At 39.3% G+C, this 70,269-nt stretch overlaps 7 protein-coding genes, 4 long non-coding RNA genes and 2 pseudogenes across 11 annotated transcripts; 5 read left to right on the forward strand and 8 right to left on the reverse strand.

Annotated features, from left to right (window-relative positions):
* Positions 1-2,705: 2,705 nt before the first annotated feature.
* On the forward strand, positions 2,706-6,440 carry LOC103406734 (uncharacterized). The gene is made up of 7 exons (XM_070805613.1): positions 2,706-3,330; positions 3,727-3,862; positions 4,382-4,463; positions 4,983-5,158; positions 5,303-5,440; positions 5,519-5,658; positions 5,942-6,440. Exons 1-7 carry the CDS (start codon positions 3,210-3,212, stop codon positions 6,205-6,207), a joined length of 1,059 nt encoding a protein of 352 aa, XP_070661714.1. The 5' UTR covers positions 2,706-3,209; the 3' UTR covers positions 6,208-6,440.
* Positions 6,441-7,118: 678 nt separating this feature from the next.
* On the forward strand, positions 7,119-9,543 carry LOC103448453 (probable histone H2A variant 3). The gene is made up of 2 exons (XM_008387718.4): positions 7,119-7,443; positions 8,985-9,543. The coding sequence occupies exons 1-2, from the start codon at positions 7,330-7,332 to the stop codon at positions 9,279-9,281; spliced, it is 411 nt and encodes a 136-aa protein (XP_008385940.1). The 5' UTR covers positions 7,119-7,329; the 3' UTR covers positions 9,282-9,543.
* A 328-nt stretch (positions 9,544-9,871) lies between these two features.
* LOC103448443 (3-ketoacyl-CoA synthase 11) lies at positions 9,872-13,897 on the reverse strand. The gene is made up of 2 exons (XM_008387710.4): positions 12,394-13,897; positions 9,872-11,755 (listed from the first exon to the last, which is right to left on the reverse strand). The coding sequence occupies exon 2, from the start codon at positions 11,747-11,749 to the stop codon at positions 10,199-10,201; it is 1,551 nt and encodes a 516-aa protein (XP_008385932.2). The 5' UTR covers positions 11,750-11,755; positions 12,394-13,897; the 3' UTR covers positions 9,872-10,198.
* A 274-nt stretch (positions 13,898-14,171) lies between these two features.
* Positions 14,172-15,097, reverse strand: LOC103448426 (uncharacterized). Its single transcript, XR_003771167.2, has 2 exons — positions 14,743-15,097; positions 14,172-14,551 (listed from the first exon to the last, which is right to left on the reverse strand). It is a non-coding gene; the product is annotated as an uncharacterized lncRNA (long non-coding RNA).
* Positions 15,098-15,365: 268 nt separating this feature from the next.
* Positions 15,366-16,395, reverse strand: LOC139188341 (uncharacterized). The gene is made up of 2 exons (XR_011571714.1): positions 15,944-16,395; positions 15,366-15,630 (listed from the first exon to the last, which is right to left on the reverse strand). It is a non-coding gene; the product is annotated as an uncharacterized lncRNA (long non-coding RNA).
* A 3,363-nt stretch (positions 16,396-19,758) lies between these two features.
* On the forward strand, positions 19,759-28,096 carry LOC103426617 (disease resistance protein RPV1-like; annotated as a pseudogene).
* Positions 28,097-30,517: 2,421 nt separating this feature from the next.
* Positions 30,518-35,185, forward strand: LOC139189738 (disease resistance protein RUN1-like; annotated as a pseudogene).
* A 10,669-nt stretch (positions 35,186-45,854) lies between these two features.
* LOC108173238 (uncharacterized) lies at positions 45,855-46,968 on the reverse strand. Its single transcript, XM_029098268.2, has 3 exons — positions 46,817-46,968; positions 46,255-46,730; positions 45,855-46,174 (listed from the first exon to the last, which is right to left on the reverse strand). Coding segments are annotated over exons 1-3 (687 nt in total). The 5' UTR covers positions 46,818-46,968; the 3' UTR covers positions 45,855-45,964.
* Positions 46,969-48,566: 1,598 nt separating this feature from the next.
* LOC139188367 (uncharacterized) lies at positions 48,567-49,550 on the reverse strand. Its single transcript, XR_011571764.1, has 3 exons — positions 49,329-49,550; positions 49,147-49,244; positions 48,567-48,971 (listed from the first exon to the last, which is right to left on the reverse strand). It is a non-coding gene; the product is annotated as an uncharacterized lncRNA (long non-coding RNA).
* A 5,486-nt stretch (positions 49,551-55,036) lies between these two features.
* On the reverse strand, positions 55,037-55,869 carry LOC108170055 (uncharacterized). Its single transcript, XM_017324573.2, has 3 exons — positions 55,786-55,869; positions 55,289-55,576; positions 55,037-55,195 (listed from the first exon to the last, which is right to left on the reverse strand). Exons 1-3 carry the CDS (start codon positions 55,867-55,869, stop codon positions 55,037-55,039), a joined length of 531 nt encoding a protein of 176 aa, XP_017180062.2.
* A 1,747-nt stretch (positions 55,870-57,616) lies between these two features.
* Positions 57,617-65,986, forward strand: LOC103448487 (disease resistance protein RUN1-like). Its single transcript, XM_070805635.1, has 6 exons — positions 57,617-57,715; positions 57,903-58,530; positions 62,496-63,588; positions 63,791-64,096; positions 64,217-65,062; positions 65,146-65,986. The coding sequence occupies exons 2-6, from the start codon at positions 58,001-58,003 to the stop codon at positions 65,686-65,688; spliced, it is 3,318 nt and encodes a 1,105-aa protein (XP_070661736.1). The 5' UTR covers positions 57,617-57,715; positions 57,903-58,000; the 3' UTR covers positions 65,689-65,986.
* On the reverse strand, positions 65,937-68,450 carry LOC114823003 (uncharacterized). Its single transcript, XR_003771162.2, has 5 exons — positions 67,904-68,450; positions 67,271-67,515; positions 66,971-67,154; positions 66,391-66,551; positions 65,937-66,108 (listed from the first exon to the last, which is right to left on the reverse strand). It is a non-coding gene; the product is annotated as an uncharacterized lncRNA (long non-coding RNA).
* A 739-nt stretch (positions 68,451-69,189) lies between these two features.
* Positions 69,190-69,765, reverse strand: LOC103452364 (3-ketoacyl-CoA synthase 11-like). The gene has a single exon (XM_008391861.1). The coding sequence runs from the start codon at positions 69,763-69,765 to the stop codon at positions 69,190-69,192; it is 576 nt and encodes a 191-aa protein (XP_008390083.1).
* Between the last annotated feature and the right edge of the window lie 504 nt (positions 69,766-70,269).

A 70,269-nucleotide genomic window follows, 5' to 3' on the forward strand; every position in this document is an offset into this window, starting at 1 on the left:
TCACATACACTCCTTGTGATAAATTATAGGATGACTTTCTTAAACGGTGTTTGTCATCGGTGAATGAATCAAGTATGTAAATGACATTGTGGAAGTAACAGAGTAAAGAGATCACAAACGGTTATTCATACGGAGAATTCTCGAACACCAAAAACTTGAGAAAATTTCTCCATTTTTTATTTTATTTTTCGGACAAAAGGGACTTCATTAATGAAAGGGAGAATTACAAATTGTGATAGATGGACTTAAGTCCAAACCAAACACAAACCCAACATAAACAAAGCAAAACAGAAGAAAGTAGACAAACACAAGTAAATTGAGAGCAACATCCCAAGTCAACACAAGGCTGGAGGCCCATGTAAACTTAGGCTCGTAGGCAATAGTAAACAACAAGCGAAAAGGAGCCCTAAAGCAAAAGTAGCAAATGCATGCCTCCACAACCGCCACAACGTCCTCCGTGAAGGAAAACAAACCCCCAAACGGTAAAGAGCACCTGAAGAAAAAACTAGCTCTGAGAGTATTAAGCTGAATCAATCCACCAAGAAACACGACATCCACAGCCACACATGCAAGGAAAGTCACAAAACGCAACAGCAGGAGGGGGGGAGGGCAAAGGGGGTGTGCAAGACACCACTGTTCCATTTGAATCATTCCATACTTTGCCCAATTTTTTCGGCAAGCCGGATCGTCAGTGGGCTAAGAATGAAGGGTATTGAGACAAGATGGAGTCAACATTCTGAGACCTAATTCCTGATTATGTTGGAAAAGATGGGGAGGAAACGAGAGGAAGGACAAAAGGGTGCGGTGGGGAGGGGAAAAGGGGCAGGCGGTTAGAGGGAAGAAAACTAAGCCAAAAGCTCAGAGATCTGAGACATAGCTCAGAAGGAAGCATAGAAAATGAATAGGGAAGAAGAGAAGTAAAAAAAACAGAGAAAAAAAGGGGCTACCACCGACTCCAAAGCCTAAGCTATGGGAGGTTTTGGTTTTTGGGGTTTTTGGCTTTTTTTATTCTCGATTTTTTATTGAATAAGTGAAGAAAATAAACTTACTTAGGAAACATGTGATATTGAAAAAGGCCAGAATAAACTCTTGCACAACCTTTTGTCTTATTAAATGTACATGCTATTGCAGACACAATGTAGGGTTGGGATGATTTTAGTCATCAAATAAAGGTCTGGTGGTCAAAGACGCCGGTTGCCGGAGAAACTAAGGTCTCTGATTGCGTAACTGCATCATGCGCCAAATGCACGTAGGCGAATATGCTTTGTGAACATGCTCCAAACATGCAACGGATAACTTTTTGTGAGCATGCTCCAAACAACCGTGCATACCTCCTCCTCTGAGTCTTATGTTACGTAGGTGCTTCCATTTATGGCACACACATCAAAACTAGACCTTCCTCCGAGGCAGATATGATCTGTACAGGTGCTGATATTGGCACAATCGCTTCAGGAATGTGTACGAGTTTAGTCCAAGATTCCTTGAATCCGTATTCCCTCATCACGCAAATTGTCACTGCAAAATCCCCATCCTTAATTGTTGCTGTTGCTGTTGCTGCAGAAGGATAGAGAGAGACGGTTTGCAAGTGTCCCGATATAGGCCAATGCTCCTTTTTGGCTCGCCATGCAATCGGGCAGTTGAAGCCTATTGTCCTCATCAATTTTCTCATTGGCTAAATTTAAGAATCTTGTTCTTGAAGGAACTAGCCAATGCAAAGCTCTGTTGAAGAAGCACCTGTGCACCCGTAGGTACGTGTCAGACCGATTAAGATTATTGAATTCACGAGTGCTCCATGAACCGGTAATCTTCAGATATAGTCTTCGGATATAAAATCATAACTGAATCCAGAAAAAATGCTGTCGCTAAACCAATCAATTTCCGGTAAGACGTTGGTAACTCCAGTAAAAGGGTTCCATAACGTGTCCGTTACGGTTGGCATCGGTATCATACAGACATATTAAGCCATTGCAAGAACCCACAATGTGCCATTCTGGGCACCACTCAATTGGTAACTCATGATTGCAATGCCTGAATCCCTCTCCCTCTCTTCTTGCATTCAGTAACGCTTCGCAGTCTATGGATGGGAGAGGACTCTTTGAAAACAGGAGTCTCTTCTTATTGTTGCTGGCTGCGTTCCGGAGACCGTCCGCCATGTTAGTTTTCTTTGATGAAAGCGTTTGGTGCGAATTTCAATTTCGAGAGGCAGAGATAACACTTCCTAGAGATGAATTGATGAAGATTGGACCTTTTTTCTTTACAAACGATAGCGTTAGTAGGTTAAATTGTTAGTTGTTAAGAGAGTATTTCGAAGCTCCATCTCTATCGATCATACTCCTTTGTTAAATTAATAAAAGAAACGTCATTTTAGTATCTCGCATGCTTGAAATTTAAGTTTTTCACAATAATAATGTCACGATCAATCGATTACACGCGATAAATCATAATCTAATCTTTAATGCATTGTCACTCTAAAATTCATGTGCGTATATTTATATTTACAAGCCGGGTTGCCCAGATCCGAAAGCCCAATATAGAAATGGGTAATGTTAAAGAGACTAAATTTGTAGATAACGTTTTGGAAACTAAAGGACATAAAAGTTTGGTTGGTTTATTACTTAAACGTTGATGAACATGCTTATTTCTATTGGTGACACATAATTTCATTTGTAAATTTAGTCTCCAAATTTAATCTCACTAACATTACCCATACAGAAACACACCGCCAAGATCCAAAGCCCAGAAACGGACCCAAAACATGCCCAAAAAGCTCAACCTATAAAATCCAGACCCAATGGCCAAACTTACTCTTGCGCCTAGCCCTTCTAACATTTCCAGTTTTCTTTTTAGATTAAATTATTATTATTTTCTTCAAAATTTAGGTCTTCTTCTTCCTGTAATTTCCCCCAAATTTTAGATTTTGATTCAGTCAGAGCCATTGTTGTTTCGAGGGTTAGGAGGTGTGGATTCTTCCTTTCAATTTCCCACCTGTTTCAAAATACCGCCAATTTCTCGCTCCATCATCCTGTACAATTTTCCCAAGTTAACATCTTTTTTATTCCGGTTTCAATCTGTATACAGAAATTGAATACTTTTTGGGTTAGGGTTCTTTTGGATTTTGAAGTTTGGGATACGGATCAAGAAAAATTAAAAAATATTTACTTCTGGGATATTTTTTTTGTTTATTTTTATTTAAATTTAGCTTGTGAGTGATGGATAATAAGAAGAAGGTGGCGGTTCCGTTGGTCTGCCACGGCCATTCGCGTCCGGTGGTGGATCTGTTTTACAGTCCGGTTACTCCTGATGGGTTCTTTCTCATCAGTGCCAGTAAGGGTATGTATCGATAACGATTGATTTTTGATATGGGGTTTGAATGATTGCTTCATCACTGTGATTTGCTGTATATCTATCTGTTTGAATGTGCAAGTTAATTGCTTTATATATGATTTGTTGAACCAGCATTGGGTTCTTATTTTCGGTGTTACTGTTTAGCTGCAAATTACATTAATTTCTGTGTTTTTGTTGAACCTCGATACTTTATATGGTTAATTGTCATTGCTGTGAAATCTGGTGAGTCGTGTTATTAGGATATATGGCACAGCTGAAACAAATATTTCCTGCTTTAGAATGTGACATGTTAACGTTCACGAGTGCTCTTAGATACTGTGGTATTCTTTTGAAGTTGATTTGATGGGAAATTATGTCTGAGGTTTTACTTGTGTTGATTAGATTCGAGTCCTATGCTGAGAAATGGAGAGACTGGAGATTGGGTTGGAACATTTGAAGGGCATAAAGGCGCAGTGTGGAGTTGCTGCTTGGATACTAACGCCCTACGTGCTGCAACTGCTTCCGCAGATTTCTCTGCGTATGTCTTCAATCCTTATGGTTCTGTACTTTTCCATTCCTAGATGGACAATCAGTCGCTTTTCTTGTTTCTTGTAATGAGTTTAATGTACTGTTTTGATTAAAGTTTCGCTTGGAAATTTTTATGCTTTTACTTTAAAATTTTGAATATACTTTATTATATAATCAAGTGTCAAGGATTTCTGTAGTGTCTGCTCACTTTCTTTTAGTTCTTCTTTATATTTCTTTCATTCTTCACTCATGTATTCTTCTCATCGTTGCTTATGTGAAGTCTGTTTTCCAAGTTTTAAGTGGCTTTTGCGCTTGCTACATTCCTTACCTTATCATCGTACATTCCTTACCTTGTTTTCATAAATAATAATTGGCAGTGACACCTTCCACAATTAAGTAGGTTAATAATGTCTCTTTATTGTGTTTCTCTCCAGAGCAGTCATTCTCCTGTCATTGCTTGTTTAGTCAATTAAGTTGTAGTTAATTTGATCAAAAGCTGATTTATTTTGTGCATCAAATTTATATGCAGGAAAGTTTGGGATGCATTAACAGGACATGTTCTACACTCATTTGAACACAAGCACATTGTTCGAGCCTGTGCTTTCGCAGAGGTATTTCTTTTGTCATCACCATATGAAAAGTTTGAAATTCTGTGTCTAGAAGCTTATCTGCTGTCGAAGTTTCATGCTGAAAGGTAAATGTGATATATGAAATGTAATGGATATATTTCAATATCCAATGATACTTGCAATTGATAATATACATATTGTCTTCACTCGAAGTAGCTATCTGCTTGACTCTTAGTGTTTTCTCAGTTGGAGTTAGTGTTATCCTGGGGTAAGAGGGGATTTTAAAATAATGCTAGACTTTTTTATGTTTCACCTACCAAGCGTGGTTGTAACTTGTAAGGTATCACAATCTTAGTTTTTATTATTGTATTTGGCCTCGAAAATAGTTAGTATTGGTTCAGATTCAATAAATTCTGAGATTTCATGCCCGAAAGGAAACTGGTTTAATGGGTGCTGTAACATTAAATATGTGAACCCCTTACCATTTATGTGCTTTTTTAATCTCATTTAGTTCTTATTAATATGAGTATCAATTGACCAAAGATATTAATATGGTATCAGGATACACACCTTTTGCTTACTGGAGGAGTAGAGAAAGTTATTCGTATATATGATTTGAATCGTCCAGATGCCCCTCCAAGAGAAGTGGATAAATCCCCTGGTTCAGTCAGAACTGCTGCATGGCTCCACAGTGACCAGACCATACTAAGTTCTTGTACTGATATGGGTGGTGTCAGGTATGCATGCCTGTTAAACCATCTTATGTTAAAGTTACATTTGATATAGTTTGTAGTCTCTTACACTGCAAACATACATTTCTTTAGAAGAATAAGGTTTACTTTATTCTTTACTAAACTTGGTAGTGACTGGTGAATTTACAGATTATGGGATGTAAGAACCGGTAAAATCGTCCAAACTCTTGAGACCAAATCATCTGTGACCAGTTCTGAAGTGAGTCAAGATGGTCGTTATATCACTACTGCTGATGGGTCTACTGTGAAGTTTTGGGATGCAAATTAGTAAGTTACAGTTTTATTTTTCTGTATTTTGGCAGAGTTTCTACTTGGATGACTTACGATAATCTACTTGTTTTCCAGCTTTGGGTTGGTGAAGAGCTACAACATGCCGTGTACAGTAGAATCTGCTTCGCTGGAACCAAAGTTTGGGAACAAGTTCATTGCCGGGGGAGAAGACATGTGGGTTCATGTATTTGATTTCCATACCGGTGAAGAGATCGGTATGTGTTCCAAAACAAAAAATCCGTTTTAGTGAATTTGCAGTTCCTTTGTACAGCCGACTCCAAGGGTTAACTAGCAATATGATGGATTCAATTCCATGCCTTCAATATACGTCCAATAGACTAATAGTTAACGGTATCTGACTCCTAGTCCTTGTCCTATTCTGAAACCTCAGTCGTGTGTTGTTGTAATCATTCTGTCGTGTGTTGTTGTAATCATTCGGCTATTGCATTGTTTTTCTTATTCTGAAACCTCAGTTAACCCGTTCGTATCTGGATGCAGCATGCAACAAGGGTCACCACGGTCCAGTTCACTGTTTGCGCTTCTCACCCGGAGGGGAATCATACGCCTCAGGATCAGAAGATGGCACCATCAGAATATGGCAGACCGGCCCCTTGACTCCAGATGAAGCTGAGGCGCTGGCAGCTAATGGGTCAGTTGGAAAGGTGAAGGTACCCGCAGAAGAGGTTTCTCACAAGATCGAGGGGTTCCACATCACAGAAGAGGGAAAAGCGAAGGAGAAGGAAGAGGCGGCTGTGAACGAGTGAAGTGGTCCAAGAGTATATGTAGCCAATGCCTTTCATATTTGAGATCTATCCATCCTAGTTTGATTACTTCATTACATAGACAGACTAAAACAAGAATTTTTTGTACAACTTTTAGCTCACTGTTTTTCGTTACCGAAACATCGACCGGACAAACGAATCGTTACTGCATACGATGATCGGATCGCTTCCGAAACTGATGAACCTAAGAAACCTGGAATTTTGTTCATTTTCAAGATCTTGCCAAGTTGCCAAGGGAAATTTAAAGGTTACTATTGCTGTGTCCCTAGAAGGTTATAACTCAATTTAATGCCTGAAACTTCAATTTCGCCACTAAATTACCTGGATTTTGTCTTTTCAGTGACCGGAGGTAAAATCCACCGGCCTGAAAAAAATTTAAGACATAAATAAAAGGTTTTTTATTTAAAATAGTTCTTGAGTTTGACATGGTCTTTACGTTGGTTCCTGACAATGAAAATGAATTGAAATGGTTTCTGGGTTTGTCAATTGTGAATTATTTTGATCATTTAATGAAAAATTTATTAATATCCTTATTAAATTATCATGTGAACGACTAGTGACGATCCTTTTAAGGGTGTTTTTGTCAAACCAATCTTTTCACTTAACAAGAATATTGACAGATTTTTCATAGAACAACCGAAATGATTTGCAGTGGGCAAATTCAAGGATCACTTCTATAGATTTTCGTTGTCTTTTATTTTTAATTTTTAAGTCAATTATCATTGATAGAGATCAAAATATGGAATTATTCGGAATTATTTTCACTAAAAAGCTTAAATAAAATTATCCCAAAGATAAATAATTAAAAAAAATGTAAAGAAAAAGAAAAAAGTACAGGTCGTAAATAGAGAAAAGTACGAGGGTTAATTTGGTCAAAGAGGGATTGAATAAGTAGGCTGGTTCCAATTCCAAAGGATTGGCCGACCATTTGCGAATCGCGATTACGTTTGCGTGTTGGTATCGGGAGAGACCAGAAACGAGAGAGAGAGAGAGAGATTTTTTATTTATTTTCAATCAAATCATTGAATAAAATTCGATTTAAAATCTCCCCCATAAATAAAACCTCGGCGAAAATCCGTTATCCGTTACTTTTCGCGGGAAAAGATGTCGGGGAAGGGCGCGAAGGGGCTGATTATGGGCAAGACCGCCACCAACAGCGGCGGCAAAGATAAGGACAAGAAGAAACCCATCTCTCGTTCATCCCGCGCCGGCCTTCAGGTTGTTATTTTACTTCTTGACCCCTTTTCGATTTCTGATTTTGGTGTTCGGGGTTTTGAGATTATCTGGATTTTTGCCTGTTGAGAGAGGAGTTTTGAGTAAATTTGTGAAATGAAGAGGGGAAAAGGATGGAAATTTGACTTGGGTTTTGCTTGTTTTGGCGGTAAATGTTATCACTTTAACTGTTGGGGTTTCATGTTTTGGGAAGCAGAATCATGTAGTGGAAGACTTGATGGTTAAGGGCTCAGCGCTTTTAAATAAAATGTTTTTGTATTCCAAGCACTTTAAGTGCTTTCTCCAAGAAGCACTTCTTCTTTCAAGAAACATTTAAGTGCTTTTCAAATAAGGATTGCTTTCAAAAATATTTTCACCAAAAACGCTTTCAGTCATTTTAAAAACACATTTAAACGAGCTCTAAGTTGTTTGAGCAACCATTAGAGGTGTAGATTTTATTTTTGTGGCAAAAACAGTGTGTTCTTGGTTTCCATTTAGTTTTGTTTAGTCGGGTTCCTTTAGGATGTGGATGGAATGAGTTATAAATCGGATTTGGTTCTTTACAATAAGCCCGGGTTAGTTGAAAGAACCGTAAAAATGCTAGGTGTAACATAGAGAATGTAAGATTTTGAATTTGAAATGGCTTTTGGAAGGAATTGGAAATCTCACAGGAAGGTATTGGAATCGAGCTTTGAAACATGGTATTAGTGAGGGCATCGATATATCGCTAGTTTAACTTTGGAAGATAGTTTTTTGGGGGATGATATGTTTCGGAAAGGTGGTGTGTCGGAATTTAGAATAAACAGCTTTCTCTTTAGGATTTCTTGCTATCTGGTTGGATTAGAGAGTGTCCGAAATAAAAAATTTCTTCTTGAATGCCTCCTCACTCGGAACATCACTTACAACTCGCCTAACTTAATCGCTGTGTTAGTTTGTATTATTATTCAATTTCATAGACGTATTTGCTCTCTTGGATTAAGTTATAGAATATATTAGAACATAAATACGGTAGTTCACTCGCATTCCCATGTCTTAAGCTGCAGGAATAGTCGTAAAATCCAACAAAACTTATCATGGCATTAGAGCGGGGGAGATCCTGAGTTTATATACCTGCAACTGCGACCTGTAACTTTTTGTTGAATTCCGTCTGTTGGTCTCTCTCGTACTAAAGTAATTTCCATTACATGAGGAGAGTATTGAAAAACTTTGTCCCACACCTATGGTTTTGTAGTTTCTTTCACAGTGCTTTGGACTTTGCGTTTCTCTTTCTCTTGCAATTGTCCATTGATCTGTATCCTAGGGTTCTTTGATACTGTTAGTCGGCCTTCATGGTTCATATTTCTGTTATATTGGTTTGCTTTTTGGTGGTTCGCGGGGACATGACGGCATTCTCAAGTGAATAATTTGTCTGGACTGTAACCCTGTTCCGTATTCATTCATTCTTTCGTATTTTTGTTTTATCCCTTCATTTGTTGGATTTTTACAACCAGAGGCTGGAAAGTTTGTTTGTTGATACTGCCATTTACTAGTATGTTGTATATGTGTAGTTCCCTGTGGGTCGAATCCACCGGCTTCTGAAGTTAAGGACCACAGCTAATGGGAGAGTGGGAGCAACGGCCGCAGTTTATTCTGCAGCGATCTTGGAGTATCTCACTGCTGAGGTGTTAGAGTTGGCAGGCAATGCGAGCAAGGATCTCAAGGTGAAACGTATCACTCCGAGGCATTTGCAGCTTGCTATTCGTGGTGACGAGGAACTCGACACCCTCATCAAAGGAACCATTGCTGGTGGAGGTGTGATCCCTCACATCCACAAGTCACTTATCAACAAGTCGACCAAGGAGTAGCTAACAAAAACGGACTACAGCTGCGGAAGAGTGCCAAGTTTCTGCAAGGAACAGAGTCTCTTAGCAACTTTAATGACACGGTTAATTTGTTGTTTCGGCTTCTTAATCTTCTAGATTCTGTATGTCATTGTCCAACAATTAGGCGTGCTTTTAGAAATCGGGTTAACGTGCGACATTGTCATGATTTTATCAGAGACATGTTCGGACTACCTGTTGTTATTTTTCCTTTATAAAGAGATGTACCAATCTGTGATTTGCATGAGTTTGGTTCCTGATAGCTGTTCGTTTGCCCATTAGAACTTCGAGTTGCACTTTTCATATGCCATGAGGTGAAAAATGAAACTTTTTTAAGTGCCCATTACGGACTTTTAGTCGAGTGCTTGTCCTCGCAAGCGTTTTTAGTAGAAGTGATTTTCTTTATATAAAATTGTAGAAACTTTTTCTAAAATCCAAGTGCTGCTTGGAAAAGCATTTGGAAATGAATTCGCAAGTGCTTCTGCAGAAAACACTTCGACTGTTCTATGCCAGAACAATTAAAAACAAGCAAACCTCACACCAAAGACAACAAAAACAAGCAAAACAAAGAGGGCTAAATTGAATTAGTTCAAACTTTCAATTCCATCCAAATTATGATTTACAACATGTTAACCATTCCACAACCCCGATTCCTAATTCGAAATGCTCGAATTTAATGACCTAAATCCACCAATACTCGGACAATCCCCTTGTAAGTGAAATTTGGCTGCCATCTTTCCACCCTAAGCCACCAAACATCTGCCCTAAAAGAAACAATCAACTTCCTAGAACCTCCAGAAATGGCAAAGCAAAGAAAACCAATTCTAGGACCTCCAAACAGAAAGAAAGCTATCAAAAGCCACCTAAATCCGGTGGCATAAGAAAGGGAAATATTACTTCAATTAGAAGGTTGACACCCTTGGAACATCGACTGGGAACCGATCAATTTCATCCATCCACGGGTTCTTTTCCTTTGCTGGGTTTATGCTCCTAAGAGCCTTCCACACAGCGCTGTTGCACTTGAATCCCGATCCGAAAGCTATCTGCCATGTTCTATCTCCTTTCTTAATCCTTCCCTTGGCTTCTGTGTAAGCTAATTCATACCAAAGAGAGCTACTTGAGGTGTTTCCAAATCGGTGGAGTGTCATCCTCGATGGCTCCATATGCCAATCCGATAGATGCAGGTTCTTCTCCAACTCATCCAAGACCGCTCTCCCTCCAGCATGAATACAGAAATGCTCAAAAGCTAGCCTGAAATCCGGGATGTATGGTTTGATCTTCATCTTGAAAAGTTTCCTCCCAATCAATGTCGCAAAGAAAAGCAGCTGTTCGGACATTGGCAAAACAAGAGGCCCCAATGTGGTGATGTTGGTCTTTAGAGCATCACCTGCTACTGCCATCAGATCCTTTGATAAAGTAACACCAATCTTCCCGTTATCGTCTTCTTCTTGGGTAACACAGCTAAAGCATTTATCATCAGCACCCTTGTGAGTGCGAACAGTATGAACCAATCGGTATTTGGACCTTCTTTTGTCTGAGCTTTTGTTGGAAAGCAATATAGCAGCCCCTCCCATCCGGAATAAGCAATTTGAGACAAGCTTTGAGCGGTCGTTTCCAAAGTACCAGTTCAAGGTGATGTTCTCCATGCTGATAACCAGTGCATAGGAGTTGGGATGCACCTGAAGAAGATTTTTAGCAAGATCGATCGAGATCAGACCTGCGCTGCATCCCATCCCACCAAGATTATAGCTGACTATGTTCCCTCGAAGCTGGTAATGATTGATAACCATGGCAGAAAGAGACGGGGTTGGATTGAACAAGCTGCAGTTCACAATCAAGATTCCAATGTCCTTAGGTTTAACAGCTGTCTTAGCGAAAAGCTCATCAATGGCACCAAACATCACAGCCTCAGCTTCTTTTCTAGCTTCTTTCATTGACGGATTTGGAGGAATGTTGAGAACTGCCTCGGGAAGGTAAGTCGAGTCACCAAGGCCAGATCTCTCAAGGATCCTACGCTGGAACTGAAGATTGTCATCTGTAAAAGTACCAGTCATCTGAGACTGTTCCATGAAAATCTTTTTCGTGCATTTTCGAGATTCTTCTGGCTTGTAGCACGAAAAGTTAACAAGGTACACCGGGCGAGGGCGGGTGACAAAGTACACGGTGGATAGGAAAACAAGGAGAGTCGAGCAGATAATCACTGAAATCAGGTTATACTGGAGATGCTCCCAAAGATCATAAAGATCCTTGAGAGAAAATGTTGAAATCTGGGCAGCGATAACGACAACAAGAGGGGAAAGAAAGAGGTACATGCCATGGGTGATGAGAATATGGTACCCAAGCTTCACATATTTCAGTTTAACTGAATTTTTGAAGTCGGGGAGGTTTCTTGACGACGATGGTGATGACGACGATGGTGGGATCAAGGGTGTGTCGGGTTTCGGGTCTGCCATTTTTCCCTGATAGATAATATACAACAAAATGGATCAGATCAAATGACCTCAAGATCATAATACCAGTCAATTCTAAAAGCACAAGAACAAAGGTATCACAATATACTTTAACACGCCTCAATTCCAAAAAAATTTCAATAGAAAATGGGCCAGAAATCCTTAAAAATACACCATTTCTCTAACGTTTATAAGCCACTACAAAGAAACGTTTGATTTACACCTATAAATCACCTTGTCTCCTAAAAAAAAAAGTGAAAGCAAAAACTTAAGGCTCCTACATCCAAGGTCTAAAATAAAAGCTTCAGACTTTGATTCGGGAAAGTTCCAAACCTTTTGTTTTTCTTATCGTTTGCAGTTTAAATTTACCGCCAACAAAGTAATCCCAAATCAGAATTTACTACAGAATTTTTTTTTTTTTTCCGAAAAAAAATTACTAGAACTAATCGAAGATTAACGACAATCACACAAACCCCATATGCAGATTTACATCAAGCATTGAACTTTTTCAAAGATTAACGATAACCACACAAAACCCAGATGCAGATTTACATCAAGCATTAAGCTTTTCAAGGATTCGAATCAAATTGCACAGCAAAAAGCAAAAACCATTCACAGTGAGGCAAAACCCAGATGAAAAAACTCACCTCTGATCGTCGGATCCCACCACCAGATCTCAGAATGCCACCACAGAAGCCAAACAGAAATGGAGAGAGAGAGAGAGAGAAATTTGACAGAGTCAGAGAGAGAGGAGAACGTGCGAGGTCCAAACGGTAAGAAACAAGAAACTAATTTGAAAAATGTTAAATGGGGATTAGACTATAATTAGGGAGTGGGAGTGGAGAGACAGGTGAGGTGAGTTGTGTATTACTAACTAATTTAAGGTTTAAATAAAGAGGTGGTGCGGAGGAGGAGAAGCCATGAAGGCGGCAACTTTCAACATCATCAGCTTCTTATCAAGTTTTTCTTTTTAATTTCTCTCCGTTGGATTGGTTTGGATTTTTTTGATTGATTTTCTCAACCCAAAGAAATTTCCGTAATTTGTCGTGTTGTGTGTTGGAAGAGTCCTTCTTGGATTTTGATTTCTAATTTTTCTAATTTGTGTTTTGTTTGCTTTGAATTACTAATGTAAAATGTAACCGAATGTATTCTTATCATTTGAAGTGTTATATGATGTTACTGTTTACTTATATTATAATTCGTGTGTTTATAAATTATGTGTAACGGTATAATAATCACTTTGAAATCAGAATTGTTATGAACAATTTAGTAGTAAAAAGATGTAAGCATGCATAAACACTTGAAACTCATGAACCATGTTTCACATTTTGTGAATAGGTTTATTCCTACCTAAATGACAGATAAAAAAGATGAAACCAAAAAGGATACAGAGCTAGGTCATATAATAAGTCAAACATAATATTATATATCGTCGTCATCTATGTAAGTTAAATTTAAAATTTTTTACTTACAAGTGAAAAAAGAAATTATTGAATCGTAGTATTAGTTGGTATCATAACTGTATGTTTTTTGGGAAATCACATTGCACCGGCAGTTGTGAGGCGTCTAATACAAAGCGCTTTGCAGGATATTTAATTTCAGTCGACTATGTCAAGTTGTTTACTTCGCTTTGTTCATTCTTTTCATCTTAATTAGTATAAAGGCGATGAGTCGGTCACATGGATAAACCTCCCTGTCTCCTGTCTTTGTCTCTCTGTCTCCCTCTCCATCTGTCTCATGCCGCATGGCATTACTGGAAGATTAAGTTGTCATGGGACTCACTCACGTGCGAAGTTGTTCTTTTATTTTCATTCGTGGACAATAATGTATATGGCACGAGTATACTTTCATAATTTCATAAATGCTTTGTGCTAAATGATTGCTGGCACTTATCAAGTAAGTTGTTTTCCCATCCATGAGCTACCTAGGAGGGCATTGATGATTTATAGTGTAAGTGTAAATGCAATCAGAAAGTTCTAAATTTGTTGGTTCATAAATGCTTTTGAAACTACTTTGATTTTATGATTATAACAGATGAAGCATCCTTTGTCAGCAGTTGAAATGGAAATGTGACCGACTTAGCTTGGGTTGGCATTTTAGAAACTTGCAGTTGCACATGGCCTTAGGCATTAAGCACAGGTATGTCTGCTTGTGCCTTTTCCAATTGTCAAAAGTCCAAAGGTCACATATTTGCCTCATAGGGCTCATTGTTCGAGACTAACATTATTGTGGCAGTATCTTAAACCAATCACGCATTGTTATGTATTTTAACTTTTTCATGTGACAATGTATGATTGACTTGATAATATGACATCTTTGTTGCGTGAAAGTCCTTTTCTTATGATTCGGGCACCACAAATCATTTTGAGATTTGCCAGAAGATTTGAAAGTTGAAGCTGTAAATTGTAAACATAATAATTCATAATTCAAAGGAAAAGTTAGGACTATGTGAATATATTCATTCAATAGAAGCCATCAATGGGAAGATGTTACAGAATGAGAATCCGCTAAGAATTCTATGCTTAGGATATGATTACTTGTATTCTTATAAATCAAGTAACTTGCTTGTATCTCAAGTCACTGACTTGTGTAAATATGTACATTAAGATATAAATATAATCTCATAATTCTACACGGTATCAGATCATAGTTCTATAAATCAAACTCTTTTAGTACCTTGTTAGCCGAAAATAAACTATTACTGTGCGTGTAGGGAAAAATGATCGACAGGGAGAGTTGTCGAAGAACGCGTTCAATGTGCTAGTCCAATGTGAACTCTTCCAGCCCTATAAGCACTTCATTCCTCTTCGATGCAGATCAACCCCATTACAATTTCAAAGGTCGAAAGTCAATTCAAAATGCAAAATAGAAGCATAAGAACAATCAAGTTTCAAAAGTATAAGAACAGCCTTAATTTATAACCAAATGGAGCAAAGAGGAAGAAGATAACTAGTGATTTGTAAAAACTATTGAGCTTTGAGGTTACTACAACATACCAATATAAAGCTCCAAGTCCGGCCTGGATCGTTGTAACGAGCAAGCGAACAACCCTCCTTTGGTTTGAGACCATCTCTGATCAGACTAATTTGATGGATGCTTTGGAAAGTTCGGCATCAGATGCCTCAGTGAAGACTGGAGTAGTCATCGGTATCTTCTCCATTTTCGAGTTCTTTCCAAAGATTGCCTAAACAGATTCCATCATCCAAATCATCCTAAGTGAAGAAGCACAAGAAAAGAAAAACATGATTAGCCAGGGATAACGCCTCGCCCAGTAACATCACCGAAATCAGCTGACCCGGGCAGCTTGTCTACTGATCCCTCTACCACTACTTAAGGTGCATACTTTCTTACCTGTGGAATCAAGACATTCATGGTAATTCAGTTTTAGGCACCAATCGTGGCTTTAAGTTTTTACAAATACAACATGACTCGTTCGATAAAAAGCAAACACACCTCATAGTTTGCAGTTCTTTTTAGAATATCATATTTGGGTGTTTCCAAGTCTGGAGTTTTGTAAATCCTCAGCTGCAGAGGTTTTACATACAAAAAGGGTAAGAATCTGTACGAATGTTCAAGGGTTAAGGTTTTGGCAAGTGAATACTGAGACTGCACATCAAAGGATGGTGAATTACTAAAGTTGTTATAGATAGTACCAATTCGTCTCTGGACAAGACTTTTGTTCTTTATTGCATTATCGACATTACCAAATCAATACAAATAATGACATTAGACAGGGGAGTTCCTACGACATGGCTGCAGAACTTCCCGGTCTCGGGGTTGATGCCCATGACAGAGGTTCCTGTAAAGATCAGTTCTGGTTTCCAGGGTAGAGGGATGAACTTCATAACCATGGTCCACCATGTAGTGAATTCATATGGTCCTGTCTATAGCAACTTTGTCAGTAAAACCAGGCACAGTCCACATAAAATTGTGGCATTATTCAAGTGTGATTAACACGAATGCTTAATTGCAAAATTCAACTGTACCAATTCAATGAGGTATTGTTTCTCTAATTCAAATAGTTATTTGGCCTGCCCCAACAAAGCCAACAAAAAAAAAATGCTAGTTACACCATTTCATTAGTTTTTTGATAAAGCGATATTCTAATATACACTAATTACATGGAAGAGAATTCGAACTTAGGTATAAACAAGCAAATATATTGTTGTGACCAACTAAGCATTCAAAAACAGTTACCTGTTTGGCCCAGTACAACTGAACTTAGGCATGAAGACAATCTTCAAGAAGGCTATGTTCAACAAGTACCCAGTTATAGTGTCATGCTTGGTGATTGGGTCCCTGAACTTCACACCCTCATCATACGCCGTCCGATCAATTCCCTGATCATCAAAAAGATGAACCAGATCCTCGTACAAAAACCCTACTAACCGTTCCACGTCAAACGTCAATTTTGGCGGGCTTTGGTCCACTAAGCTGCCTAATAGCCCATTTGGAGTTTTGGGCTAAGTGTTTGAGTTTCAAAGATTTAGGGCGTGGGCAGGGCAGTAGTTTGGACTTAGTGGTTATCAGCCGCCGGAAATTGACACACGCGGCGGGGATTAATGGCCGGAAGATTTGGTCTGAAAGTTGTGTGCTGATCATTTTGTGGCTGAGCTGCTAAGGTTCTGGTGGTTGTGTTAGTTCTGGTCGAATGCAGGACTTTGGTTTTGGCATTTGAAATCTTAGCCAAAAATTGATTGGTTGGTATTGAGTTTTGAAACGTGTCATCCACCTTACCATTCAGAATCCCGGATGGATGTGTTGGCCGTCAGATCTTTAGTTATAGGACCCATCTAAAATGAATGGCCTCCAATGGCTTTATGTGGCAACATATGGACAGTAGAATTCCTTAGGGGGCGTTTGTTTGCCCTCATTAAGTGGGACTGGACTGGACTGGACTAGCTGTTAGTCCAATACTGTGTTTGTTCCATGCTGAGACTAACATTAATGAGACTAAAAGGGACTAGCATGAACAAAACCCTTCACTAAGAGGTCTTAGCGAGACCCCCCAATAACCATGGGACTAGCTAAGACTATCCTCTCTCGTCCTCATCATGCTCAACAACCACTCCCGATAGACTCCTCGTCATCTCCGGTCACCGAGATCATAATAAAATATTAATAATTTATATATTAAATAATATAATATTAGAATTTGTTATTATCCAGCTTCTTAGTCCAACACTGCACCAAACGCTTCACTAAGTTAGTCCAGCTTAGTCTAGTCTAAGCCAGTCCAGCTTAATCCTTGAAGCTAGTCCAGTTCGAGATAGTCCGGCGCAACAAACGCCCCCTTAGTGTATAAACTATGTTAATGGGGTTTCCTTATTTGGAGATGACGTTGTATGGTAGTAATATACTAAGTTAATCATGCACTGTTATGTCAAAAATTAATACCAACGTAGATAAGTTGTATGTCGGGGTGGCCACAAGGGTACAAGGTTTTGTTCATAATCTATGGTTATACTCCATATATTCTAAGGCATTTGAGCAAAAGAGGGAGGGTCAAGGCTGTTGAGAAGAATCTCATATTAATGGGAGTAGAGAGCTTGCATGAACTTATAAGTAAATTGAGATACTTCTTATATTACCAATTTTTACGGTAGAAACCTCAATTTTCGTCATTGTATTAGTGCTAGGTTGTCACAACTTTGAAGCCTAATGCCCGCATGGGCTCCACGTCACCCCGTTTGTGTTGTTCACATGTTAGGCTTAAAAATTCCTCATACGTGAGAGGGCGTGTTGAGAGTAAATTCCACATTGATGAGAAGATGGACCTTGTATGAACTTATAAGTAAATTGCGCTACTCCCCATATTGTCAATTGATTTTATAGTCGAACCTCAACTTTTTTCAAAAACATCATTTGATCTATGACCAGCTACATCACTAAATGTTAAAATACATAACAGTGCATGTATGATTTGAAATACAGTTACAGTGTTATTCTAGATGCTGCATATGTGGTATAAGTGCATGCATACGAAAATGTTCCTAGATTAAGCTGGACCACGTTAATGGTATATATAGTGGGGCATATTTCACATGCATGCAGTGGAAGAAAAACACACTTTGAAGCACAACTCCACACTCTCACCACGCGACGAATTGTGGAGAAACAAGCCCAGCAAACTTCTTCACTCTATATATATGGCAACATACAAAGCTCACTTATTCATATCGAATCCAAACTTCAAAAACCAAACTCAAAATTTGCTCTTGTTCTTTCTTTGATTTCAAATACAGTCCAAACTAGAGCAAAAAAAGATATGTTTTCCCTTTCAAAATTGATGATAAGTGCCTCGTGGTGCAAGAAGCATGGAAATGACGACAACGATGGTGACGACGGATACGATTATGCCCTGGCAACATGCATGGAAGGTGTCGGCAATGACGATGAATTGGATTATGGCTATGCTACAGCAGTATGCATGGAAGGTGACGACGACGACGACGATGATGGTGGCTATGATTATGCACCTGCTGCATAAGAAATAACTAGTACTAGTCTTCTTTTTCATGTTTTAATGCAGGTTAATTAGCTTTGATGAATTGATGAATTATAATGTGCTAGTAGGATTGCTTGATCCCTTCGAAATTTTTTGTTAAGGGTCGAACTATTTACGATGTACGTTCAATTTAAGCCAATCAGTTGTTGTCTCTGATGACATTAATATATGGTTAAATGGTGCAATATTGTATATGGTTAGCTTGTTATTATTAGGATATACAGTACCACAATATATATGGAGAGGAAGATAATGGAATTCTTAGATACTAATTAGTGGTCATGGGAGTGCAAAGATTTGTCAGTTTGTCAAAAATACGGTTTGGTACATAAAATTTTACAATGCAATTGGTTTGAAATTTGGAAAAAAAAAAAATCAACCAATTGTATTATAACACTTGGTGTATCAAACTGTGTTTTTGACACACTAAAAAATTTCACATAAAAATGGGCACATTAAGAGTTTTATAAGCACGTTGTACTAATTAATAAGTTCTTCTGGAAGGATTAAACCCCTTTAAAAAGAAAAATTATGAAGAAGAAATAAAGTAGCCACTTACTAGCAAAAGGCAAGGAGAAAGCAAAAGGTGGAATATTGGATTGGGACGTGAGTGGAGTATATGATGACCAGAGAAATAATTTAACCATTAATTAAAGTTGACAAAGTTTTAGTGTTTATTGAATAAAATGGTTTGTTTATTACTACACGGTTTAAGATTTGGTTGACTTTTAATATACTTTATGTTTAAAGAGTGACCTTAAAAATAAAAAAAGTTTAATTAAATCATGTTAATTTACAACATTGTGGAATGAGAAACAAAATAAAAAAATAGAGGAAATTTAAATGCGAAAGTTGCTAGCATGCGTTCGTAAGATCATCTTTAATTTTGAGTTAAAACCTCAAACTTTTAGCTAATAAAATTTAGGTTTTAACTCAGAAATAACTTTTCTACTCAACCCGTCATCATGGTTAAATTTTCACCATCAGATGATTAAAAAATGAATTTAGGCTATTTTTTTTAAAATAACTTTTTGAAAAAAAATTACGTGAATTATCATAAATTAATTTTATGAATATTTTAACTTAAAAATATTTAAATCCTGATAAACATTGAAAAAACACTAAACTGACATATGAAACATTATGGAAGAATATGAAACACATGATAGAGATGTATAAAAACAAAACACATGGTTTTGGAAGATAGTAGAAAGAAAAATCGAAAGAATCGTAGGTGAAAAGTAAATTTTGTGAGGATATTTGAACAAATACATAAGTATTTATCGAGTTTTTTGGTAAATTTTGAATTAAATAATATTTTTAAATTATTTTAACCGTTGGATTTAAATTTTATCTATTATATCTTTCTTTTCATTGTTAGATTTAATCATATTCGATCATAACAGCTAAATTCACAATATTTACAAATATAAATTAAAAACATTACTTAAATTAAATGCGAATTGTTGAATAACCAACCACCCATTTGAATTCCCTCCATTGATAAACCAAAAGAGCCATTTGGCTCACTTTCCCATTGCCGACATGTTCTAGACACACCCACGTAGATGGGGCTGCACTTTGCAGCAATCCTAAATGTTGCAGCGCGTTAATGTTGAGCGCGAGTGATTTTGGGCAATTGTCGCCCACCTCCCTGTCCTCCACTCGCACAAGTGGGCTCTCGCATATATGAATCTTTTGCGAAACTTCAATCTAGCCGTCCACCGTCATATGACGCGTCGGTAGGGTTTAGGAATTTCAGTATCATCGGTTCGGCCGCACAAACACAACCGCTGCCACTTTTTCAGTCGTGATCTGAACCACTACAGTGCCATAACAATGGATACCGCCATGACAGCCCACGAAGCCTCCTCTTCATCCTCCTCCAAGTCAAAACTTTGGAATTACGACTTGTTCTTGAGCTTCAGAGGTGAAGACACGCGCAACGGCTTCACAGGCCACCTCCACGCGGCATTAAAAGACAGGGGATACCAGGCTTATATGGATGAGGACGATCTAAAAAGAGGGGAAGAAATAAAAGAGGAACTGTTCCGGGCAATCGAAGGGTCGAGGATCTCCATCATTGTCTTCTCAAAGAGGTATGCGGATTCCAGTTGGTGTCTTGACGAGCTGGTGAAGATCATGGAGTGCAGATCCAAACTGGGGCGACATGTTTTGCCAATATTCTATCATGTTGATCCTTCACATGTCAGGAAGCAGGATGGAGATTTAGCCGAAGCATTTCTGAAGCACGAAGAGGGCATCGGTGAAGGAACAGATGGCAAGAAACGTGAAGATAAACAAGAAAGGGTAAAGCAGTGGAGAAAGGCTCTTACAGAAGCTGCAAACTTGTCTGGCCACCATCTTCATATCACTGATAATGGGTAATCATTCAGCTGCTTTTCAAGATTTGAAACATTTTAGTGAATGACTTAAATCTCTCATATAATTAACATGCTTAATTAACATTTCACATGAGCTAAACTTTAATTAGCATGCTTAATTAATACACCTTAATTGGAATTTAATTAATGAATGCTTTCGTTCTTTTATTCAAGTTAAGAAAATTGTGTATATGAAGGAAAGAAGGAAAGAAAATTGTTTATGTATTACTGAGCCTTCATTGATTCCCAATAATGTTTACGAATTCAATTTTCAGGCGCGAAGCAAATCTTATTAGAGAAATTGTTGACAATATTATTACGAAATGGCTTATGAGCACAAACAAACTAAGAGTGGCCAAGCACCCGGTTGGTATCAATTCTCGTATTCAAGATATTATCAGTCATCTTTCAAGTGGCGGATCAAATGTTGTCATGGTTGGAATTTGGGGGATGGGTGGATTGGGTAAAACAACAGCTGCCAAAGCCATTTATGATCAAATTCATCATAAGTTCCAATTCAAAAGTTTTCTGCCTGATGTTAGCAACACTGCAAGTAAACATGGTCTAGTTTATTTGCAAAAGAAACTTATTTCTGACATCTTAAAAACGAAGTTTGAAATAAGCAGTGTTGATGAAGGTATTGGTCTGATAGAAGATCAATTTCGACATAGAAGGGTACTTGTCATCATGGACAACATAGATGAAGTGGGCCAATTGGATGCAATAGTTGGAAATCATGATTGGTTTGGTCCAGGAAGTAGAATTATCATAACAACAAGAGATGAACATTTACTAAAGCAAGTGGATAAGACATATATGGCTAAGAAATTGAATGAACTAGAAGCTTTGGAGCTCTTTAGTTGGCATGCCTTTGGAAATAATTGGCCTAATGAAGAATATCTTGAACTCTCAGAAAAAGTTGTTTCTTACTGTGGAGGTTTGCCACTAGCCCTTGAAGTTTTAGGTTCTTTTTTGTTTAAAAGACCCATAGCAGAGTGGAAAAGTCAATTGGAGAAATTGAAAAGAACTCCTGAAGGAAAAATAATAAAATCCCTAAGAATAAGCTTTGAAGGGCTAGATGATGCACAGAAGGCTATATTTCTTGACATATCTTGTTTCTTTATTGGAGCGGACAAGGACATTGTCACAAAAGTATTAGATGGATGTGGATTTTCTGCAACAATAGGAATCAGTGTCCTTTGTGAACGATGCCTTATAACTGTTGAGCATAACAAGTTGAATATGCATGACTTGCTTCGAGAAATGGCAAGAGTAATCATTTCTGAAAAATCCCCTTGTCACCCTGGAAAATGGAGTAGGTTGTGGGATGATCGAGAGGTCATCAATGTATTGACAAATAAATCTGTAAGTCCATTCCCAGTAAAATTTTGGATTAATCAATCGTACAAGAAAAGCATATATGTAATGTCTATTATACCTTAAACAAAATTCATGTGTAATTGGGGTTGCACAAGGAAAGCTCAAATAGCCAACAATAGTACTTGCATATATTCGCCGTAGGTGATTTTGTGTAATGAATAAGAATACATGTAAACATATGCAAATGATCGGTTTCTTACACATGAATATGACCTTTTGTTAACAGGGAACTGAAGAAGTTGAAGGACTTGCTCTACGTTGGCCTTATGACACTGATATCAGTACAGAAGCATTTGCCAATATGAAAAAACTGAGATTGCTTCAACTCAACGAAGTAGAGCTCATAGGAGAATACAAACATCTTCCCAAAGAGTTAATATGGTTGCGTTGGGAAGAATGCCCTTTAAAGTCCATACCAGATGACTTTTTTAGTCAAGATAAACTAGTTGTTTTAGAGATGTGGGACAGCGAACTGGTACAAGTTTGGGAGGGTTCCAAGGTACAATGAATTACACCTGATGATGTTCTGTTTCTATTTGTTTTTTGGATTTCTTCTCTTTTTTTTTATAACATCTTCATTTCGGATATTAATTTCAATTTTCTTTTGATTTTCTGCAACAGTCGCTACATAACTTGAAAACCCTTGATCTCAGCGGTTCCTGTGACTTACAGAAATCACCGGACTTTTTACGAGTCCCAAATCTTGAAGAGTTGATACTGCAATGGTGTGATAGTTTGTTCGAGATTCACCCTTCCATTGGTCATCTTAAAAGACTTTCCTTGGTGAACCTTAGCCATTGTCATAAGCTTATTTCTCTTCCAAGGGATTTCTATAAATTGAAATCTGTTGAGACACTTCTTCTTAATAGATGTTATAAATTCAGAGAACTGCATGAGGATATAGGGGAGATGATATCACTGAGAACACTTGAAGCAAAGTATACAGCCATAAGAGAAGTACCACCTTCCATTGGTCATCTTAAAAGACTTTCTTTGGTGAACCTTAAAGGATGCAGAATGCTTAGTTCTCTTCCAAGGGATTTCTATAAACTGAAATCTGTTGAGACTCTTCTTCTTAACGACTGTTCAAAATTCATAGAACTGCATGAGGATATAGGGGAGATGATATCACTGAGAACACTTGAAGCAGAGGATACAACCATAAGAGAAGTACCACCTTCCATTGGTCATCTTAAAAGACTTTCTTTGGTGAACCTCACAGGCTGCGACAATCTTATTTCTCTTCCAAGGGATTTCTATAAATTGAAATCTGTTGAGACTCTTCTTCTTAATGACTGTTCAAAATTCATAGAACTGCATGAGGATATAGGGGAGATGATATCACTGAGAACACTTGAAGCAGAGCAAACAGCCATAAGAGAAGTACCACATTTCGTATTAGGATTGAAGAATCTCACTCGTTTATCCCTATCAGGTGTGGAAAGTATTCATTTGCCACATTCGTTACACGGCTTCAACTCTTTAAGGGAATTAGATCTCTGTGTTGCGAAGTATCACTTCAGTGTAGAGCTCAAAGGAGAAGACAAATATATGTGTTGGGAAGGATGCCCTTTAAAGTCCATACCAGATGATTTTTTTAATCAACCAAGACTAGTTGGCTTAGAGATGCAGTGTAGCAAACTGGTACAAATTTGGGAGGGTTCCAAGGTACAACGAATTACACATGATGATGTTCCCTTTCTATTTGTTTTTTTGGATTTCTTCTCTTTTTTTTTCTTTTTTTTTATTATATTTTATAACATCTTCATTTCGGATATTAATTTCAATTTTCTTTTGATTTTCACAGTCGCTACATAACTTGAAAACCCTTGATCTCAGCCATTCCTATTCCTTACAGAAATCACCGGACTTTACACAAGTCCCAAATCTTGAAAAGTTGATATTGGAAGACTGCATTAGTCTGTTCGAGATTCACCCCTCCATTGGTCATCTTAAAAGACTTTCTTTGGTGAACCTTAGCTTATGTTCCAAGCTTATTTCTCTTCCAAGGGATTTCTATAAGTCGAAATCTGTTGAGACTCTTCTTCTTAATGGATGTGAAGAATTCATAGAACTGCATGATGATATAGGGGAGATGATATCACTGAGAACACTTGAAGCAGAGCATACAGACATAAGAGAAGTACCACCTTCCATAGTAAGATTGAAGAATCTCACTCGTTTATCCCTTGACCGCATCAGCTACGTAGAGATCAAAGGAGAATACAAATATCTGTGTTGGAAAGGATGCTCTTTAAAGTCCATACCAGATGACTTTTTTAATCAAGATAAACTAGTTGTTTTAGAGATGCATGTGAGCCAACTGGTACAAGTTTGGGAGGGTTCCAAGGTACAATGAATTACACCTGATGATGTTCTGTTCCTATTTGTTTTTTGGATTTCTTCTCTTTTTTTTATAACATCTTCATTTCGGATATTGATTTCAATTTTCTTTTGATTTTCTGCAACAGTCGCTACATAACTTGAAAACCCTTGATCTCAGCCATTCCTATTCCTTACAGAAATCACCAGACTTTTCACAAGTCCCAAATCTTGAAGAGTTGATATTGTTTAGCTGTTGGAGTTTGTCTGAGATTCACCCCTCCATTGGTCATCTTAAAAGACTTTCTTTGGTGAACCTTTCATTTTGTCACGGGCTTAGTTCTCTTCCAAGGGATTTCTACAAGTCAAAATCTGTTGAGACTCTTCTTCTTACTGGATGTTATGCATTCAAAGAAGGGTATGAGGATTTAGGGGAGATGATATCACTGAGAACACTTGAAGCAGAGGATACAGCCATAAGAGAAGTACCACCTTCCATTGGTCATCTTAAAAGACTTTCCTTGGTGAACCTCACAGGCTGCGACAATCTTATTTCTCTTCCAAGGGATTTCTATAAATTGAAATCTGTTGAGACTCTTCTTCTTAATGACTGTTCAAAATTCATAGAATTGCATGAGGATATAGGGGAGATGATATCACTGAGAACACTTGAAGCAGAGCATACAGCCATAAGAGAAGTACCACCTTCCATACAAAGATTGAAGAATCTCACTCGTTTATCCCTATCAGGTGTGGAAAGTATTCATTTGCCACATTCGTTACACGGTTTAAACTCTTTAAGGGAATTAAATCTCTCATGGTGCAAATTAGCTGATGATGCAATCCCTAAGGATCTTGGGAGTCTAATTTCTTTACAAGATTTGAATCTTCAAGGGAATGATTTTCATACCCTACCCAGTCTCAGTAGTCTTTCAAAGCTTGAAACTCTGCGGTTACATGAATGCTTTAACCTTCGTACAATCCCTGATATACCACCAAATGTGAAAGTTCAGCATGATTAATATCCTGAGGTCGATGCGTGCAATGTTATGTTGGCAGAGAAGATTGGGAGGAGCTACTATATGAAGACTATCTTTTCAAGCTTTTACTTTGGAGTTTGAGGTTCTTTGGGACTCTTGAAGCAGATTCTACAGCCATAAGACAAGTACCACCTTCCATAGTAAGATTGAAGAATCTCACTTTTATCTCTGAGTACTGTGCCTAGTCATTTGCCCAAATTACCTGATGATGCAATCCCTAAGGATCTTGGAGGGAATGATATTCATACCCTACCCATCCTCAAAGCTTGGAGGGAATGGATGCATATATCTTCATACAATCGGTGATTTACCAATAAGTTTGAAGTTTCTGTATGCCGTTGATTGCCCTGCATTGGAAACAATGCCCAATTTTTCGGACATGTCAAATATGAAAGAACCGGAAGCAAGTGATTCTCCCAAACTCACTTGAGGCTCCACGCTTGGATAAGTCATTAAACCTCATGACATGGAGTGATATGAAAAGGTTTACCAATCTCACAGCTGATTTTGGCAAGAACATCATATCGGTATCTCTCTCCCCCTTCCCTCTCTCTCCCCTTAGTTCTAATTGCCTTCCTCTTGTGCGCATGCAGATTCCTATGGTTTTTCCAAAACGTAGTTGTTTTGAATTTTGAAGATATATTGCATTCAGAAACATTTCAATATTACAAGAACCGATATAAGATGCATCCAATGATTCGAGAAATAGCACTCGAATTCGCAGAAATACAAATGCGCCAACGTTTTCTTGTCAAATGCACATTCTCATTTTACGAGTGCAACCATACTTAATATTCAACACTGGACATTACATAATCAAGTTCTTGTAATTCAAGAAGGCCATACGTCCACTCACTCTGAGATACAAAGGCATCTGTTTCTTCTTCCTTAGGGTTTTCGTCTGCAAGACCAGCTTTGATTGGGGAAGCATCACTTTTATAGTCCGTAATAATTCTCTTCTCACTTTCTTCACTCACAACATTTTTGGTCTGCATAAGGAACATTACTACGTTTAGCTTCGTAAAGTTATATTTGTCACCTTCGCTGCTTATGTGTGAGGCACAGGTTGACTTGGAGAGATTCCAAATTTAGTCACCTTTGCTGTGATGCCTGAATTTATCTAATTGCTCTATTGGGGTGATTTCCAACCTCCGTGGACGATGCCTTGTAACTGTTGAAGACAAGAAGTTGTGTATGCATGATTTGCTTAAAGAAATGGCCAGAGTAATCATTTCTGAGAAATCTCCTGGAAAATGGAGCAGGTTATGGAATTGTGAAGATGTCATCGATGTATTGACATATAAATCTGTAGGTACATTCCCAATAAAATTTTGGATTTTTTGCATCGTAAAAGAAAATCATGTCTATTATACTTTAAACAACATTCAAGCGTAAATATATGCGGTTGCGCAAGGAAAGCTCAATTAGCCAACAATAGTACATGCATATATTCACTGTACATGATTTTTCCTAATAAATAATAATACATGTAAACATGTGCAATCCCTTTGTTACGTAGTATAACCTTTTGTTAACAGGGAACTGAAGAAGTTGAAGGACTTGCTCTACATTTGCCTCATGGTTTCGGTACAGAAGCATTTGCCAATATGAAGAAATTGAGATTGCTCCGCCTCGACAATGTACAGCTTAATGGAGAATACAAACATCTTCCCAAAGAGTTAATATGGTTGTGCTGGAAACGATGCCTTTTAAAGTACATTTCTTCAGAGCGGCCTGCAAAGGTCTTGAGGGGTACTCTTCGACTCCCATGAGCTTGGCAATCAGACTCCGCCCTTTCCCCGCCTTTTGCGAAGCAGCTGTTGTTGCTGCAATGAGTCACTGGTCGTATGAAACATAGAACTCTGGGTTGAGCTGGTGGAGGGAGTATCCAAGCACGAATCCATATATCGAAAATAGTTTACCTTTCTTGACAGATTCTGTATTTTCCACCAGTTTCTGCCTCACAAAGCTGTCTCTGATCACCTTCTTAAGCTCTTGATTTCCATTCCTCGAAAACCGTCAGCAGAACGCCTCGGTTTTTCAAATTCCATCACAGAATTGTGTTTTTTTGTTCAAGTGAGACGGACTCTGAAGCTTCCTGTGCAACTTGCTAACCATGACAAGAGAACCCTCCCGATCAAGAGCTCCTTCCAAGCAGTCTTTCGCAACGTCCTTCGACTGCTGCCAGGAATCAATTGTGCGGTTTAGCTTCTGAGATCCTCTGAACACTTTGACACATTTTTGGATTTTCGCTGTATCTTTCTCTGGTGAGTTCCTACTAACCGAAGTCACCTTTTGGATCTTATCAACCTTCTTATCAATTGCCTCCTTTCTATGTGGTTTGAGATCTGCAGAATGAGAAGCTTTCAACTTTCTCGAAGCCTTTTCTTTCGTCTTGGCCTCTCTTTCTTCAGGTTTCTCTGCTGTCACTTTCCACTTTTTAGCTTTTTCTTCCTTGTCAAACCTTTTGCCTGGAATCTCTTCTGCTTCCATTTTTCGGTGCATTTTTTCAGACTTCAAAGCTCCTTCTTTTGCTCCCAAACTTTTTGGCATCTTTTTGGTGTAGAAAGATTCCTCTCCTCGAACCAATGGTGCACGAGGCTCCTCCGATTCCATAGATGAAAAAGGAGCTACTTTGTAAGCTTTGGGGTGATTTCCAATGCACCTTTGGTGTGATGCCAAAAGCCAGAGTGATTCCAGATCTCTCTTTTGTTCCCATCTCTTCTTATTGTTACATACTCAGATACTCTAGATAAGATATATGGTCACTCGTGCAATCAAAAACCTTTTTCTAAGAATAAGACAATTAAGCATCCAAGTTGAAGAAAATCAAACCGACTAATGCAAGTTAGAATATACCAATCCAATAATGGGGTTTAAGGTATGCATTTCAGAATACGACGTAACAAATATGTTGATTCCAAGTTGAGCATATATTGGAGAGCAGAAGCTATCCAAAAAGCTTTAACCACCACGTGATATAGAAAGTCGCTACTGGAAATAGGATCACACTGCAAAAGAACAAAGAGTGAATATAATCAAAAAGCAATCTCGAAGAAAGAGAACGAAGCTTTGATCTCATTAGCTACGAGATTAAACAGATGCATAAAAAAAAAATCCACACACACGACATGATTAGTGTAACATTACATAAAATGGGCTCGGTCTAAAACTTATAAGAGGTTAAGTTGTGCATTTCTTGAATTCATCTAGCACGATGCTATTTCTCTATCTTATCCAACTATTCCTTTACCTGTAAGAAAACTCCTAGAGTTCAAACAAATGATATACTTCTGCTTTCAGAAAGAGAAAAATACAACACGCAAAGCAATGACAACAAACAGCAATCGAAACTCACCTCGCGCCCGGTGCGGTAGGAGGAGGAAGACGAGGAGGGTTTGGACGATGCATCTTCATTGCCGTAGTCCGCCACCGGAATGAGAAGCTCATGATCGCGGTTCTCTGTCTCTGCTAGCCGGATTATTACGTGTGAGGACTTGAAGGAAACGTTGTGTTTTCTTGTATCGCTAATTAAACAGGGGGCGGATTGATTAATGCTTAATACCTCATTGTTTCTCAATTTTTTGACAATGAATAGATAAGAGAGTTGTTGAATATTTATACATACAAGCTTCTTAATTAGGAATGTAATTTGGATGCTCTTTTAAATTATTCAACCTTAGATTTGGATTCTTAAGAGCAGATTGGAATAAGTAGAACGAGTTTAAACTGAAAAATGATAAGAGCATTTTAAATGACATGTCGAATTTATAGTAACATCATTAACTTTTAGAAAACACAATTGAGTTTGGCTTTAACTGAAATGTTTTAGTCACACGAAATAGCAGCTTCAATAAGTGCTGCCAATTTTAACATTATTTTTGTATTTTCTCTCTTTTTTAAACACCATGCCCACCTATTTCTACCATTAAATTTAAAGTGGAGCTCAATGCAGATACATAAATAACTTTTACAAATTAAAAGATCTCATCTTATTGGAGATAGCATTTGTAGATGAACTAAGGGAAAAAGGTCGTACCCAGTGCACAAGGCTCCCGCTTTACGCAGGGTTTGGGAGAGGTGAATGTCGGCTAGCCTTACCCCCATTTAAGTTGATTTTTGCTAAGGGAAAGGAAAGACATAAAATGGCTTGGGACTTGGACTTGGACATCTTATTTCCTTATGATTGCAAATTTTTTGAAAGTTGGAAGTTTGAGGAAGTCTATAGAAGTTGAAAAGTATGTTTTAAAGTTTGTGTGATGAACTTTGAACATCATGTAATATAAATCAAGCATCATAGACTAAGAAATACTCGCATCAAACACTTCACTCAATATCAAAACACGTCTTTTACGCTGTAAAAGTCACATCTTTATAATATAAAAGCACATAATGGGTTGTTTGCCAAATAACAAACTACTTCGTAAACGTGCTACTAACAAAAGTTTTATATAGAGAAGCGCTCTCAAAGAACCCAGTATTCGTCTAGTTTTATATATATATATATATATATATATATATATATATATATATATATATATATATATATATTCTTCCTAATAATAATGAAATATAGAGAAGTGCTCTCAAACAACCCCTAACAAAGAAATATTGAGATAAGAGGTCCTTTTTGGCAATTTGTTTCCCCTTTCAAAATTGATGATAAATTGATGACGGATACGATTATGCCCCTGCAGCATGCATAGAAGGTGATTGCTGGTTCGATAATGAAGACAAGTCCTTATTGCATCTAAAAAACATTTCAACATTACTAACAATCAATATAAGACATTCATCCAAATATTTGACAAATACTACTTGAATTCGCACAAATACTTGCCCTGCTTCCTCCACATATTCCAGGAAATCAATGACAGCCTCAAGATGCCAGTCAATATATAGTTTCTACTACGTTTTCATTAATCTTAACTTGCCTTGACATGTTAGCAGAAAATTGACTCTACATTTTAGTAGAAGATCTATTACCTTTCTACTACCTTTGAAGTCGATGAACTCGTTTGCACAATCAAAAAATAGTCCTGTTGGATTCTCCAAAACTGCAGACAGAAGTTGTTGTAACATCGTAGAGCTGTTCTTGTTAAGATCAAACCCCAGCCCATGTTGTGCCCTTCTATAAACACCATCAAACTTGTCTGGCCACCGTCTTCATATCACTGATAATGGGTAATCATTCAGCTGCTTTTCAAGATTTGAAACATTTAAGTGAATGACGTAAATCTCTCATATAATTAACATGCTTAATTAACATTACACATGAGCTAAACTTTAATTAGCATGCTTAATTAATACACCTTAATTTCTCATACAAAACCAAACCGTAATTGGAATTTAATTAATGAATGCTTTCGTTCTTTTATTCAAGTAGGTCACAAAATCACTACTGAGCCTTCATTGATTCCCAATAATGTTTATGAATTCAATTTTCAGGCGCGAAGCAAATCTTATTAGAGAAATTGTTGACAATATTATTACGAAATGGCTTATGAGCACGAACAAACTAAGAGTGGCCAAGCACCCGGTTGGTATCAATTCTCGCATTCAAGATATTATCAGTCATCTTTCAAGTGACAGATCAAATGTTGTCGTGGTTGGAATTTGGGGGATGGGTGGATTGGGTAAAACAACAGCTGCCAAAGCCATTTATAATCAAATTCATCATAAGTTCCAATTCAAAAGTTTCCTGCACGACATTAGCAACACTGCAAATAAACATGGTCTAGTTTATTTGCAAGAAAAACTAATTTCTGACATCTTAAAAACGAAGTCTAAAATAAGTAGTGTTGATGAAGGTATCGGTCTGATAGAAGATCAATTTCGACATAGAATGGTACTTGTCATCATGGACAACATAGATGAAGTGGGCCAATTGGATGCAATAGCTGGAAATCATGATTGGTTTGGTCCAGGAAGTAGAATTATCATAACCACAAGAGATGAACATTTACTAAAGCAAGTGGATAAGACATATCCGGCTCAGAAATTGAATGAACAAGAAGCTTTGGGGCTCTTTAGTTGGCATGCCCTTGGAAATAATTGGCCTAATGAAGAATATCTTGAACTCTCAAAAGAAGTTGTTTCTTACTGTGGAGGTTTGCCACTAGCCCTTGAAGTTTTAGGTTCTTTTTTGTTTAAAAGACCCATATCAGAGTGGAAAAGTCAATTGGAGAAATTGAAAAGAACTCCTGAAGGAAAAATAATAAAATCCCTAAGAATAAGCTTTGAAGGGCTAGATGATGCACAGAAGACTATATTTCTTGACATATCTTGTTTCTTTATTGGATGGAAGAAGGACTATGTTGCAAAAGTATTAGATGGATGTGGATTTTCTGCAACAATAGGAATCAGTGTCCTTCGTGAACGATGACTTATAACTGTTGAGCAGAACGAGTTGAATATGCATGACTTGCTTCGAGAAATGGCCAGAGTAATCATTTCTGAAAAAATCCCCTTGTCACCCTGGAAAATGGAGTAGGTTGTGGGATAATCGAGAGGTCATCAATGTATTGACAAATAAATCTGTAAGTCCATTCCCAGTAAAATTTTGGATTAATCAATTGTACAAGAAAAGCATATATGTAATGTCTATTATACCTGTTTGGGCCCAAAATAACAGTTTGGGCCGAATGTAGGGTCATTCTCGGCTCGGAAGGCCTTGCGGTAAGAATACCATTGATCGTTCAGTACGTGGGCCTCCAAACCTAGGTCGGCTAGGTCGTAACACAAGAGGTCGAATCCTAGTGCCATAAGGAGTCTCGGCAGGACCCGGAAGCGAATCTGGCTCAGTTAAGGACTAGGTTCACAGTCCTAGTGAAGGTAGGACTGGTCGAGTTGATGCTGATCAGGGGAAGAAAACCTAGTCCGAGTAGGTCTATAACTCGACCTTGGGGGGAGCCATTGCTATAAATAGAAGAGGTTACACATCATTCAAGCCCCTTCAATTCAACACACAAAATTGCCCTGCGCAAATTCTCACAACTTGTGATTTTTCTTTTTCCTTTTTCGCTGACACATCTTCCGTTGGCATCAACAGCACTGTGGAAGCAACCGGTGATATCTTAAGTCGGCATAGATAGCTCTGTCACCGTAGAGTCAGTCGGTCTCGCAGTATCTTCCGTTGGCATCAACAGCACTGCGGCGAGAACGATTGATTACCTATCCAAGTCTCGGTCGAGAAGGGTTTCTAAATCCTTATTGGTCGAGGTCATCTCATCAGCCTTCTCGGCGAAGTGAGGTGTTACAGTTATTACATTCGGCACATTGAAAGCCGAATTTGATATTGAACTTCGTAAGAATAGTAACCTTGTCTTCAGGTTCGAGAGCCCAAGAGGCCGAGACGTGTTCCTTTCTCGGCAGCAATCGCAAGACGCAGAAGTCAGTAGCGCGACCCAACGCAACATCAACAAATTTACTCCTCGGCCGACGAGTTGGCACGCCCCGCATTCACCGAAGGACGTAGTTAGCTCATTAATTACTCGGCCTGCGCGCCACGTAGGCTTTGTAGTTTTTAGGGTCAACAATACCTTAAACAAAATTCATGTGTAATTGGGGTTGCACAAGGAAAGCTCAAATAGCCAACAATAGTACTTGCATATATTCGCCGTAGGCGATTTTGCGTAATGAATAAGAATACATGTAAACATATGCAAATGATCGGTTTCTTACACATGAATATGACCTTTTGTTAACAGGGAACTGAAGAAGTTGAAGGACTTGCTCTACCTTGGGGTTATAGTCATGGCACTGCTTTCAGTACAGAAGCATTTGCCAATATGAAAAAACTGAGATTGATTCAGCTCCACGAAGTAGAGCTGAATGGAGAATACAAACATCTTCCCAAAGAGTTAATATGGTTGCGTTGGAGAGGATGCCGTTTAAAGTCCATACCAGATGACTTTTTTAATCAAGATAAACTAGTTGTTTTAGAGATGCGGTGGAGCAAACTGGTACAAGTTTGGGAGGGTTCTAAGGTACAATGAATTACACTTGATGATGTTGTATTTCTATTTGTTTTTTTTTGGATTTCTTTTTATATTTTATTTATAACATCTTCATTTCGGATATTAATTTCAATTTTCTTTTGATTTTCTGCAACAGTCGCTACATAACTTGAAAACCCTTGATCTCAGCTGTTCCTGGTCCTTACAGAAATCACCGGACTTTTCACAAGTCCCAAATCTTGAAGAGTTGATATTGAAAAGGTGTCATAGATTGTCCGAGATTCACCCCTCCATTGGTCATCTTAAAAGACTTTCTTTGGTGAACCTTCAACAATGTTACGAGCTTATTTCTCTTCCAGGGGATTTCTACAAGTCAAAATCTGTTGAGACTCTTCTTCTTAATTATTGTTATGAATTCAGAGAAGTGCATGAGGATATAGGGGAGATGATATCACTGAGAACGCTTGAAGCATATGATACAGCCATAAGAGAAGTACCACCTTCCATAGTAAGATTGAAGAATCTCACTCGTTTATCCCTATCAGGTGTGGCAAATTTGGATCTTTCATGGAAATTTTTTCATACCCTACCCAGTCTCAGTGGTCTTTCAAAGCTTGAAACTCTACGGTTACGTCACTGCGAGCAACTTCGTACAATCACAAATTTACCAACAAATTTGAAATTTTTGTTGGCGAATGGATGCCCTGCATTGGAAACAATGCCCAATTTTTCAGAAATGTCAAATATAAGAGAACTGAACTTAAGTGATTCACCCAAAGTCATTGAGGTTCCAGGCTTGGATAAATCATTAAACTCCATGACATGGATTAATATGAAAAAGTGCACCAATCTCTCGACCCATTTAAGGAAGAACATCCTACAGGTATCTCTCTCTCTCTCTCTCTCTCTCTCTCTCTCTCTCTCTCTCTCTCATTGCCTTCCTATCGTGTGTATACATGCATATATATGACACTTATATTGTATATGTAGGGATGGACTTCTTGTGGATTTGGTGGAATTTTCCTTCATAGAAACTATGTTCCTAATTGGTTTGAGTTTGTCGATGAGGGCACTAAAGTCACCTTTGATATTCCCCCGAGTGATGGTCGTAATTTAGAAGAGTTAACTCTGTTCTGCTTGTACCACTCAAACAGAAGCAATCAGCTTGCCATTATTGTTATAAACAATACCCAGCGTATTGAGTTGCGAGCCTACATAGGCAGACAAGAATATGATGACGACCTATATGAAGATGATTATCTTTTGCAGGGACAACTCTCGAACAGTAAGCTCAATTTGCAAGGTGGGGATGAAGTTGATATACTTTTTGAAAACCCAGCCATTTCAATAACGAGAACAGGGGTTAATCTAGTATGGGACAAACCTATGAAGGAAAATATGCATGATTTGGACAAAGCTGGATATGTTTTTGACACACATCCAACTCGGTTTTATGATGAGGGAGGACCAAGCCATGAAGCATCTGATAATAATCGTCCCAGGAAACAAATGAGAATTACCATAGATGACTGAAATGGGAAAAGGCAAGAAGAAATGAAACATCATCTGTCTTGATTATGTCACACCCAGATCGATTCTATGGTGAAGCACGATCAAGGCGGTGATGCATCGTCATCATCACATATCTGAGTAAGGTCATAACCAGTTCATCAAACGCCTCTTTCATTTTTCATTTTACTGGTTCGATAATGAAGACAAGTCCTTATTTCATACTTCTTTAGATTCCTACGATTTTTTCAACAAGTAGTTGTTTTGAATTTTGAAGAAATATTGCATCTAAAAAACATTTCAACAATACAACAATCAATATAAGACATTCATCCAAATATTTGACAAATACTCAAGATGCCAGTCAATATGTAGTTTCTACTACGTTTTCATTATCTTGACTTGCCCTGACATGTTAGCAGAAAATTGACTCTACATTTTAGTAGAAGATCTATTACCTTTCTACTACCTTTGAAGTCGATGAACGCGTTTGCACAATCAAAAAATAGTCCTGTTGATTCTCCAAAACTGCAGACGGAAGTTGTTTGTAACATCATAGAGCTGTTCCTGTTAAGATCAAACCCCAGCCCATGTTGTGCCCTTCTGTAAACACCATCAAATTAAGATGTCACAAAGTTAAAAAATAAATAAAAATAAAACAAGAAATCATCAAATATAGCTTTGATATCTTTGTAGGATTTCGATTGAAAAAAGAAAAAAAGAAAAAAAAAAGAGAGAGAGATCTTTGTTGGCGTAACAATTTCTATCTGACTTACAAAGGGAACATCTATAATTACAACATAACGAGACAAAACTCTTGTTCAGCAAATCAGTGCAAATGTAGCTAAACCACCAAAATTCAAAGATTGGAAGCTACGGTTTCACCATCACCATATTCATCTCAAGAACAAAAATTACCAAACAGAGTAAAGTGTGATGAGAACAAAAGAAATGACAAAATCAAGCAATCCTCTTTCCCCCAAACGGTCTGCCTCTTGAATGCATGTCATCCCGGTTTTGATGTCTCATTTTTTTTAAGAAGCTTTTGTGCGGCCGCTGGGTTTTGAACAGGGACAGCTTCAATTTTTGTGGAATCCATAATACATCATCATTAAATTACGAATTAAAAAATGTAGAACATTTATAATAAATAAGTTAACTAAATGTGTTTCTTGGGTGATTCAAGTATAATTCCATTTTACATGATTGTTGACGTTGATACAGACAAAACTTCTACAACTATATACGCACCAGTAGAAATAATTAGTGAACAAATCGAAGTGTAAAAACACCGGTCGCTTCTCGACCCCTTCCCCACAACTAGATGACATAAAATTAAGCTTAATACTACACAAAACCCGGATGCTGCATAGGTTAATAGTAAAATTTAATAACAAGCTACAAGTTGGACACAAATTTAAATCCACCTTCTTTTGTCTTGAGTTCTTTCATCAAAGGAATCTGCCTTACGAGTGTTACCTGTCTCACTTTTTTTATAAAATTTATCCTCATCATTTGCTTTCAATTGAAGATTCCACCGTCTTCCAACTGGTCTACCCTCAATAATTCTGGCAATAGGCTCAGTACTCTTGGAGCTAACATCAGAGTAATCTGCCAATGATTGCATCTTGCCCATGAGATATGCATGCAATAGCAATAATGAGTGGTTTAACATTATGTTAAAAGACATAAACTAATATTATGAAATCAATAGCTCAAGAATACTGATGTGAAAACTTGTCCTGCTCAGGAAACCGACTTTTAGCTGCCCCAACTTGCAACTTCTCAAATGGAGAGGGGCCGTTACCATCACTTTCCTGTGAAATCCTTAAAGATGAATGTGAAAACTCGGAATATTTTGTATTCATCTGCCATTCTTCGTTAAGTGATTGAACAACACCTCCCAACACAGTCACAACTTTAGGACTCAAACAAACTATTCCGTTACGTACAGTAACTTTACCTTCCAAACAGACCTGCCGATCAAAAAGTAGGACAAACAAAAGATGTTCAGTTAACTCAAAATACGACCTTTATCTATGCACCTGTTTTCCCTGAATCACTTAAGAAAGTGGGACTAGAGAGACCCATAAAACTTCTTGTGAAATTCATTTTGAGTTTCATGAAAAAAGTACTCATAATAATTGTCAAAATTAAAAACTTTGTCGGGGTCTTCCAGTGCAGTGTTGAGCTAATGTCCCATATGGGATACAAAATAAACGAAATTATTAATTTTCCTACTGGATGTGGATTCACTTCAAGATTGCATAAACGAAGACGGAGCACACAGTGTTCATCACTAAGTTCTACGAAAGTGTGGTTTCCGTTGTTTTTCATAATCTAGCTCAATTTTGTACCAGTTTGAATACTAAACTGAACATATACAAAATCCAAAAAGTGAACAATCAAAGATATCTCTAGCTTATTAAATATAAAACACAAGCTGAGCATTGAGAAGGCATCAAGAAGCAGAAAGTACCTTAGTTCCAGGAACGACGTCGTCAGGGATTGCCGGGGTATGAGAGTACTCCACAGCTGTGGCCGTCGTCAGGGATCGTCAGGCATCAAAAGCCGCCGACGACTCAAATTCCTCGAAAAATCCTCCATACTGCTTTTAGCAACGTCCCTTACCCAAGCCATTTGATAACAAAACACAAAGGAAAGACCACATTTTTCTTTCTCTTTATCTATTTTCTCAGCAACCAAAGAAAAAATTAACGAGAAACACAGAGAGGTGTGATTTACCTGGAGGAGGTGAGAGGACCTTAGGAGCGTATGCGGGTCGGGCATGGACCTGGCGGAGATGGATTTAAGGTTCATGTTGGTGAGCTCGGCTTCCACTGAGTTCACTACCGTACGCGTGTCGTCGGACAAGGCTGGGTAGATCAGGATCTTCTCCTCCACTTGTTCGAGGTCGCCGAAGCACCACCCTCTGGTTCTTAGGGTTTCGATTGCGGCGTCCCCTCCATATTTTTGGTGCCAGTTTGCCGCGTAGTTTGATTTTGGGGGTTTTCTGAATTTTGCAACAGAAACGTCAAATGTACGGTACAGTCCCAGACTCCCAAATAGGTCATGAAACGGCGTCGTAGGTGGTTTTCCTTTTTTTTTTTTTTTCAAACGAATGTCTTAGGGGGTATTGGTTTCTCTTTTATGAGAATGAGGGCCAATGGACCAAAATTAACGTCTATTGGTAGTTTTCTTTATTTATAAGTGTGAGGTTTTATCACTTTGTACTACGATTTAATAGTATTTATCTTTATTGGTAAGTGAGATTTTAGGCTCAATTTTAGCTAAAGGTGAATTTGAACCACATTATTGCTAGCCCATTGTGAGGCTAAACCCACCCCACCCCCTTCCCTTAGCGTAGATAATATCAATTTTTTAGAGAAAAATGAAAGATTTTAAGTTTAAATCTCATAAATGGCATGTTCAATACAAATTTATACCCCCATCTTTAATGTATATGTATCGTTGTATAAAAACCAATTAAAGTAGTTTAGTTTGACTGTTATAATGAAAAGGTGCAATCTTAGATTGAACTAAATCAAATTATAATTAGCTTGGTTTGGTTTGTTTCGGTTTGACGTGGTGGGATAATGCTAAAACAAAAACCAATTTGAATAAGTATTTTTAGTTGTTGGATTTGTTTGTACCATACTTGACCAATCCCGAAACTACCGAGCACCGGCCAACGCTATACTGTCAAGGACCCAGAAGAGTTCCCCTCCGACCAGGAGGCCAATCACTACTCGACACGTGTCAAGATTAGAAGCCAATCAGAGCGCAGCACGTGTCGACATCAAGAACCAATCATAACATGACACATGTCAATGTGACAAAGCTACAAGTTTTTCTATAAATAGGGGTCATTCCCCCACAATATGGCCTAATGCCATTTGTGTTAAATCATTCACAAGAACTCACTAAATTGAGAGCTTGATCCTTTGTACTTGTGTAAGCCCTTCACTACTAATAAGAACTCCTCTACTCCGTGGACGTAGCCAATCTGGGTGAACCACGTACATTCTGTGTTTGCTTCTCTGTCTCTATTCATTTACGTACTTATCCTCACTAGTGACCGAAGCAACCAAGCGAAGGTCACAAAAACTGACACTTTCTGTTGTACCAAAGTCTTCGCTGATTTTGTGCATCAACATTTGGCGCCGTCTGTGGGAAACGACACTTATTCCTACTCTCTTCAGCTGTGTCAAGCTGGTTTCTATCATTCGTACACTTTCTTTTGATCAGGCATCCCTCTCCAACATGGGAAGCGAAGGAAGCCACAGCACACAGAATGACACCCCCCTTGCACATAGTGCGAAACAACGAAAGAAGGAAGGAAAACGAGTTCTTCTTCAAGCTAAAGTCGATGAGTTGGAAGCTCAGAACAACAAGATAGCAATGAGGAATGAGGTCCTCCAGGAGCAATATGAGAAGCTCTTCGAGACACTCCACGAAGCTAGGCAAGCTCAGACACGCGAGCTTGTTGCCCCCGTGGAAGTCAACCATCAACTGGGTGCCCTCCAACATGGAGGGTCACATGCATTCGACATAGATATCCCTGATAGGGAACAGATTACCCCTCGACTTGATAATCAACATGAGGCTTCTCTTAACCCAGTTGCTTCGACCCGAACCATGAGAAGTGGAGGGAGACACCTCTTTGCTGAAGGGGCAGAAGGATCGAAAGCCGTCTTTCGCGATTGTCGGGATTTCCTGAAGCAACGTCGAGAGAATTCCATCCATATAAGCTCAAAGATTAATGACCCAAGGATTTCTGAGAGACTCGGTCCCCTGCCACGGCCCAAGCCGGCCACCAATTTGGGGAAGGGGCAACAAGTCCTAAAGAGACATGAGGGTACAGGGGACTCAGAGGTGTTCCGACAGACATACCCTGGAAGCCAGTACAACGAGTCCAGGGAAAAATCACATGCCCTTGATCAAACCTTCCTAATTCCAATAGGAGATGGAGATTTACGAAAGAAAGCTCCAGTGACACATAACTCCGCTCAGGACCCCCTTGTCCTACAACTTCTTGAGGAAGTAAACAAGTTGAAGGCTGAACGTCAGGCTGAAATACCTGACTGGAACCAACCCAGGCCTGGCCCTCTTACAAGGAGGATCCTCAACACCCGCCTTCAAGCAAAGACAAAGCAAAAGCTTGGCTTGCAACTTTATACTGGAAAAGAGGACCCGATTGAGCACCTTAACCTCTTTGAGTCCACCATGGCATACCGGATGCACACCGACGAAGAGCGATGTCTTCTCTTCCCCTCCACCCTCTCTAGTGGAGCTCTAAATTGGTATTGTCGTCTTACACCTGAGACGGTAGACTCATTTGAGGAATTGAGGAAACTATTTGTTTCCCAACACATTTTCCAAACCGATCGCTTGCACTCTGCAGATGACTTGTACACTATCCGCCAGAAGCCAAACGAGTCATTACGTATGTATGCTGGCCGCTTCAGCCATGAATACTCCCGGTGTGCCGAGGCAGACGACAAGACTGCCCTCAAAGCCTTCACGGCAGGCCTACGTGATTGTTTCTTTAAATACATGATCAATGCCAATACTTGGAAGACTTACTCTGAGGTGATGGCGCAGGCTTATAACCATGCCTCCGCTGAGGCAAAGACATATCAGGAGAAACCCCCTACAACCATCCTTTATCAACAAGTGGGAGGTGGAAGCCAGACTCACCTAAATGAGAAGACCTCGACTTTCCAAACAGCAGTGGCACCTCCCCATGCCTTGCATAATGCTTCACCGAATCAACAGACATATCAATTTCAAGGCAAGAGGAAGGATTTCCATCCTCACCACTCTCCTTTCAGTAAAAAGAGTAAGGGACACTATCCCGATAACCAAGGGTATCGCCACAATAACGCTCGCCCCCAGGCAGTCAATGCAGTGGGTCAAACCCGCGTCAAGATACCCCATACCCCAAGGTATGAGACATACACGCCCTTGAATGCCACATGCGCGGCCATTTACCCCAGCATAGCTCACCTGATACCAAAGCCAAAGCCGAGGCACCCAGATTACACGCCCCCGAATAACGCGGGCATGTTTTGTTGCTACCATGAGCATAACGGCCATGATAGCGAGAAATGTATCATCCTCCGTGATCGTATTGAAGCTTTGGCACGAGAAGGAAAAATTGATCAATTCCTTCTTCACCCTCAAAGGGATAACCGTAACCAACGCCAGGTGAATGTCATATATTCCATAAGCGGCGGCACACCCATATCTGAATCTTCCAATAGGGCCATGAAAAACAGTGAACGAATTCTGAGGCCTGGTCACCAAGTGTTTCACGTGGAAGACATCAGGGGAGGGAAGTATCAAAAGCCTAACTGGGATCCGATATGTTTCTACCCTGAGGAAGAAAGAGGCATCATCTACCCTCATAACGACCCATTGATCGTGGAGGCTCACATAGCCAACTTTGATGTTCGACGAATCCTCGTAGACACAGGGGCTTCGGTCAATATCATGTTTGCCGAAACTTTCAGGGCACTCAGTGTAGCTGAACACTTGCTCGATCGCTCGATTTCTCCTCTGATAAGCTTCTCCGGTGATATCGTGCAACCCTTAGGGAGCATACATTTACCCTTTACTATTGGTACAGGCCCTTACACGGCTACCATTACCACTAACTTCCTAGTGGTTGACTGCCCAACGGCATACAATGTCATCTTTGGGCGCACAGGCATCAATGATCTCAAGGCTATGGTATCCACGCATATGCTGTTGATGAAATTTCCAACCCCCCATGGCAACGGCTACATCAGAGGAGATCAGCTTAGTGCACGATCATGTTACAACACTTCAGTTAAGCAACAACACTTGCCCGGACCCAAGGAAACCCTGTCTGTACATGACCAAGTCACAAAGACCAGCCTAGATGAAGCGAACTTGGATCTTCCTGATAGCAACAATCAACCCGATGATCCTCGAGATGACTCTTTCACCCAGCAAGCCCAACCTGCTGAAGAGTTGGAGAATGTACCTATCTCAAGAGATCATCCAGACCGCATGGTGAATATTGGCACCACATTGTCACCACCCCTTCGGTTAGCATTGATATCTTTTTTGAAAGAGAACACTGAAGTCTTCGCCTGGTCATACGAGGACATGCCAGGCATCTCTCCCGATGTCATCTGTCATCGTTTGAGTATTGACCCCAAGATCAAGCCGGTGAGACAGAAGCGAAGATCTTATGACGCTGAACGATACGAGGCAATGAAAGCAGAAGTTGAAAAACTCAAAGGCATAGGCTTTGTCCGCGAAGTCAATTACCCGACATGGGTAGCAAATGTGGTCCTTGTTAGGAAAAATCCAACCAAAGAAAGTCTTTCGCTTCAAAAGGTCTTGTGGAGGATGTGTGTTGACTACACCGACCTAAACAAAGGGTGTCCGAAAGATAGTTTCCCTATTCCTCTTATTGACAGGCTTATAGACTCTACGGCAGGGTGTGAGCTCTTGAGTTTTATGGACGCTTATTCAGGATACAACCAAATCCTCATGAACCCCTCAGACCAAGAACACACGGCCTTCACTACTGACAGGGGACTATATTGCTATAAAGTCATGCCTTTCGGCCTAAAGAATGCAGGAGCAACTTATCAGAGACTGGTCAATTCAATGTTCGCCGAACAAATTGGGAAGAACATGGAAGTTTACGTTGATGATATGCTAGTCAAAAGCAAACATGCTGACCAACACATCACCAACCTATCTGAAACTTTCACAATTCTAAAGAGGTATCGAATGAGGTTGAACCCCAACAAATGTGCCTTCGGCGTGGGCTCTGGCAAATTCTTAGGCTTCATGATTAGCCAACGAGGCATTGAAGCTAACCCTGAAAAGATCAAAGCAATCCTCGACATGAAAGAGCCAATAACTTCAAAAGACATCTAAAGCCTTACTGGCAAGGTGGCAGCCTTAACCAGATTCATCTCTAAGGCCACAGACAGATGTGCTCCTTTCTTCAAAGCACTCAAGGGAAATAAGAAGTACATTACATGGACGGAGGAATGTGCCAAGGCATTCAGGAACCTTAAAGAGTACATGAGTAAAGCCCCTCTGCTCTCCAAACCAGAAGTTGGTGACACTCTCATCATCTATCTATCGGTTTCGGCTTCAGCAGTCAGTTCTGTTTTTATTCGAATGGACAGTGGTGTCGAACGGCCCGTCTACTACGCTAGCAAGGCCCTACAAGATGCGGAGACACGATACTCCAACATTGAGAAATTAGCTCTAGCATTGGTCATGTCTGCTCGGAAACTTCGCCCTTATTTCCAAGCACACGCCATCATCGTGCTTACCAATCACCCTCTTCGACAGATACTCCAGAGTCCTGACACGTCTGGACGAATGATCAAATGGGCGATAGCATTGGGTGAGTTTGACATCTCCTACCAACCAAAACCAGCCGAAAAAGGTCAAGCAGTAGCAGATTTCATCGCCGACTTCACATATCCTGTTGACATTGCTTCTACACCTGAAGCAGTAGCTTCATTACCATCGGAAGCTCAGAAAGTAGAATCAACGACCTCAGCATGGAGTCTGTATGTTGATGGCTCATCCAACCAACAGGGCTGTGGAGCGGGACTAGTCTTGACTACGCCCGACAAAGTAGCAATGGAGTATGCTCTTCGTTTCAAATTCAAGGCATCAAACAATGAGGCCGAGTATGAAGCCCTTCTAGCAGGATTACGTTTGGCCAAACACCTCGGGGTTAAACAAATTGATATTTTCAGTGACTCCCAATTAGTGGTCAACCAGGTTACCAACAACTTTGATGCTAAGGACAGCTCCATGGCAGCATATCTTGCGCAAACACAACTTTTGCTCAAGCACTTCCACTACCAGATCACCCAAGTTCCTCGAGCGGCAAACAGTCATGCAGACGCCCTGGCTCGCCTCGCCTCAGCTGTGGAAGACAAGATTGGAAGAAAAATTCATGTCGAACTGTTGGCAACACCAAGCACCATGGCCGCAGAAGTATGCAACTTACAACAGGGGGATAGTTGGATCACCCCGATCTATAATTTCCTTGCTCATGGCACCCTCCCAAATGATAAAGTCCAGGCTAAGCAAATTCGATACAAGTCTACCCGCTATCTGATCATCAATGATCAACTCTATAAGCGAGGTTTTAGCTTGCCATACTTAAGGTGTCTTACGCCTGCCGAGGTGGAAATCGTCCTTCGGGAAATACATGAGGGAGTCTGTGGAGATCATGCTGGATCTCGATCCCTAGCACACAAAACTTTTCGCCAAGGATATTACTGGCCAACACTCCACCAGGATGCCATCAAAGTATCCCGCTCATGTGACAAATGTCAACGATATGCGACTATTCCTCATTCCCCTCCAGAGCCTCTTACTCCTATGATCAGCCCTTGGCCCTTGGCCCAGTGGGGACTGGATTTGATCGGCCCAATGCCGGCAGGGAAGGGCAAAGTCTGTTACGCAGTCGTTGCAGTGGACTACTTCACAAAGTGGGCCGAAGTAGAACCCTTGGCAACCATTACTGAGGCAAAGATAAAAGACTTCGTGTGGAAGAACATCCTTTGTAGATTCGGCATTCCCAATGCGATAGTCACTGACAATGGGCGACAGTTTGACAACAAGAAGTTCAGGTTGTTCTGCTCTAAGTTCAACATCAACTTATGCTTTGCCTCTCCAGCTCATCCCCAGTCTAATGGACAAGTTGAGGCCATCAACAAAATAATCAAGCGCACTTTGAAAACCAGCTTGGACAAAGCTAAAGGCTGTTGGCCAGAATTTGTACCCCAAGTTCTTTGGTCATATCGCACTTCATATCGGACTTCAACAGGAGAAACTCCATTCTCACTTGCCTTTGGCACAGAGGCGGTTGTCCCTGTTGAGCCAGAGCAAGCAACATTCCGAGTCCAGAACTACATTCAAAGTGAAAATGACAAACAACTCACCCTCAACTTGGATTTAGTCGAGGAACACAGAAACCAAGCTCACTTGAGGAATGTCGCCTACAAGCAGCGCATCTCCAACTATTATGACTCTAGGGTCAAGCCTCGTTCTTTCAAAATAGGAGACTGGGTCTTAAAGAAAAGATTACTCTGCGACAGAGTCCCGAGTGAAGGCACACTTAGTCCAAACTGGGATGGACCGTATGAAGTCATTGGCATCAGTCGCCCTGGCTCTTACACACTTAGAAGCTCCGATGGCAAGACCCTTGGCCATCCATGGAACGCTGATCACTTGAAGTACTACTACAAATAAACTCACGATGTACAAGTGTTGAGCTATAGCCGTTCGGCATCCTATGTAATGAAGGCCATTTGGCAATGAATTCAATAAAGAGGTAATTTAGCCAACTCAGCCCTCACTCTTTTACATTCCTAGCAATGGAACACTCAAGTGTTGAAACCTCAAAGCAGATATATCCAACACGAAACAAAATCTAAGTATGTGTCGACAAGACTATACAAAGAAAGGAACAACCAAACAATGGCTTATATCCAAACAATAGATCTATTCATACATAGCCAAACATGCATTAATAATAGTGCAAACACTCATAAACACCTAAAATCCAAAACTCTCAAGCTTATAACATGGGCACATGTTATACACACATCAGACTACTACATCCAGAATACATGCAGATAGTAAAGACACTGCTATTCATTCTCATCTGAAGCCGAACCCCTGGCAGTATCACTCCGCGTCCTACCATCATCCTCTGCATCCCCAAGATCCTCTTCACCATGCTGAGTCTGTGCATCAGCACTACCTTCATTATCAGACTCATCTTCGCTGCTAGGATCAACAACAAGGACAAATGTCTCGCCCTTTCGATGATGCTCATCTATATCTTCGTGGTATTTTCGAAGAATGCTCCCATCATCATAACGATCAAGGACGGCCATCCATTTCCTTTTTTCAAAGCGAGCTTCTTGAGCACAGTAGGGTTTAATAGCAAGATGAAAGGTCGAAGAACTTAAGTATTCTTGCACAGCAGCCTCCCTTTCAGTTGGAATGCTCTTCTCCAGTTCAGAAATCTCAACTAAGGCACCATCCAATTCTCCCCTAACCTTGGATACCTCCAAGGTAGCCACCTCCAACTATTTTTTAGTTGCCTCAAGCAATTTCTTAAGCCTTAGGTTCTCACCATTTCGCCTTTTCAAGCTCTCCATGGTTTCGTCCTTCAGTTGGAGAGCCTGAGTCAAAAGTCCCTTATTCCTTCGGGCCTCGTCCACAAGCTGCTTATTCTCCTTCAGTTTTGCCTTGTACCGCTCAACCTCTTGCAGTCTGTCGTGATACTCGGCCATGACCTGCATGGCAAGACGATCATCACTACCTAAATAATGATAATAAAGAGGAAAAAGTAAGGAAATGACAAAGTAACACTCACATATGAAGACAGCTTCAACATCCGGTCGCAATCCGATTCATCCTTAGCTAAGGGCTCTCCGAGCTCATCGAAGGCGAATCGACGCCCTGCCAAGCAATTGTTGATATCCCCAAAATCCTTTGGCCGCGTGGCAACCCTCAAGTCCTTCCACGGGACACTGCCAGCTCTTTCCTTGCCTTTCCCCTCATGGCGGGAACCAGGATCACTTTCCTGGACAGTGTGCTCCATAGTAAGAGGAGGAGGCAACAGTCGGCTCCCTTCTCCTGCAACTACGGCAGCAGCATTTTCAACGGCCTCGACTCCAGTCTTCCTAAAGGCAGGCCCCTTAAGGACCCCATCTTGGGACTTAGGTCTAACGGATGGTTCCCCTCGGAACTTATGAATTTTCTTATGCGGTAGGATGTCTTCCGAAGGAACTAACACTGGTGCTTTCCTTTTATTGGTGCTAGTCCCTGTTTTCTTGCTTACCTTCTCCACTGCATAAGGAAAATCAAAATAAGAAATACAACTTTCCAAATAAAGTAAGGAAAAGAGCAAAGTTTACATGAAGGATACAACTTACTCGATCGTCCCTGGCTCTCGGAAACTAAGGGTTGGAAACCGTACCGACGAAATAAGGGTCGTAGCTTGCTTAAGTGTCTATCCTCTTTGGGCACCCTCAACACCTTCTCTATGTCAGATAGCTCCTGCCCAAACAGTTTGATGGTGCCCCGCGTCACTACATGAAGCAAAGTGTTAGAAGCAAGAAAAGACCACAACAAATAGCAAATAGTACGAACGGTTGATACGTTACAACCTACAGTCTGGAAGTGAGTAAGCACACGTCGCTCAGGCGTGACACCCTTATCATACTCCCAATCATTATACAGAAAGCACCAACGGTTTTTCCATGTGTAGTATGCCTTTTTCTTACCATACACAATACGCTCTCTCTCACTCCGGCATGCACACTCGGCATAACCAGTGCATGATTTTGCTGGGCGCATCTTGTAACAGTAACGCCACTGATGGAAGGAAGGCTCACACAACCCACACTCCATCCAAATGATATAAAATCCAATCAAAGTATCCCAGAAACCAGGATTGAGTTGCCCAGGTGCATATCCGATCAAAGATAACATCTTTTGCAACCACGGATGTAAAGGTAGTCTCACCCCTAAAGTCAGTAATATCTGGGTGTAGAACATAACATGACCCTGGGGAGGCTCAGAAGGCCATTCTTCATCATGTACCAAACGTATCCCTACACTACGAGGGATATTACATGACTGCCTTAGCGCCTTAACCTGCTTCTCATTATCTAACAAGTTATTCTTTAGATGGTCTGCTGTGAACTCAGAGCGAACTATGGGTATGGCATCAAAAACAACCCCCTCACCCAACGCCATGGAGGAAGAACTAGCAATAGCTAAAGTTTGACGGTTGGGAAGATCATCCAATGTTTCTCTAGTACAGGACTCTAACAAAGACCCTGAAGACTCCGACATTGCAGACTCAGACTTAGAGCTAAAGCTAGAAGAGCCCTCATCACTAGAACTTCCAGGCTCTGACATCTACAATAAGAAGAAACAAATTCTATCACTACATGCATGATCAAAACATAAGGAAGTTCCTATATTACCCATATGAAGATGGTGCAAAGCGATGCCGGAACCCTTCTCAATCAGAAAGCAATCCGTCTTCCACAGTCACTACAAAACAAGCAAATGAAGACCGTGTCAAGCGCCCAAAAAAAAAAAAAAAAAAAAAAAAAACAGCTTCATCCAAAAAGCTTCACCCGAAAAGCTTCACCTCCAAAACTTCACCCAAAAAGCTTCATCCAAAAAGTTTCACCCAAAAAGCTTCACCTAAAAAAGCTTCACCCAAAAAAAAAAAAAAAAACTTCACCTCCAAAAAGCTTAACCCAAAAAGCTTCACCTAAAAAAGCTTCACCCACAAAGCTTCACCTAAAAAGCTTCACCCACAAAGCTTCACCCAAAAAACTCCACCCGAAAAGCTTCACTTAAAAAAGCTTCACCTACAAAGCTTCACCTAAAAAAGCTTCACCTAGAAAGCTCCCTCTACATACTTTCACCATCCAAGCTTCACCTAGAAAGCTTCACCTAGAAAGCTTCATCTACAAAGCTTCATCTACAAAGCTTCACCATCAAAGCTTCACCTAGAAAGCTTCAACACCAAAGCTTCACCTACAAAGCTTCAACACAAAACCTTGCTCTAAATAAACAAATTTTGTTCACAAAACCCAAGATGCCCTTGAACTTGTACAAAAACACTTGGGTAAACATAAACATTTTTTGTTTTACACCCACAAGGGCCCAAAATCTTCCTTCTTATTTATTCACTTATATATGTTCCCAAACATATTATAATAGATCCAACAACAAGCCAAAGTCCCAGGTTTCTTAATGGACAAAAGTACAAGCAATTCATCAATAATGAAGGTGCTACAAAAATTGGAATCTGCCCCAAAATAGAAATCCAACCCAAGAGACTTTTTCTCTCTCTCCCTCTTCCGCCTCCTTTCATCTATCAAATTTCTGCAACCTCTGCTCTTCTCCAATGGAGCTGAATTTTGGACACCCTATAGTTTTTGAGCATATGAACAACTTTCAAGAAGGAACCATTTCTGTTTGAGCGACGGAAATTAAAGTGTTGAAGCTCCAAACATGACAGTCGGATTCTTGCAGATTTCGAAGCTGCTGTGATGTTTCGAAGATCTGGAAATATTTAACCATTAGTTCATTCTGAATTTTTGATATGTTATGAAAGAGACGATGAGGAACAACTTCAATGAAGAAAGCATGCTGATCTGAACAATAGAAAATGGAGTTTCGAAGCTCACAACAAATATGACGGGTTGACAGAAAAATAATAACCAGTCATTCATCATACCTGAATTTCTTGAGTTATACAGCTCCGAGGGATCTCAATTTTGGATATGTTGTAGTTCACAAGTTAAGGAACAACTTCGATGAAGAAAGTATGTTGATCTGAGCAAGAGAAAATGGAGTTTTTGAAGCTCACAACAAGTCTGACGCGTTGATATACAAATGACGAACAATCACTCATCATACCTGAATTTCTGGAGTTGTACTGCTCCGATGGATCTCCAATTCGGATATGTTGTAGTTCACGAGCTAAGGAACAACTTTCATGAAGATGGTTTTGCGATCTGAGCCACAGAAAATGGTGTTATATTGAAGAAAAGCTAAAGGCAGACTAAAGGAAAGCAAAAATGGTAAAGCAAAGCAAAAGAAAAGCTAAAGGAAGACAAAATCATGGCACATGATAATGAGTCATACCCTACCCCTCATTGGATTCGAATACACCCATCCTCCAAAATCATGACAAAGGCCACATTATAGATATCTGTACAAACATTCCAAAGAAAAAGGGAGGGAGTAAAAATTAAAAAAAAAAAAAAAAAAAAAAAAAAAAAAAAAAAAAAGGGCCTAGGCCTCCACTTCTTTGGGCCTAACACATCTTGACATTGACTACTAGCTAGACACCTCATTCGGCAACTCTCTTCGCCTGAAGACTTGGGGGACTCCCACCATATGCTACTGTACCTTGATACTCGGCAGTCTCACAACCACTCAGTGACTTGGATTTTTCAAGTCTCCAACCGAGAAGTTTTCCTCACTCGGGAAATTAAGGGAACACTACCTCAAACTACATGCTTCACTCACAAAGCTTCAACAATACAGGTTTCAACAAAAGCAAAAATTCAAAGAACTTTATGAAGAAGGCTTTGGTGTATTTAACACAATATGTTGAAATGAAGCAAAGCTTATTTATTAATATTTTCGATAAGCCACAAATATGTACATATACATGAGTCAAAATAAACAAACAAAAGGGAGCCTTCACAAAGGTTGCTTAGGGGAAGTCTCAGCAGTCGGTAGAGCCCCAGAAAGAGAAAGCACCGGAGGGTGGTTATCCGGAGCCTCAGTACTTGACAAAACCCCAGAAGGAGGAGGCATTGGAGGTTCATCATTTGAAGCTTCATTACCAGGTACAGCCCCAGAGGACGAAGGCAATAAATGCCTTTGGAACAAACCCACAAACCGCTGATGATCAAGTAAAACCTTACCATCAGATTCCTTCATCTAGTCAAGCTTCCTCTTCATGTTTGTAGCATAGTCATGGGCGAGCCGGTGCAACTGCTTATTCTCATGCTTGAGCCCTCTAATCTCCTGTTTGAGACTCATCACTTCAGCAGCCAATGATTCAACTTGGCGGGTTCTAGCAAATAAGCGTTGGGCCATATTAGACACAGAACCTGCACACTGAACACTAAGAGCCAGAGAGTCCTTAACAGCCAACTCATCAGACCGTTTGGAAAGTAGTCTATTATCTTTGGGAGTGAGAAGGTTCCTGGCCACCACTGCAGCGGTCATATCATTCTTCATCACAGAATCCCCAACGGTAAGAGGACCAGTAGGGGATATGAAGGATGGGCGCCATATGTTGTCTGGAGAAGGCGTGGCTGTCTCTTCTCCAAGGTTCAAGTCAAAACGACGGTCGGAGGGTCCAGACATTTTCAAATGTGTTGAAGAGGGAAGAGGTCAGACAAATCAAGATCTTAGAAGTGCAAGAAATGAGCTTCTACTGGTAGAGATTCAAGTGTGCTGTGGAACTTAATGCCAGCCTCTATAAAAATCTGCATTCGACGGAGCTTCAGAAATCGAAGAGGCGTTTGCTTTCTCAAAAGCTGGGTTGCTCAGAGACCACGAGGGCCGATCTCAGAAATCGAAGAAGCACCTGCTTTTTCAGCCTCGTCAGCACCTGTCACATGCACACTCAGCTTTGCGGAAATTACGGGCAATCTGTCGAAGATTTCTGGTGAAGTAGAAAGCACGTGAATCTTACTGTTCAATCACCGCTCTCCATATGCACCATCAACTCCTCGGGTACCACATATAACTTTGTCAAAGATCTCTGACAAAGTTTAGGCACGAGAATTTCGAAGTTCCAGCTACCCTACTATTACCCATAAGGGTAAAGGAACAGCACCACTGCTTGACAACTGGAAAGTCCCTATGTGTGTCGACCTCCGTGTTTTGCGGCAAGACAGGTTGGCAAGAACGTCCAACCTTTACTCACATTCGAGAAAAGACTCCCAACATAATTACTTTCTCAAAAACCGGAGTAGCACCGCTTTCCGAATCTCGAGAGTCAGATCCTCGACGGGATTGCTTGTTCGAAAACCGAAGAGGCACAACTCTCAGAACTTCGAGAGCCAGATTTCCTTAGATAAAGCTTGTCTGTAATCTTCACACGTAACATCAGCTTTCCAGATAACACATACCACTTTTTCAAAGTGCTCTGACAAAATTAAAACACGTGAAGCTGGCAGCTCCCACTACATTGCTGTGACCAAGAAGGGTAAAGGAATAGCATTACTACTTGTTATTGGGAAATCCCTATATACATTGACCTCCCTCCTCAACGGACAGACAAACCTGCAAAAATGCTCAACCCTTTCTCGCATTCGAAAAGGCACCCTCAACATAACCTCTCGAAATACTCAGCTTTATTTCCCCCCGATAATACCTCAGCAAATAAGCCACACCAAGAACAAGAGTATCTCATATCATCAGGGTCGAAAGCAAGAGTATCCCATATCATGCTTTCTCCCTGTCTTTGTCTTTGTCCTTGTCCACACCTGCAGGACAAGGAGAAAGAGAGCAGTCAGTCGGAACCTGAAATCAAACCTCCAATTTGGAACTGACTGCCTGGAGCCTTTGCCTGGTTGCTTACTTAGCATTGCTCTCGAGTACTCATCCTCAACTGCTGTCAAGGTCACGAATTCCACCGGCAAATACCTCATGACAGTTGATCAGATATTGGCTCTTTACACTGAAGCTGCCAAGCGTGGATGAGTCACTATGAAGGAATGTTCTGAAGGACCATTTAAATGCAAAGGTTGCACACCACTTCTGCCATGCAAAAGATTGAAGCAGAAGGTTCAACGGTGAGCTGAAACAGATCACTACAGCACGACACCTTTCCATACCACATTCATTATTCCGTCAACAGCAAAAGTATCCCATATCATCAAGGTCGAACGTACTCTAGATTTGATGGACTTGTTTTGACCCTCAAATTTTTGAGTCGGCCTTATACTCTGAAGGGCACCAGAAAACCCTCCAGCACAGTTCAAGAATAAGCCTGTGGAAAGTTACTTCTTCAAAAGCAAAAGTATCTCATATCATCTCTTATCCATTTGCTTCTCCTTATCCTGGCAGTTGAATGAGAGACAAGGAGAAGGAGAACAATCAACCGGAAGCCGAAGTCAAACCTCTGATCCTGGGTTGCTTACTTGGAAGTTTGACTGCTTACCTTGTCTGTCACCTCTTTCGGCAGATCTCCTAGCTCGGCGACTTGGGGGACTCCTACTATAGGGTTTGTATCGCACTTGACCAAGCCCGAAACTACAAGTAAGCTTCAAAGTGAAATTGATACATTACCTTGTGCATCTTCATCAGCTAAATACACCATTCCCGGATGGAGGAAAGGTACTTCCAGAGAAGGGCAGATGAAGATCAGACCACACTTCGGTACTTAGAAGTTTCGTGATTACTCAAGGGATTGGATCTTGCAAGTCCCCAACCGAGGAGTTTCCCTCACTCGGGAACTTAGGGGAGCACTGTTTGTACCATACTTGACCAATCCCGAAACTACCGAGCACCGGCCAACGCTATACTGTCAAGGACCCAGAAGAGTTCCCCTCCGACCAGGAGGCCAATCACTACTCGACACGTGTCAAGATTAGAAGCCAATCAGAGCGCAGCACGTGTCGACATCAAGAACCAATCATAACATGACACATGTCAATGTGACAAAGCTACAAGTTTTTCTATAAATAGGGGTCATTCCCCCACAATATGGCCTAATGCCATTTGTGTTAAATCATTCACAAGAACTCACTAAATTGAGAGCTTGATCCTTTGTACTTGTGTAAGCCCTTCACTACTAATAAGAACTCCTCTACTCCGTGGACGTAGCCAATCTGGGTGAACCACGTACATCCTGTGTTTGCTTCTCTGTCTCTATTCATTTACGTACTTATCCTCACTAGTGACCGAAGCAACCAAGCGAAGGTCACAAAAACTGACACTTTCTGTTGTACCAAAGTCTTCGTTGATTTTGTGCATCAACAGGATTAAAACGTGTTTGTAATTTTTGAAAAGAGAGGAGTGAAATGACTCCAACTTTAGGAAGTTTTGTGATTTTGGTTTGTATGAGGAAGAGGGAGAGCACGAAGTGGGAGTGGAAGATACAAAATAGTAAGTTTAATACTGTTAGTGGAGGAACCCGTCTGTTGGGTGAAGTGGTAGGTCTAAAAATGGATATCATCCAGTGGAATAACCTATATGTGGTGGGAGGTCCATACCATTTTTCAAGTTCTTTATTAATGTGAATGTTTATGTTATTCTGATTAGGAACTTAAGTGAATAAATCGTTTTCAAATTTGTAAACAAATAATTGCTTACAAAATAATGAACTCTGTCAAATAAAAATAATTGCTTGCAGTAGAGAATAACTATAAACATTATTGAAGTATATATTTAAATATTTTTAATTTATATAAATTGATAGGTTGCTATTGCATAAATCAAATCACTAACTTGAACCATGCTCTTTATTTGGGAACTGTGCGTTTTTCTTATTTGAATTAGTAGGGTTTGTATTTTTGTTTTCCAAATTAGATGTGTGATTTCATTTTGATAGATATTTCAGAATTTCAGTAAGCATGTGTGGATTGATCAATTAAAGCCAACCTGAATTATGGAGGTCTGATTACATGTACACTACAAATTACCTCACTTTTCTACCAAGAGTCTGCTGCTTTTTCCAAAAGGAAAAGATTAGCTTGGTTTGATCTCTTATTTGAATCGTGTAGATTTGGTTTGATCTCTTAATTTGTGTTGTGCAAATTTTGTTTGAATTAATTTGGGTTGGGCAGAGGAAGCAAATAATTTTTTTAATTAATAAATTTAGTTTGGTTTGTACAGATGCTGCCCAAAGCATGAACATGTCAAGAAACTGTAAGTTACAAACTATTCATTACAACTTTGCACCAACTGTTTTTGTTATGTCTAACAGTTTTACCAATACCATCGCGCGGGCCCTTTTGCTAGTAATTTAAAAAGATGGTTTCTCTAACATTTTTACTTTCTTTTTGCAACTGTATATGAACCAACACTGGAGAGTTTTTCAACGTGTTCGAAACACGGCACAAAACGTCATATGTTATTATACAAGTGTCATAATACAATTGGCTTGACACTTGAAAAAACAATTTCAACCACTTATTTGATACTTAATGTACTAGATCGTGTTTTTGACACACTAAAAAACTTCTCATAAAAGTGGGCACATTAAGAGTATTATTATTATAAGCAAGTGGTGGTAATTAATAAGTTATTCTGGAAGGATTAAACCCGAATTAATAAGAAAATTAAGAAGAAATAAAGTAGCCACTTACAAGCAAAGGCAAGGGGAAAGCAAAAGGTGGAATATTGGACTGGGATGTAAGTGGAGGACACGCAGGCGTTCTTGTACATATCTGAGTGGTTTTTTTTTTTTTTTTTTTTTTTTTGAAACCACGAAGCCTTTATAAGAACACAGGGCAAAAGCCAACAGAAAACAGAAAGCCCACACAAGGGCAAGCACAACAAAACAAACAAAGGGCAGTGTGAGGGAGAACAACAGAATAAGGACGCTACCACAAAGGTAAAACGTCATCCCAACACACACCCACATCAAAAAACACTTACGGAGGGCAAGGAAGACCATCTTTGTTGAGAATGTGAACCAGCAAAGATGGGGGTCGCCTGACCCAAATGTTGCCGCACATCTCCACAATAGACCTCGACGCCAGACGGTCCGCCGACTGATTGGCCAGTCTTGGAACCCAAGACCAGCGACAACCCTGAAAAGAATTCCCCAACCACAAAGTAGATTCTAGGATTGGGAACACTTCTCAGCTGCCATTTGAAATATTACCCTTCAAAGACGAGACCACCTCAAGCGAATCTGATTCCGCAACAATCCACCGGAAGCCCATCGTCGCCGCCAACTCACAGCCCTTGAGCATCGCCATAGCTTCAGCGAACATCACCGACGGAGCACTAATAGACAACTTGTGAGCCACAACAAATTGCCCATTATGATCCCTCAGCACCGCAGCCAACGTAGCCTTACCATCCATCTGAAACCAGCTTGCATCAACATTAACTTTTATGAAGAGAGCAGATGGGGGGGACCAACGAGGATCCAGAACGGGGGATGGTCGGGAGCGGGACAAAGGGACCTGCACCTCCAAAAAAGAACCCAGGGATAAAGAAATAGTATGCAGCACCTGTGAGGGAGCTAAGGTAGAAGCCTTAAAGACAAAATTACATCTAGCTTTCCAAATGTACCAGCAAGAGAAAGCTATGACAGAAAGAAGCCTCGATCTGTCCTGAAGATTAGGAGTCTGGATGATCAAATCACTGAGCCATTGATGAAAAGAAGACACACCTTCACCAACCCTCCGAAGACCAAGCAGACCACCAAACCAAATTGGCTCAACCCAAGGGCACCGCAGCAGCAGATGAAGCACATATTCCTCCTGAGTCTTACAAATAGGACACATGAATAGGACACATGGGAGATGAAGCAGACCTGCGCCTAAATAAACCCCCTATAGTAGCCAAAGCCTCACTCACAGCTCGCCATAAAAAGTGACGAATTTTAGGCGGGGCATTAATTTTCCAAATAGCTTGCCAAATCGAGGTCCTCGAAGTACTTGGACCGAATGAAGCATGAGCCCCCGTCAACCCCCGCAAGGAATGAATCCAATGATAACCTGACCGAACCGAATATTTACCTGTCCTACTCAACGTACAGATCAAACGGTCCCGGCGAGAACAAATTCCCAAAGGAGTATCACATATAGCTTTGATATCTTCCTCATAAATGAATGGACGTAAAAATTACATATCTGAGTGGTTTGGCATTGATCCATCCACCTTTTCCTTGCCCTGCCCGTCATGTGCCAAAACTATATCGCTCTTACCCTACTTTCTCTGCCTTCAATATTTCTACATGAAGATCGATCTGGTTCTACCGTTCTACTTTCAGTGTTAAATAAATATGATCAATCACTTATAGTTATTATAAAAATACTTTCAAATAATTTTTAAAATATCAATAACTTCTCGTAAATATCAACTGTCAATTTTTTGCTAATATACTTTTCATCTTAAGACGCCCAGCGTTGTGGTTTTGAAAAACGTAGCTCCTGCTTTTCCACTTTGTTTTTATTTTCCACTGTCCTACTTTGTGCCGGTACACTTTTGTCTGCCAAGGGCCTGGACTTAGGCCCCGTTTGGGATTGAGGTGATTTTAAAAAAAGCCACTGTGAAAAAAAGCTGAGGGTCATTTTTGTGTTTGGTAAACTGAAAAAAAAGGGCTTATTTTGGAAGCTGCTGTGAGAATAAGCTGAAAATCAAAGGAAAAGCTGAAGCTGCTATTTGCTGCTTTGAAAAAAAGCCAGTTTTTTCAAAGCACACGGAGCTACAGTGCTCCTTTAATGAAAAGACACACTATCATCCTGCTTTTTTTTCCAAAAGCACTTTCACAAAAAAGTTTACCAAACACTCTACTGGCTTTATTTCACAGCCGCTTATTCTCACAGCACAGCCGCTTATTCTCACAACAGCTTTTTTCAAAGCACAGCAATACCAAACTAGCCCTTAAGATGCTTTACTTTGAATAAGAATTAGTTCAACACAGATAATATGATTTGTCTTTTTATTATAAGGAAATGCTAAGAAGACTCGTTAGAAAATGAGATTCTGTATGGATTTTTCATCAATTCATGTTTTTGGCACAATAACTCATGTTTTTTGCACAATATTTGATAATGTTGACATGAAAACTTTGCCAAAAACATGAGGTGATGGATAATTTCTAGAAAGTCTAATTGTGAAGAGTCTTCTTAGTATTTCTCTTTACTTTATTATATAATATTTAGATTATTGAATTTGGTTGAACTTTAACATAATTGATATTTAAAGAGTAATATCGAAAACAAAGATTTAAATTATGACATTGCAAAATAAAAAACAAAATAAAACATAGAGCGAAAATTTTTAAAGGAGAATGTGACTAACATTGGTTGGGAATTAATTTAAGAGAAAATATAAGGAGGTAGATCTTAATTGTTTCTACCCTCTTATTCTTGAAAAGCAAACACGAGCCTCCCTTTAACGTGAATAAAGCATATTTCAGAGTTTTCAAGAATCTTTTGTATAGTCTTTGTCGTTTTGTGTTCCTTTCCACCTTTCCTCTCTTTTTCCCTGCACCTTCTCGCCCAGCTGTATGTTGTTTCTCGAATCAATACCAAAACATTATTATATTATAAACTTTTGTTCTTGTAAATTGAAGGATCTTGACTTGGGTTTAGGTGTTTGGGATTTGGATCCTCTCCTGAGCCCAAGAAGAGGATCCTCATGACTAAATAGTGTGGGTCGTTAGATTTTTATTCAACGATTACAAATAAAAGATTCATTTAAAGTTATATTCATCCAACGGTCAACATTGTTTGGTTAGAGGATGTTCTTTATGGGCTCAGGAGAGGATCCAAATCCTAGGGGTTTGAGTATCATCGGTTTGGCAAAACAAACACAACCACTGTCATATTTTTCAGTCGTAATCTGAACCACTGCAGTGCTATACAGTGGATATAGCCATGGCAGCCCACGGTGCCTCCTCTTCATCATCCTCCTCAAAACTCTGGAAGTACGACGTGTTCTTGAGCTTTAGAGGCGAAGACACACGCAAGGGCTTCACGGGCCATCTCCACACAGCATTGGAAGAAAAGGGCTACAAGGCCTTTATTGATGAGGACGATCTGGAAAGAGGGGAAGAAATAAAGCCCGAACTATTGCGAGCCATCGAAAAGTCAAGGATCTCTATCATTGTCTTCTCAAAGAGGTACGCAGATTCGAGTTGGTGTCTCGACGAGCTAGTGAAGATCATGGAGTGCAAATCCGAACTGGAGCAACATGTTTTGCCAATATTCTATGATGTTGAAGCTTCAGACATCAGGAAGCAGGAAGGTAGTTTAGCCCCAATGTTTCAGAAGCACGAAGAGAACATCCGTAAAGAAGAAGATGACAAAAAACGGGAAACCAAGAGAGAAAGGGTAAAGCAATGGAGAAAGACTCTTACTGAAGCTGCAAACTTGTCTGGTTACGATCTTAAAAACACTGAGAACGGGTAACTATTTATTTTATTCAGCTTTAATTATTTAAATGAAAAATTTATCTTTCCCCCTTAGAACTCCTTTTTCTTTGCCTTTAACCCATCATATATATTTTTCCAGACTGCACGTCGTATTTGTGTCTCTTCCCCTCCACTTAACTCTAGAATTAACACTGTTAATTATTATATAGGAATTTAATTAAATAAACACGAACACCCGACAACCCATCCTCTATCACATTATTACCTTCCCCTTCACTTTCACTTTCACACGTTCATTTTCCTTTCTCTCCTCTTCATCATTTCTATCTCTCTCCTCACACTCACTCCCTTCACCGTCGTCGTCAAAGCACATGATTTCCGGCTTCAAATTGCGGCGAAGGGTCGAGATGAGCGGCTGCGATTGAAGGTCGATTTGCTGCCATATCTGCTCGGCATCGAATCCGTCGACCAAGACCTGATGTAACGGCGATTTGGGAGTGATTAGCGCTCGGGACTACTTGTGCTGTGTATTAATATTTTTTTTGGTTGAAAAGGAGATGAAAAACGGAAGGGGGTTAGGGTTTGGGGTCTCTCAGTGAGAAAATCACAGAGAGAGATGGTTGAGAGAGGGTTTATTAATTTGGGCATGATTAGGAACAAGGTATTAAATCGAAGTCAAATAATTTAACGCTGTAGTTTTTTTAATTAGTTATGTGTATATATGTTTTAAATACGTATTAATCTATTAATAAAATCTTATTTGTGAACCAAAACTTCTTAAAATTATTATGCTAATCCTCTCATTAAAATTGTACAAAACAGAATATATGAGCAATTTAGTAATTACATACAATATAAATTTTGTTATTTTTTTACACAAACTTCACAGCCTGATATACATAACACACCTACTTAAAAGTTAAAAATTAGATGCAAGTGGCCCTTTACAACAATGGTGGAAAGAAGTTGAGTTCTTGCATGACGTCGTAAATTTGAATTTTATCGATGGCTAATCTAACAAAATTTATCATATGACAAAAAAAAAAAAAAAGTTAAAAATTAGATTAAAAAATTAAGTAGGTTTTCTTTAAGCTCTCGTCTCCCACTTCAGCCTCTTCCCCTTCTTCCAAGTTGCATCCCAATTTTATTCTTTTTTTTATATAATTTTTTTTATTGCTAATCCATTGTGAGGTTAAGTTTACTCCCTCTCTTTTATTATAGATAATATCGTTTGTTAAAAAAAGTGACAAATATTTTTATAAAAAATAATACACGAATTTAATTACAAAGTTTTATTTTAAAAAAAAAAGTGACAAAAATATTTTTATAACAATTAATAGTCAAGTTTAATTACACATGTATAACGTGTGAGCATATGACTAGTAGTTTTTATTTATTTATTTTGAACAAACGATATTATCTACACTAAATGAGAGAGGTAGGCTTAGTCTCACAATGAACTAGTAATAATGTGGTTCAAATTCGCCTTTGACGAGAATCAAACTTAAGACATGTCACTTATAAATGAAGAAGAATACAACTAAACTGTAATACTAAATGACGACTATTAGTTAACAATGTTAACTTTAAAATTAAGTGAAATGACACATGTAAAAATAATAACAAAGAGTCATGCAACTACGGACAGCAAACCCTTGGTCGTTGACTGTGCTTTAATTAGAAAAATTCATTAAATTTGCTTTATGACTTAGATTACATAATTTTGTAGTCCTGAAGCCCCTTATTATGTGATGATACATTTAGTTATGTTTGTTTGTAAATTTGGCTAATTAATGATTATTTTAAACTAGTTATGTGCATGAGCATTGGTAGGCGAAATTTTCAAACTAGATTTTCAAAGTTGTATGATAATAATTTACCTATTGATGCTAAGTAAATCGTTGTACATGATAATACTCTGTGGGCCCGTTCTGTGGGTCGGATGGGGGATAGGCTGTCAACCATTAAAATTGACTCAATTCCACTGTCGGCTGTTTGATGTGAATAATGAGCATTAGAGCAAGTCCACCGAAGTGCACTTTGCCCAGGACCCAGCACAAAAACAAGGCCAGGACCCTGTCAAATGACTCCACCCCCTCAAGTTGACTGGTACCCAGCCCGAGCTGGGCAATGGACCAGCCCAAATGAAACTGAGCAAGAAGCCGGGATGTTGGCCTGGCGCGTGCGCTTCACGGCGACGTGGGGCGAGTGCCCGACAAGGTTTCAGAGGGCTGTCAGCCCACTTGTGCTCCGGAGTGACGCGGCATGATCATAGCCGTTGGATTTCCAACGGTAAAAAAAATTTAAATTTGACTTTTAAAATGGACCGTTCGATCATAGATCAACGGTCCACGTTAATTAACTAAATTAAAATTTATTAAAAAATACAGAAAAATTATTAAAAAATACAGAAAATTAAAATTTTTTTTTCTATAAATACCTAACCCTCATCTTCCACCTTACACCACATTTCAATATTTTCTACACTTTCTACCAAAGCTTTCATATACTTTTTGTGTGAAAAAAAATACCAAAAAGCTTGTGGTTGAAGAATAAAGAGTATTTGATGAGTTTATGTAATTTCATTTTAGTGTGTTTTTTTTATAGTTTATTTGATGAGTTTATGTAATTTTATTTTAGTGTGTTTTTTTTTAAGTTTATTTGATGAGTATGTAATTTTATTTTAGTGTGTTTTTTTTTTAAGTTTATTTGAAATTTTATCCAAAATTGGTTAAAAATCTTATCCGAAATAAACTTAAAAAAAAAAAACACACCAAATAAATGCGCTAGGTGTCCCGCTAGGTGTCAGCGCATGGGGTGAAGATGACTTCGCTTATTACTGTTCATTAAAGTCTGTTACTGTTCATTTGAGTGGATAAATGCACCTGGCGTAAAGTCGTTAGGTGGAATTGCTCTTAGGGATGATGGGTTATGAGTCCAACATCGTCTTCCTCTCTTCTCTGCGTCGACATCAACATATTTTTTTTCTTTTTTTCCGTCGTCGTCGTCATCGTCATCAGAAGGCTCTCTCTCTCCACATATCTGGTCGTACAAGGTGGGGTTGGTCGTCGCGAGCTGAGCCGTGGAATCATCGGGAGCAGCTGCGTGGGGTCGTCATAAGCACAAACCCAACATTCCAGAAACGACCTCTCTCTGACGACTCTTCTACCACCGTCGATTGCGATGACAATTACTGCGATTCCCACCTTGATTAATTCCCTTCTGCTTCTTCGATTGTCTTCTCCTTCGCCTCCTCCCCTGTCCAGTAATTTTCTGCTATCCTTTTTGCATTTTCTTTGATCTCATTTGCTTTGTTTCCGTTTCTGGAATGTTGGGTTTAGTGCTTGGGATCGACCTTTCTGTGTTTTCTTTGCACTTCTACTTTTCAATCCAATCCTAATTTAGTTGGGATAGTCCACACCAAACAGTAGATGGATAGCCCAACCCATCCCATCCCATCCAATCCTAACCTAACCACTCCAACAAACGTGCCCTATAGGTATATAACTTGCCTATACTATCTAGGTGAATATGCAATATATATGTAAATTACTCAAAAAACAAATTGTACAATTACAATAAGCCCACAATGCCTCTAATTTAAAAAGGTAAATTAGTGACCATGCAATCTAAGTGAATATATGTGTATGTACACACACACAACATACAGTCTTGCAGATTACGAGAAACTCAAAATGCATAGATTATAGTTATTGAACACGCAATACAATATTTAAAACACACAAAGAAAATAATTCCCTTTTATTGTCTAGATTGTGTAGGTTATCTAATGGCGTAAGAACGAATTTGATAATAGGTGTTACCGGTATAAGTTGTAATAATTTGTAATAATAAGATCACTTATTTGTTTATGTGACAACTTATGTAATAATAGGTCACTTGTTGATATATTTCTTCTAACCAGTTAATTCTTGCAAATAGTAAGTCACTGCAAGTCTGTACCGCCATTTATATTTTCTTACAAATTGTGTTTTCAGGCATGAAGCAAAGCTTATTAAGAAAATTATTTATGATAATCTTTGGAAATGGCTCCCCAAAACAAAAAAATTACATGTGGCCAAGTTCCCAGTTGGAATCAATTCTCGTGTTCAAGAAATTATCACTTATCTTTCAAGTGGTGAAGGAAATAAGGTTCTCATGGTTGGAATTTGGGGGATGGGTGGATTGGGTAAAACAACAGCTGCCAAAGCCATTTATAACCAAATTCATCCTAAGTTTGAATTCAAGAGTTTCCTTGATGATGTTAGCGACACTACAAGTAGACATGGTCTGGTTTATCTACAAAAAAAACTTATTTCGGACATCTTGAATCCAAAGTCTGAAATAAGCAGTGATGTTGAAGGCATTGGTCGGATAAAAGATATATTTTCACATAGAAAGGTATTTGTCGTTATGGACAACATAGATAAAAAGGAACAACTGGATGCAATAGTTGGAAATCATGATTGGTTTGGTCCGGGAAGTAGAATTATCATAACGACACGAGATAAACATCTACTACTAAATATGGACAAAGTATATTCGGCTCAGAAATTGAAGGATGGAGAATCTCTAGAGCTCTTTAGTTGGCATGCCTTTGGAAATAGTTGGCCTGATAAAGAATATCTTGAACTCTCAAAAAAGTTTGTTTCTTACTGTGATGGTTTGCCACTAGCCCTTGAAGTTTTAGGTTCTTTTTTGTTTAAAAGAACCATAGGAGAGTGGGAATGTCAATTGAAGAAATTGAAAACAACTCCTGAAGGAGAAATAATAAAACCACTAAGAATAAGCTTTGAAGGGCTAGATGACACACAAAAGGCTATATTCCTTGACATATCTTGTTTCTTTATTGGAATGGACAAGGACTTTGTCACAAAAGTATTAGATGAATGTAAATTTTTTGCAACGATAGGAATCAATGTCCTCAGTGAACGAAGTCTTGTAACTGTTGAACGCAACAAGTTGAATATGCATGATTTGCTTCGAGAAATGGCCAGAGTAATCATTTCTGGAAAATCTCCTTGTCATCCTGAAAAATGGAGTAGGTTGTGGAATCCTCAAGATGTCAGCAATGTATTAACAAATAAATTAGTAAGTACATTCCCAATTCAATTTTGGATTAATGCATCGTACAAGAAAAGCATATATGTAACCCTCGCATGTCAATTATACATTAAACAACATTCATGTGTAAAATATATTCACTGTGGGTGATTTTGGGTAATGCATAATAATACATGTAAACATATGCAAATATATTGTTTCTTACCACTATAACCTTTTTTGTTAACAGGGAACTAGAAAAATTGAAGGACTTGCTCTAGAGTTCCCTCATCCTTTGTTATCAAGCATTGTAGACACTGAGATTGCTGCTAGTTTCAGTACAGAAGCATTTGCCAATATGAAGAATCTGAGATTGCTTCACCTCGACAGAGTAGAGCTCAAAGGAGAATACAAACATCTTCCCAAAGAGTTAATATGGTTGTGTTGGGAAGAATGCCCTTTAAAGTCCATACCAGATGATTTTTTTAATCAACCAAGACTAGTTGTGTTAGATATGCGGAGGAGCAATCTGGTACAAGTTTGGGAGGGTTCCAAGGTACAATGAATTACAGCTGATGATGTTGTGTTGCTATTTGTTTTTTGGATATCTTCTCTTTTTTTATAACATTTTCATTTTGGATATCAATTTCAATTTTCTTTTGATTTTCTGCAACAGTCGCTACATAACTTGAAAACCCTTGATCTCAGCGATTCCTATTCCTTACAGAAATCACCAGACTTTTCACAAGTCCCAAATCTGGAAGAGTTGATATTGAAATACTGTATTAGTCTGTCCGAGATTCACCCCTCCATTGGTCATCTTAAAAGACTTTCTTTGGTGAACCTTACGTGGTGTTTCAAACTTATTTCTCTTCCAGAGGATTTCTATAAGTTGAAATCTGTTGAGACTCTTCTTCTTAATTGGTGTTCAAAATTCAGAGAAGTGCATGAGGATATAGGGGAGATGATATCATTGAGAATACTTGAAGCAGAGGAAACAGCCATAAGAAAAGTACCACCTTCCATAGTAAGATTGAAGAATCTCACTCGTTTATCCCTATCAGGTGTGGAAAGTATTCATTTGCCCTTTTCGTTACACGGCTTAAACTCTTTAAGGGAATTAAATCTCGAATGGTGCAATTTAGCTGATGATGCAATCCCTAAGGATCTTGGGAGTCTAATTTCTTTACAAGATTTGGATCTTTCATTAAATACATTTCATACCCTACCCAGCCTCAGTGGTCTTTCAAAGCTTGTAACATTGAGGTTAATTGGATGCATATCTCTTCGTACAATCCCTGATTTACCAACAACTTTGAAATTTCTGTATGCATTTCAATGCCTTGCATTGGAAACAATGCCCAATTTTTCGAAAATGTTGAATATGAAAGAACTGGTTGTGAGTGATTCACCCAAGCTCACTGAGGTTCCAGGCTTGGATAAGTCATTAAGCTCCATTACATGGATTAGTATGCTTAAGTGCACCAGTCTTTCAGCTCATTTAAGGAAGAACATCCTACAGGTATCTCTCCCTCTCTCTCTCTCTCATTGCCTTCCTATCTTGCGTATACATGTATATATACGACACATGTATTGTATATGTAGGGATGGACTTCTTGCGGATTTGGTGGAATTTTCCTTCATGGAAACTATGTTCCTGATTGGTTTGAGTTTGTCAACGAGGGCACTAAAGTCACTTTTGATATTCCCCCGAGTGATGGTCGTAATTTTGAAGGGTTAACTCTGTTCTGCTTGTACCACTCGTACAGAAGCAGTCATCTTGCCATTATTGTTATAAATAATACCCAGCGTACTGAGTTGCGAGCTTACATAGGCAGAGTAGAATCTGATTACCACCCAAATGGAGATGATTATCTTTTGCAGGGACAACTCTCGAACAATAAGCTCAAATTGCGAGGTGGGGATAAAGTTGTTATATTTTTTGAAAACCCATCCATTACAATAAAGAGAACAGGGGTTAACCTAGTATGGGACAAACCTATGGAGGAAAATATGCATGATTTGGACAAAGCTGGTTATGTTTTTGACACACATCCAACTCGGTTTTATGATGAGGAAGGACCAAGCCATGACGCATCCGATAATAATCGTCCCAAGAAACAAATGAGAATTACTATAGATGACTGAAAAGGGAAAAGGCAGGAAGAAGTGAAGCATCATCCATCTTGATTAAGTCTCCCAGATCGGTTCTATGGTGAAGCACGATCAAGGAGGTGATGCATTGTCATCATCACATATCTGAGTCAGGTCATAACCAGTTCATCAAACGCCTCTTTTATTTTTTGCTTTACTGGTTCGTTAATGAAGACAAGTCCTTATTTCGTACTTCTTTAGATTCCTATGATTTTTCCAATAAGTAGTTGTTTTGAATTTTGAAGAAATATTGCATCTATAAAACATTTCAACTTTACAACAATCAATATAAGACATTCATCAAAATATTTGACAAATACTACTTGAATTCGCACAAAACTGCAGACGGAAGTTGTTTGTAACATTGTAGAGCTGTTCCTGTTAAGATCAAACCCCAGCCCATGTTGTGCCCTTCTGTAAACACCATCAAATTAAGATGTCAGAGTGTTATAAAAAAAAAAAAAACATGAAATCATCAAATATAGCTTTGATATAAAAAAAAAAAAAAGAGAGAGATTTTTGTTGGGGTAACAAACTCTATCCGACTTACAAAGAGAATATCTGTAATTACAACATAACGAGAAAAAACTCTTGTTCAGCAAATCAGTGAAAATGTATGTAGCTAAACCACCAAAATTCAAAGATTGGAAGCTACGGTTTCACCATCATCATAATCATCTCAAGAACAAAAATTACCTAACAGAGTAAAGCGTGATGAGAATAAAAGAAATGATAAAGTCAAGTAATCCTCCTCTTTCCCCCAAACTGTCTGCCTCTTGAATGCATGTCATCCCGGTTTTGATGACTCATTTTTTTAAGAACCTTTTGTGCGGCTGCTTGGTTTTGAACAGGGACAGCTTCAATTTTTGTGGAAGGCATAATACATCAGCATTAAATTACAAAGCAAAAAATGTAGAACATTTGTAATAATTAAGTTAACTAAATGTGTTTCTTGTGTGATTCAAGTATAATTCCATTTTACATGATCGTCGACGTTGATATAGACAAAACTTAGCAGAAATTTGGTTTTCCCTCCATTCAATTGATTCAAGTTTTATTCTGCCACCTTACACCTGCCCCATCTACAACTATATACGCACCACTAGAAATAATTGGTGAACAAATCCAAGTGTAAAAACACCGGTCTATTCTCGACCCCTTCCCCACAACTAGATGACAAAAAATTAAGCTTAATACTACACAAAACCTGGATGCAGCATAGGATAATAGTAAAATTTAATAACAAGCTACAAATTGGACACGGATGAAAATCTACCTTCTTTGGTCTTGAGTTCTTTCATCAAGGGAATCTGCCTTACGAGTGTTATCAGTCTCACTTCTTTTATAAGATTTATTGTCGTCATTTGCTTTCAATCGAAGGTTCCACTGTCTTGCAACTGGTCTAACCTCAGTAATTCTGGCAATAGGCTCACTACTCTTGGAGCTAACATCAGAGTAATCTGCCAATGATTGCATCTTGCCCATGAGATATGCATGCAATAGCAATAATGAGTGGTTTAACATTATGTTAAAAGACAAACTAATATTATGAAATCAATAGCTCAAGAATACTGACGTGAAAACTTGTCCAGCTCAGGAAACTGACTTTTAGCTGCCCCAACTTCAACTTCTCAAATGGAGGGGGCCGTTACCTTCACTTTCCTGTGAAATCCTTAAAGATGAACGTGAAAACTCGGAATATTTTGTATTCATCTGCCATTCTTCGTAAAGTGATTGAACAACACCTCCCAACAGAGTCACAATTTTAGGACTCAAACACACTATTCCATTGCGTACAGTAACTTCACCTTCCAAACAGACCTACCGATCAAAAAGTAGGACAAACGAAAGATGTTCAGTTAACTCAAAATGCGACCCTTATCTATGCACCTGTTTTCCCTGAATCACTTAAGAAAGTGGGACTAGAGAGACCCATAAAACTTCTTGTGAAATTCATTGTCAAAATTAAAAAATTTGTCCGGGTCTTCCAGTGCAGTGTTGAGCTAATGTCACATATGGGATAAAAAATAAACGAAATTATTAATTTTCCTACTGGATGTGGATTCGCTTCAAGATTGCATACACGAAGACGGAGCACACAGTGTTCGTCACTAAGTTCTACGAAAGTGTGAGCAATCAAACAAATCTCTAGCTTATTAAATATAAAACACAAGCTGAGCATTGAGCAGGCATCAAGAAGCAGAAATACCTTAGTTCCAGGAACAACGTCGTCAGGGATTACCGAGGGATGAGAGTACTCCACAGCTGTGGCCGTCGTCAGGGATCGTAAGGCATCAAAAGCCACCGACGACTCAAATTCCTCGAAAAATCCTCCATTCTGCTTTTGGCAACGTCCCTTACCCAAGCCATTTGATAACAAAACACAAAGGAAAGACCAAAATTTTCTTTCTCTTTATCTATTTTCTCAGCAACCAAACAGAGGATAAGAAAAATTAGCGAGAAATACAGAGAGGTGTGATTTACCTGGAGAACTTTGGGGCCGAGGAGGTGAGAGGACCTTAGGAGCGTATGCGGGTCGGGCATGGACCTGGCGGAGATGGATTTAAGGTTCATGTTGATGAGTTTGGCTTCCACTGAGTTCACTACCGTACGCGTGTTGTCGGACAAGGCGGGTTGGATCAGGATCTTCTCCTCCACTTGTTCGAGGTCGCCGAAGCACCATCCTCTGGTTCTTAGGCTTTCGACTGCGCCGCCGGAACTCCCCTCCCTATTTTTGGTGCCAGTTTCCCGCGTAGTTTGATTTTGGGGGGGTGAAAACGTCAAATGCATGGTACAGTCCCAGACTCCCAAATAGGCCATGAAACGGCGTCGTAGGTGGGTCTTCTGTTCTTTCTTTTTTCCTTTTTTTTTTGGTCAAACGAATGTCTTAGGGGTATTGGTTCCTCTTTTGTGAGAATGAGGGCCAATCGACCAAAATTAATGTCTATTAGTAGTTTTCTTCATTTATAAATGAGAAGTTTTACTATTTAGTACTACGGTTTAGTGATATTCATCTTCACTGATAAGTGAAAAGTTTTAGGTTTGATGCTCACCAAAAGCGAATTTAAACCACATTATAGCTAGTTCATTGTGAGGCTAAGTCCACCGCACCCCCTCCCCTTGGTATAGTACTTAACGAAAACTGACCGCACAATCACAAGATCCTGAAATCCCCAGAAAAAGAATACAAAGAGGATCATTTTCCATTGCATTCTGTGCCTAAATCAAATCACTAACTTGAACCATGCGGAACTGTGCGTTTTTCTTATTTGGATTAGTAGGGTTTGTATTTTTGTTTTTCAAATTTGATTTTGTGTGATTTCATTTTTATAGATATTTCAGAATTTCAGAGTCCGCTGCTTTACAGAGGTCTGATTACAGGTACACTACAAATTACCTCACTTTTCCACCAAGAGTGCTGCTTTTTCCAAAAGGAAAAGATTAGCTTGGTTTGATCTCTTATTTGGATTGTGTAGATTTGGTTTGATCTCTTAATTAGTGTTGTGCAAATTTTATGTTCCCTCGAAGCTGGTAATGATTGATAACCATGGCAGAAAGAGACGGGGTAGGATTGAACAAACTGCAGTTCACAATCAAGATTCCAAAGTCCTTATGTTTAACAGCTGTCTTAGCGAAAAGCTCATCAATGGCACCAAGCATCACAGCCTCAGCTTCTTTTCTAGCTTCTTTCATTGACGGATTTGGAGGAATGTTGAGAACTGCCTCGGGAAGGTAAGTCGAGTCACCAAGGCCGGATCTCTTAAGGATCCTACGCTGGAACTGAAGATTGTCCTCTGTAAATGTACCAGTCATCTGAGACTGTTCCATGAAAATCTTTTTCGTGCATTTTCGAGATTCTTCTGGCTTGTAGAACGAAAAGTTAACAAGGTACACCGGGCGAGGGCGGGTGACAAAGTACACGGTGGATAGGAAAACAAGGAGAGTCGAGCAGATAATCACCGAAATCAGGTTGTACTGGAGGTGCTCCCAAAGATCATAAAGATCCTTGAGAGAAAATGTTGAAATCTGGGCAGCGATAACGACAACAAGAGGGGAAAGAAAGAGGTACATGCCATGGGTGATGAGAATATGGTACCCAAGCTTCACATATTTCAGTTTAACTTATTTTTTGAAGTCGGGGAGGTTCCGTGACGAGGATGATAATGATGACGACGATGGTGGGATCAAGGGTGTGTCGGGTTTTGGGTCTGCCATTTTTCCCTGATAGATAATATACAACAAAATCGATCAGATCAAATGACCTCAAGATCATAATACCAGTCATTTCTAAAAGCACAAGAACAAAGGTATAATAATACATCAACGCGCCTCAATTCGAACAGATTTCATAGAAATTGGGCCAGAAATGCCTTAAAAATACACTATTTCTCTAACTTTTATAAGTCACTATAAAGAAACGTTTGATTTACCCCTTCAAATCACCTTGTCTCCTACATCCAAGGACTAAAATAAAAGCTGTTCACCTTCATATTTTGATTCGGGAAAGTTTCAAACTTTTGGTTTTTCTTATCGTTTGCAGATTAAATTTACCACCAACAAAGTAATCCCAGATCA

Source organism: Malus domestica, chromosome 02, assembly GCF_042453785.1.
Source record: "Malus domestica chromosome 02, GDT2T_hap1".
Classification (NCBI taxonomy): domain Eukaryota; kingdom Viridiplantae; phylum Streptophyta; class Magnoliopsida; order Rosales; family Rosaceae; genus Malus; species Malus domestica.

Bases quoted from the DNA above. Each gene is read 5' to 3' on its own strand.
- LOC103406734 (XM_070805613.1), top strand. From the start codon at position 3,210: ATGGATAATAAGAAGAAGGTGGCGGTTCCGTTGGTCTGCCACGGCCAT. The intron at 5,441-5,518 runs GTAAGTTACAGT...CTTGTTTTCCAG, and splicing joins AAGTTTTGGGATGCAAATTA to CTTTGGGTTGGTGAAGAGCT. The intron at 5,659-5,941 runs GTATGTGTTCCA...ATCTGGATGCAG, and splicing joins CCATACCGGTGAAGAGATCG to CATGCAACAAGGGTCACCAC.
- LOC103448453 (XM_008387718.4), top strand. From the start codon at position 7,330: ATGTCGGGGAAGGGCGCGAAGGGGCTGATTATGGGCAAGACCGCCACC. The intron at 7,444-8,984 runs GTTGTTATTTTA...GTATATGTGTAG, and splicing joins CATCCCGCGCCGGCCTTCAG to TTCCCTGTGGGTCGAATCCA.
- LOC103448443 (XM_008387710.4), bottom strand. From the start codon at position 11,749: ATGGCAGACCCGAAACCCGACACACCCTTGATCCCACCATCGTCGTCA.
- LOC108173238 (XM_029098268.2), bottom strand. The intron at 46,175-46,254 runs GTGAGTGTTACT...CTTGCCATGCAG, and splicing joins TGTTGAAGCTGTCTTCATAT to GTCATGGCCGAGTATCACGA.
- LOC108170055 (XM_017324573.2), bottom strand. From the start codon at position 55,869: ATGTGCTTCATCTGCTGCTGCGGTGCCCTTGGGTTGAGCCAATTTGGT. The intron at 55,577-55,785 runs GTGTGTCTTCTT...TTGGAGGTGCAG, and splicing joins TCTTCGGAGGGTTGGTGAAG to GTCCCTTTGTCCCGCTCCCG. The intron at 55,196-55,288 runs GTGGTCTCGTCT...AATTCTTTTCAG, and splicing joins CGGAATCAGATTCGCTTGAG to GGTTGTCGCTGGTCTTGGGT.
- LOC103448487 (XM_070805635.1), top strand. From the start codon at position 58,001: ATGGCAGCCCACGGTGCCTCCTCTTCATCATCCTCCTCAAAACTCTGG. The intron at 64,097-64,216 runs GTACAATGAATT...TTTCTGCAACAG, and splicing joins AAGTTTGGGAGGGTTCCAAG to TCGCTACATAACTTGAAAAC. The intron at 65,063-65,145 runs GTATCTCTCCCT...TTGTATATGTAG, and splicing joins TAAGGAAGAACATCCTACAG to GGATGGACTTCTTGCGGATT.
- LOC103452364 (XM_008391861.1), bottom strand. From the start codon at position 69,765: ATGTACCTCTTTCTTTCCCCTCTTGTTGTCGTTATCGCTGCCCAGATT.